Source organism: Tiliqua scincoides, chromosome 15 (genome assembly GCF_035046505.1).
Source record: "Tiliqua scincoides isolate rTilSci1 chromosome 15, rTilSci1.hap2, whole genome shotgun sequence".
NCBI lineage: Eukaryota > Metazoa > Chordata > Lepidosauria > Squamata > Scincidae > Tiliqua > Tiliqua scincoides.
The window spans coordinates 872,358-941,134 of NC_089835.1; the positions used below are offsets into that span (position 1 = coordinate 872,358).

The 68,777-nt window shown below is 51.5% G+C and overlaps 5 protein-coding genes across 5 annotated transcripts in view; 1 reads left to right on the forward strand and 4 right to left on the reverse strand.

Moving 5' to 3' along the window:
- GAL3ST3 (galactose-3-O-sulfotransferase 3) overlaps window positions 1-1,676 on the reverse strand; it is a 17,012-nt gene extending 15,336 nt beyond the window's left edge. Inside the window, exons 1-2 of the mRNA XM_066610376.1 lie at window positions 1,552-1,676; window positions 1-796 (exon numbers count right to left, since the gene is read on the reverse strand). The exon at window positions 1-796 is cut by the window's left edge and continues 351 nt beyond it. Coding sequence (XP_066466473.1) covers window positions 1-796; window positions 1,552-1,676 — 921 coding nt within the window. The remainder of the gene's footprint in view (window positions 797-1,551) is intronic.
- A 21,284-nt stretch (window positions 1,677-22,960) lies between these two features.
- SF3B2 (splicing factor 3b subunit 2) lies at window positions 22,961-36,914 on the reverse strand. The gene is made up of 21 exons (XM_066610196.1): window positions 36,779-36,914; window positions 35,097-35,143; window positions 33,765-33,842; window positions 32,989-33,228; window positions 32,396-32,504; window positions 31,930-32,015; window positions 30,707-30,812; window positions 30,472-30,560; window positions 29,558-29,758; window positions 29,148-29,282; window positions 28,434-28,514; window positions 27,393-27,620; window positions 26,820-26,969; window positions 26,628-26,717; window positions 25,590-25,697; window positions 25,041-25,148; window positions 24,791-24,933; window positions 24,558-24,659; window positions 24,088-24,187; window positions 23,592-23,777; window positions 22,961-23,226 (listed from the first exon to the last, which is right to left on the reverse strand). The coding sequence occupies exons 1-21, from the start codon at window positions 36,897-36,899 to the stop codon at window positions 23,155-23,157; spliced, it is 2,580 nt and encodes an 859-aa protein (XP_066466293.1). The 5' UTR covers window positions 36,900-36,914; the 3' UTR covers window positions 22,961-23,154.
- Window positions 36,915-41,196: 4,282 nt separating this feature from the next.
- On the reverse strand, window positions 41,197-50,106 carry TSGA10IP (testis specific 10 interacting protein). The gene is made up of 7 exons (XM_066610377.1): window positions 49,957-50,106; window positions 48,588-48,755; window positions 47,245-47,968; window positions 45,637-45,853; window positions 44,679-44,846; window positions 42,420-42,519; window positions 41,197-41,325 (listed from the first exon to the last, which is right to left on the reverse strand). Exons 1-7 carry the CDS (start codon window positions 50,104-50,106, stop codon window positions 41,197-41,199), a joined length of 1,656 nt encoding a protein of 551 aa, XP_066466474.1.
- A 1,768-nt stretch (window positions 50,107-51,874) lies between these two features.
- Window positions 51,875-57,453, reverse strand: ZDHHC24 (zinc finger DHHC-type containing 24). The gene is made up of 4 exons (XM_066610237.1): window positions 57,176-57,453; window positions 55,018-55,295; window positions 53,267-53,579; window positions 51,875-52,914 (listed from the first exon to the last, which is right to left on the reverse strand). Exons 1-3 carry the CDS (start codon window positions 57,448-57,450, stop codon window positions 53,269-53,271), a joined length of 864 nt encoding a protein of 287 aa, XP_066466334.1. The 5' UTR covers window positions 57,451-57,453; the 3' UTR covers window positions 51,875-52,914; window positions 53,267-53,268.
- Window positions 57,454-61,383: 3,930 nt separating this feature from the next.
- Window positions 61,384-68,777, forward strand: part of ACTN3 (actinin alpha 3) — a 38,078-nt gene continuing 30,684 nt past the window's right edge. Inside the window, exon 1 of the mRNA XM_066610235.1 lies at window positions 61,384-61,718. Within this exon, the coding sequence (XP_066466332.1) occupies window positions 61,587-61,718 (132 nt within the window). The 5' untranslated portion in view covers window positions 61,384-61,586. The remainder of the gene's footprint in view (window positions 61,719-68,777) is intronic.

The window sequence follows — 68,777 nt, forward strand, 5'->3', positions numbered from 1 at the left end:
GCTCAGCTTGCGCCAGAAGGTGGCATTGAAGTGGTCGTACAGGCGGGCATCCAGGGCGTTCCAGGAGCGGATCTGGGAGGCCAGGCGGGGCGAGGAGACGTTGAGCTTGGACTCCAGGCTGCGCATGTTCAGCTTGACGTAGAGGATGTCGTTCAGGTCCCAGGCCAGGAGGCGACGCAGGAGGACCAGGGACTCGTCAAAATACTCGGCCAGCATGACCAGGGAGAAGATGCTCTCCACTTGGCGGATAAACTGGGGCAAGTAGGTGGGGTCATCGGGGCTGTGCTCGGGGTCGCCCCCCAGATCGTACACCAGGGTGTTGCGGGCGTACATGGCGTACTTCTCGTTGGGGCGGTAATACTGGAGCGGGTTCTCGAGGAAGGCCTCCATGGAGCTGTTGGGGACCCGCTTGAAGGCAGAGCAGTACTGGTTGTAGTAGCTGAAGAGCGACTCGAACATGGCGACCGGCTCGCGCAGGATGGTGACGTAGATGGTGTCGTTGGGCATGAGGCGGCGCAACTCGGCGCGGTTGAAGCGCAAGTGGCTGGCGATGAAGCGGGGCGGGAGGGTGTAGGGGTGCACGAAGTGGCCCGAGAAGTTGCGGGGGTAGCAGAACTGGTGGTCGCAGGGGTGGTGGGGCAGGGCCACCGTCAAGTTGTGCCGCTCGGCGAAGCGGAAGAGCAGGTTCTGCACGGTGGTGCTGGCCGTCTTGTGGGTCTTCAGGAAGGCCACGGCGGTGTGCTTGGAGCGGGAGGGCAGCAGTGGGGGGCAGCTGAAGAGCGGCGGCTTGGGGAACCTGCCGGCAGAAAGTCAGAGGCCAGAGCTTGAGAGAGTCAAACCAGGCCCGGTGCAGGAAACAGCGGACCAACGGCTGCCCCCTCTCACCTGGTGCCATGTCAGCCTGCACCCCTCCTCCTCCACTCCCTGGGTTTGAAAAGGAAGAGAGCAAAGGAGAATAAGAATTAGTGTGGAGAAGAGGAGAGGCTCTGCCGCTCTAGCCCACCATTCTCTTCTCCTCTCCTCCACACATCCTCTTCTGCTTTGTTCATTTCCTTTCCAAATCCAGGGCGGAGCAGCAGCAGAGGCAACCAGGTAATAGAGAGGGGCACCCCCACACTCCCATCCGTCCCCTGAGACCACCACCTCACTCAGCCAGGCTGGGCTGAACCTCTTTCCTTCTTCCCCACCTGGCTTCTTTCACTGACCCTCCCTCTTTCCATACCTGGCTCTGGCCCCACCCTTTTGCCACCCCTGTGCAGCTTACAGCCCTCACCAAAACCTGCTCATTCCTGCCCGTTCACTTATTTCCAGCCCCCCCTTTACTCCTTTGTGGACAGGAGTCTAGCTTCAATTTGTCCCTTCTGCATCCACCCTTTCTTCACTCCAGCTCTGTCCCTTTTCCACCATCCAATCCCCAACCCCTAGTGCTCCCTGACCACCTTTCCCACCCCACTTCTCTGTCTCCAACAAGCCACGTCCTTCACTCCCACCCTTTTCATTGCTCCTCCTCCTCAGGCTTAGCCCCACCCCTTCCCTTGGCCCCTCCTGTACCAGCTCAGGTGGGCGCTTTGCCGCAGGAGCAGAGTGCCAGTGCTGAAGGCCAAGAGGAAGAGGACGGCTTTCTTGGGAGACATCATCTTGGGGCCGGGGAGCAGCGAGGACAGGGTGCAAGTCATGTCGGAGATCTTATCCAGGCACGGATCTACCTGGGCATGTGGGCTAAGGGCAGGTTGGGGGTGGGGGCTTTCAGCCCCAGTAACGGCAGCAACGCCAGCCTTACTCAGCAAGGGACACCTGGGGAGAAAGACAATGCCCAGTGACTACTTGAATGTCTGAATGCCCCATAGCAGAACACATGCACACACACACCCTGAACATTTGCACATGGGTCGCTAAGTTCAGGACTGTCACACTCTTTAGGGGGTGGGGGGTTCACACAGAGAGATGCCAGCAATGTCCCTGCATGACAGAAGCAACCGCCAAAGACACCATAAGCCTGGGGTAGAAGGCTTCTGCGGGCCCCCTACTCTATAGCACACTCACTCCTCTTCACCTCATCCACTCTGCTGAGCCACACCTTCCCCCTACCTTCCCAGGACTAGACTCACCCACAGGCTCAAAATGGAGGAGGAATTAATAGCATGGAACACAAATATAAGTCTGGAGCACCGAAGAGAAAAAAGGGGGGATTAAAAAGTTCAGGCAAGTTTATTTCACCAGGGCTTTGTTTCAAAATCATCACATATTAGTGAGGGAGATATTGAAGAGCCAGTCCTTGGATGTCCCTGCATTTTTATTGGAAGAAAAAGCCAATGAAGGACTTTGCTGAGGTAGAAGAAAAGAAATGCAGAAAAGAAACTCAACGTAAGAAAATTATCCATCCTGATAAATGTTTTCACTTTGTTTCAGGGCCCAATCCGATCCCATTTTCCAGCACTAATGCAGCTGTTCCAATGGGGCAGGCATTGCATGGGGGGAGGAGGGAGTCATGGAAATGTTTGTTCCCTTATCTTAGGGCTGCATTGTGGTTGAACCAGCACTAAAAAGTTGGCTAGGACTGGGCCCCCAATCTTGCTCATGCTACGTCAAAACTGTCAATTAAAAACTTGTTCAAAAAATATAGTCACATGGTTTGCAGAAAAATTTAGGAAGGGGGGACCCAAGATGGCATGCAGGTGGACTTAAACCCCAACACTTCTCTCTTTCGAATCCCACAACTAGTTCAGCCCCATGAATCAACCGATGCATAAACTTACCACTTCCAAGTGTGGGACTTTTAAGCTCCCTACGTGTCTTCTCTCTCTTTTTTTCCCCCTTCTCAAAATCACAGGCCAGTTTGTGCACAAGCCAAGCATCAGACCCTAGTCCAGGTAGAATTTCAGTAGCTTCCCCCCCACACCCGATCTTGGTCCCCAGCACTCTCTCCCCTATGCCCAGCTGAAACAAACATACCCTGCCACTGGGCAATCTTTCCCTACAGAGGAAACCAGAGACAGCAACCAAGTTCACCTTTCTTCCAACACAGGAGATTAGGTGTCATCGCTGGGCTGGAATTGTTCCCCGTTCTTTTTTGGATGACCTCCAAGTGCTCGCTATCGCAAGTGGAACTGCAGCTCCAGGGCTCCCTCCAGTTTTCAGCAGAGGGAAGCAGTCAATGGCCATTGGCCCAGATCGAAGCCACCCCAGGACTGAGTAGGGAAGGCATGTTCTTAGTCAAGGGGAACGGGAGAGAAATGGGTCGCACTCTTGCTGTGCTACCGATTTGGCCCATTCCTTTGAGCATGTGCGGAACTGAGCTCGGATTGCCCACTTCATCGACTATTTACTTTTATTTATTTTAATCAAAACATTGAATGCAATCCCATTTTTATTCCCCCCCCCCCAAATGCAACCAACATATAGAACAGGGATGTTTCATACAGAAGGCCAAACTGCCTGCTCAGGGCTGGAAGTGACATCATTCAGCAGATGATGACCAGAAATAAGCACTTTGTTCTCACAGAGAAATTCATTAGTGGCAAATGACAGAAGAGAAAATATGCAAATCTTGTTCATATTTTCAAGATATGAGAAAGCCCAATTATCACACTGGGAGAGCCCAATTATAATGGGGTGCTGGAGAAATTGCTTCCAGGGGCAGCATTTGACACACGGGGGCCTTATGTTAGACACCCCTGATCTAGATACACGATATTTCCATTGGCTGTCTTCCAACAGCCACACCACAAGCAGTCATTGGGATGAGGAAGTAGGGTGTCTGCACTGGGTTGAACTAGGTGACACAGAAGGTCCCTTCTAACTCCCATGCTATGAAAGTATCAGGATTTGTTGATCTGCCATCCTAGACACACTTATCTGGGAGCGACAGTGGGGCTTACTCCTGAGCAGACATGCCCAGTGTCTGGCCATTTGTCTTTTCAAATTATTTAATTGGATGTCTGTTTTTAACCCAAAAGCAGTATACAAAGACAACAAATAAGTACAACTGTTCCTTCAGCATTGAGCAATCATGACCAGCTACACACACACACACACACACACACACACACACACACACACACACACACACACACACACACACACACACAGAGGGTGAGGAGGAAGAACTTCCAGGACAGATGGTGTGTGGCAAGTATAAGCCCTTTTGTTTTTGGAAATTAACAGAGCCAATAGGGTAGCTCCAAAAACTCTTGGGTCCTGTCCCCCCACCCCACACTGTTTCAACATGGAATGGAACTTTTCCAGAGGCCAAGTCCATTGCCATGGGCAAGATCTCTGCTCTTCTTTTTCAGAAAGCTTCTAGCCCTCATGAAGGAGAGTCTGTGAAACACTCTGCAGATAAAGGAAGAGAACATCAAGCAAGAGGGGAGAAAAAGCTATTTCCTATAAGAAATGGAAGTCCTTGGTGGCAGAATTTTTGCTCTTCAACAGTGCCTTTAAACACATGAGGAATGGGTTGTAATGGGGATTTTATTTTATTTTGCCGCAATCCTATGCACACTTTCCTTGGAGGAAGCCCCATTGAATACAAGGGAACTTCTGACCAGAATGTATAGGATTTCTACTGTTTGCCTGCATTGCATAACACTTTGGGGCAGGACTAGACCTCCAGGGTATGGTCCAACTAACATTCTACGATGAAGAATGAAGCACGGGAAGAGCTTCCAGGCATTTCCTTAGAGGACACAAGCCCTCAGTGCAAGACCTGGTGTGTTATTTGCTCAGAGAGGACCATTAAGCAGGTAACTGCATCTGCCCCAAACATCTCCGTCACCACAGACAGAAGCAGCCTTTATGTGAGGATACCAGAGCCAAGAGAAATCAGAGCCAAACAGATTAGACAGATTCGCCTCGATGGATTGATTTGCTCTGATTCTCCAGCTATTCCCCTTTTGCACAGCCAAAGGGCCGATGCACCTTTGCATCTTCCCCCACTCCAGCCTCAAACATGTCTTTATTTTACCCAAGGCTAGAAGGAGATATTTCAAATTCCAAGGAACCAGACCAGAGTTGGTTTTTTTCCAAGTATTAAATTAAAAGCCAAAGGACAACAATCTTTTTCAACCAGCCAAGCAGACACCCAAAGCTGTAGTTGAGCTGCATTCACCAGCACTGGCAAGGGGATATCTGATCATGTACAGAGAATTCCCCCTCATCACTACATACCCCACCCAATTTCACAGGTCATACCTGCCAAATCATTAGACTTTGCAAGTCGTCAGGAAATGACCTCTGAGCATATGCAGAGTGTATTTTTTTTAATGAAGAACCGCACTGGGTATCCCCCGCTCTGCTCCAAAGGCACATCTCTATCATAGAGTTATTCATCATGACTCTCCCTCCACCCAAGATCTCTTTCATGGAATTTGAGCTGTTGGTGACAAACCAATACAGTGATTTTGGACCCTTTCAACAGAAGGGTCAACTCTGCATGGCAACTGTGAAAAAAGCAAATTCCATGCTGGGGGTCAGGAGGAAAGGGCCTGAAAATAAAACTATATCACCCCTATACCAATCCCTGGTGCATCCACATTTAGAACACTTTGGCCACTTCCTGCTTGAGTTGCTCTAGTCTAAGAGGATTTCCTGTGGCAGGCAGCGGGTCGGACTAGATGATCTTGTGGGTATTTCCTACTATATGAGCCTATGATTTTAAATTGCCTGGCTCCTTGCCCTTCATCCTGCCATGCCAAAAACCAGCCTCCTCCCTTGCTGCAAGTTTTGCCCTTCCATTCCTCCTTAAGAGCCTGGCATTCCACGTTATTCTCCCCAAGGGACAATGAATCAGCAAAACCAATGAATTTGCTTTCAAAAGGCAGTGCTGGTGGAGGACTGGGAGGAAAGGCTGGCAAAGGAAGAGGGGCTGGGTGCCCTGGAAGATCAGGTGCATTCCTCTCCCTGCCCTGAGCCCCCACACACACAGCCTCTGCCAGTTGCCCTCCAGCCCTCGAGCTGCACATGGGAGGGACAGGAGATTGATATGGTTCCACTGTCACAACCACCCCGAGGCCTGTACCCATTGATCAGATGGGGTCTGGCCTCAATTCTCTTGCAGGGAAGGACGCCTAGGGCTTAGAACAAGCCCCATGCACTGGGGGGAGGGCTTAAACAGAAATTTGGCTGCACGTCACATTGACCTCAGCAGCACTCAATTTTGAATCAACACCCTGGCATGCAGAGTGTGTTTGCGCTTTTGTGGTCCAGCAGCTCAAGAGTTGAGACCAGGAACTGAAAGTCTCGGCTTCCAGTCCAGCTACGGATTTGCCCAGTGGACTTGTACAAAGTCACTCACCTTCTCAGCCTTAGTGTTCCCACCTGTAAATAGGAACAAGAGGGACCTCCCTCCCAGGGTGGTTGTAAAGACAAAGTAGACTAAATTGCTTTCAGTGTTAAAAAACACAGTCAAACATTTCTGACTGCCACAGCTCAGCTCCCTGCTATCCCATAGTTAAAAAAAAGCTGTCTGACTTATTCATTCAGGTGGAAACAATGAGGAGGAGGACTGGCTACCTGCCTGGTCCCAAGAGATATCAGTTTCCTGCCATCCATCGGGCTTGGCTAGGAAAATCATACCAGGTTACTCTGCGCTCCAGTTACTGTCTAGAATTAAATACGGCCAGGTCCCAGTGCTGCTGACCCGATTTGAGAGTGTTCTGTACGGCCCTTCAGACTCACAATGCAAGCCTCTCAAAGGCCTGGGGAGTGTGTGACATGAATCCCAATTCCCCTTAATCTGTTCTAACCACTAGGCATCACTTTTCTCCCACTCTGAAGCATGCAAAATTTAGCCGTCTCAGCTCTATGCCACCGAAACGCACTCCAGACTCTGCTGACCTGCCGTAGGTGATTTTAGAATTGTAATGTGCATCCCTCTCCCCCCTGCCCCCCCAAAAAAAATCACCACCTGCCAGAGCTCATTTTTCTTCCACAGCTGCAAGAGAGCTCAGGTGTTACACCTCTGCTAGAATTCATCAGACTCCCCCCCCCCAAGCTCCTCCCACAGCCCCCAAGGAACCCAGGCGCTCTGGCTTCTTTCCCCCACCCTAGTTCACTAACCTGGGACTCCAGCTGCCTCTCCTGCAGTCTCACTCCAGGCTGATGCACAAGCTTCTCTGCATCACTCTCTGGCTTCTGCAACCATTAAAGGACACTGGTGAAGAAAATTGCCTTTCCGCTTCAAATGTAAGAAGCATCAGGACAAGGCTGCACTTCCTGTGCTGAAAGGCAAAATGCACTCTGCACAGCCTCAGAGGCACAATCTCCTTTAGCATGATTTTTAACAGGGCTGAGCCTTAGGAGTGTAAAACAGGTCCTGGCAGAGGTAAGATTCAAACCAGGTGCTCTGCTGCAACAGCTCTTGAGCTCATCTCTGTACTAGCAACCTGCACCTGTTGAATATCTGCCTGTCTGGCAGCTGTTAAAACACAGAAGCCCTGCCAAGGGAAAAAAAATGCATCCTAGCCATCTGATCTTAAATCCATACAGTGGCATTTCCTGAAGAGAAATAGGGTTTCAGGACCCAACCCACACAGCCCCAGGGGAGAGAGGAGATTTGGTCAGCAGCCACTGGGCCCCTCTCCCCCACGCACTCTCCCAGTTCCTGGGAAAAAGGACGCACTCGCCGTTTTTAGAAGCCCTTTGCCCTCCTGAAAAATTTCTCACTGGAATACACACACACACTACAAGTTTCTTGTTTCCAGCACAGATGAGACGTTGTCCCCAACTGCGAAGCACAGGAAGGGGCACTGCATATGGAAGTCACCCATGAGGCCGACTGAGATAGTTGCCTCAGGATGAAGGCGCCCACTTCCACTGCGGCTGCTTCTCTGGCTCTCCAAATTCAAAAAGGAAGAGAAAGTGTGGAGAAGAGGAGAGACACTCTCAGTCCAACATTTCACACTGGGCTTGTTGCAGGACTCTGTTGGCCTGGAGCTTATATAATCTAAAGATGGAGGATTCCTGCAAACTTATTTTATTTTTCACATTTTTATACCGCCCTTCCTCCAAAGAGCTCAGGGCGGTTTACACAGCTGCTCCTCCCCTCTTTCTTGTCCTCACAACAACCCTGTGAGGTAGGTGAGGCTGAGAGAAAGTGACTGGGCCAAGGTCACCCAGGAAGCTTTGTGGCTGAGGGGGGATTTGAACCTGGATCATCCAGGTCTAAGTCCACCTCCCAAACCAACACACCACCCTGGCTCTCACTTGATTCAGCCTCTGGAAGATGTGAGACCACTTCATGCACAGACAGGGCTGCTTACGAAAGGGAGCTACGAGTGGCTGAGACGCACCCACCCACCCAGGTCTGGGGCTATGAACTCTGTGGGTTAACCCAGTCTCCAGCAACTGGAAAATCAGAGATTCCTATCATATTCCCCGCCTCCCCCCAACTCCATCCTTTTGCTTAGAGGCAGAGACTTATAGGACCGGGAAGGCCACGTGCCCTATTTTAGGTCTTATCCTAGTCCGGAAGGTGTTAAAGAGCCATACAAGTGCAGGGTGCCTCTGAGAACACATAGAGTGCTGCTCCTTCACTGCACTTTTTCACATCTATCTGAAGTTCAGAAACTCAGCTTCCAGCTGCGGATGTGGATATTCCAGGCAGGCTATTAAACTCCGGCATGTTAATGAATGTCCAGCTGAAGTCCTTTAAGGCCACATATCAGGGTGCAGGGCTTGTGCCTGCTTCCGTCCAGAGCCTGACTCAGTGCCAAAAGGTGCTGTTTTTCATCTCGGTCACATCCCCAGTCTCCGCTAAGTGACAACTTTGTCAAAGGGCACCGGAGCTCTGTCCCAGCTTGACACTGGCCTGGCTGACGTCAGGCAGGGAACAGCACATGGAGCAGGTGATGCAATCTGGAGATGGACAGCAAACTCAGGGGGTTGAGTGCCTGTCTGTTTGGATGCAAAACAGGGTCACCCGCAGCCCAAACCATGGTTTATACTTAGCAGTGGTGGGGAGATCTGCCCCCTAGGGCAGCGTTTCTCAAACGGTGGGTTGGGACCCACAAGGTAGGTCACAAGCCAATTTCAGGAGGGTCCCCATTCATTTCAGGGTGTGTTTTATTTTTCATATTTTAGACTAGATGCTCCCATGGTCTGTGACTGCATCTGGGGAAAGATTACGCATAGCCTGTACTTATAAAAGGCTACTATGTATATGCTTCAAACAATGAACAATGAGTTGGAAGGTCCCTTCAATGGGACTTCAGTGGAAGTCAATGGGACTTCCTCCTGGGTCAGTGTGGATAGGATTACAGCCTTTGGGATGTTTGGGATATTTATTTTAAACAGATCAGCAACTGCTTGGGAGGATTAGAGGGTTCTTCTTAATTTTAAATACATGTTTAAATTTATACTTATTGTAAACTTTTCATTTACTTAATTTGATTTTGTTGTGGGGGGGCTGTTAAAATTTTTCCTGCTTGATGATGTCATTTCCGGCCATGACATCACTTCTAGCAGGTTCCAACAGACTGTCATTCTAAAAAATGGTCCTGGTACTATCTGTGGCGCTGAACCACTGTCCAGGGACTCCAAAGTAGCTATATCTGCAAAATAAAAATTTACAAAGGGGGGAGAACTCAAACAAGAGCCACCTGGGGAAGAATAAGCAAGTGCAAAGGCACAGAACGTTGAGATATTCCAACTGACCATAATGGCAGAACATTGCAGGGGGAGGGGAAAGAGAAGGCGGGAAAAGGAATTGAGCCAATTGGGACGGGGAGATTTAGGGCCCAGCCCTATCCAACTTTCCAGCAACGGTGCAGCCACAATGCAGCCCCGAGGTAAGGGAACAAATGTTCCCATACCTTGAGGAGGCCTCTGTGACTGCCTCCCCACCAAAGGATGCAGCACACAACCCATTGGCATGGCTGCAATGGCACTGGAAAACTGGATAGGATTGGGCACGCAGCCTTTTGCTGCAGACCCCTGATGCACCTTGGGTTGACGCTACCCAATGTTCAAATGCTGGCACTTGGAGCTGCACAGGACTCTTCTTGAGGTGCAGGTGTTCTTCGAAAGAATGCTAAACTGACCACGCAGGCCAGGTTCTCTGGGGACAGCTGAGCACCCTTCTCCACAAAGGGCAGGGCAGTCTGGAAAGCAGTGATGTTAATTGGATTGCAGGTCAGCTAAGCCTTGCTAAGTGTGTGTGTGTTTGTGGGGGGGGTATATGTGTGTGTCAAGCTACACTTCCCCCTAGTGACAGAGGTAGCAGCAAATTTCCAAGAAGCCAATCTGGTCAGTTTGGAGGAGGCTCCAGAATCTGCTGCTGGCAACAACTGGATTTGACACAACAGGGGATGTGCACAGAAATGGCTTGATACACGCATCCCATCTTGACCAATAACTCTGCTATTTATTAAAGTACTTAACGATCTATTTAATTCCACTCTTGTCTGAAGAAAAGCCTCCTAAGATTCACCTTCAGGCTCTGCAGACTTTTGGGGTGACACCAACATGTCCCCCTTCCCTCATCCTTTTGCTTTCCGTTTAACCTGAAGGTTTAACCGTTAAACCTGAACCCATTTAACCTGTTTCCCCTGGGAGCTGGGGATAAGAATAGGCCCTCAGTTTGGCTGTACTTGTCGCAAGAGGCAACTAAACAGCTGCAGGGTAGATGGGACTCGTCAGCCTGGGAAGGCAGCTCATCTGAGAGAAGGAAAACTCTGATCCCAAACCTCTACTGCCTTGTGGCTACATCCGATTATGGAAAAGGCTTCAGGAGTCAACCTCGAGGCCAAATCTGGAGCAGGAGTCCCTGAGGCAGTTCATGGCTGAACACAGTCATGTTCTGGCAACTCCTGCAATGCCACTGGAACCAACCATATTGGCCTCTGCCTTTCCATTGGACCATTTCAGCGACGTGGAGAGGGGGGATTTGCTGCATGGGTAACAGCCTATCCTCCATACCTACTTTACCCAGGCTTCACGCTCTGGAGAGGACACTCTGTTCCAGAACCACCATTCAGAGCGTGATACCACAGTCTTCCAAGACTGAAGGATGCTAACTAACCTGAAGAATTAAAGGTTCACGGCATGTTAAATGCACCACCCTAGTTTTGATTTTCCTGCCAAAACTACAAGGGCACCTGAAAGGAGAACTGCCTCTGGTTCCTGGTCCATCCTAGAAGACCACACAGGCCCAACCACTTGCACAGAGACATGGTTTCCCCCAGTGTATTCACAAGGCCTCTCATTCAGAGGCTTGCCTCTTAAAAAGGCACCTGTATATAGTAGGAAATACCCTCCAATACAAGCACACACCCTTTCAGATCCAAAAGCCCTTCCTATATTCTTAGATGCACAGAGATGGGTTGTACTTATGCAGTGAGAGAGGAGGAAATGGCCTGTTTCCAGATATTCTGGCATTGAAAACAGACTGAAATTAAACTGCGGACACCGTGCAGGTCAGAAATCCCAGGTGGTGGGCAGCAGTCAATGAGGCATCAGAAGGGAACAGAGGTGACCTGCAAGACCGGTGACAGCTGCGAGAGTCAAAGGGGCTCAGGTGAACCCCCCCCCCAATTAAGCAGCATCAGTGCATCAGTGCATCTGCAAACACTGGCAGGACAGAGCCTGCCTGGAGGAACCCGGAGGCCACAAGCCGAGCATGGGCACAGATGACGTTTGCAGGCAACGGGGAAGTGCATCTCGATCAACTACAGCAATAATTCAACCACTTGGAATATTAAGCCGCCGCGGGGAATATTAATCTGTCTCTGGCTCTCTGCCGAGGTCCAACTGAGCCAAATGGCAATGGGGTGAGGGAGGTAGTTGCGCTTGCCCACTTTGGGGGCACAGGAATGTCGAGGGGGCAACAAGCCTTCTAGACCTAATAACCCCACTTGACCCCATAGGTGCAAAGGAAGCTGCATTCTACTGAGTCCCTTGAATATCCCTCGGCACTGACTGGCAGCAGCTCTCCATGGTTTCAGGCAGGGGACTTTCCCAGGCCTAGCTGAAGACCCTGCCATGCAAAACCAGGGGCTCTCCCCATAGGATCTGCTGTGTGTGAGATCTCCTTTTCCTGATCATCTCCCTCTACCCCAATCTGTCCTTCATCCTGTTCCCCGTTCTCAGTCGCCCAAAGACAGCCACAGCATCCAACCCCTTGTATAAGCCACTTTCCATCAATGCTTGCGCCTTTGGTGCTATGGCAAATGCCACTCCCCACCCTGACCTGATGGTGCACCAGCCTCAGTTTGCCCTGCTCCCTGTAGTGGAAGAGAAGGACAGGATGGAATGGAAGTGTGGGTGGTGGAGGGTCGTTCTTTTCTCTTCCACACTTCCCATTCTGCTCCAAGGAGTGGGGCATGGAGGCATGTGAAAGGACAGAGGCGGGCACTCCCCCCCAGCCAATCTGTAGCCTTAGGCAAGCACCTCAGTTGGCCCCATGGAGAGGCCAGCCTAACAAACCAGCCTTCCCGGCCATCTATCTTGAGGCAGTCCAGCCTTCCCTTGAATACCTCCAAGGAAAGAGACGAGACACAAGACCACCTCTGCTGGATCAGGCCCAACAAGTCCAAAAGCCCATTTCTCCAGATGACCCAAAAGGACAGCCCAGAAATGGGACAGGCCACCAAATCAGCCCTTGGGGATAAATCGCCGCTTGCCCTGCTCCCAGAGAACTGTGCATTTCCCAGCTCCAAGAACATAAGCACAGGAGCACACCGACTGCAAAGCCAGCCTTCAAGCATCCCAAGGACTCTCAAGGCCTTTTCTCTTCCAGAGCAAGTTTCTGGTCCTCCAGAAGGCCCACCAGGAAGGTGGGGAGAGAGGAAGGCTTTCCAGTGCTCACAGAGCCTCAGGAAGTGACTTTTTGCTTCTGGTGATGGTTGCAAACACAGAGCAGGATGATCTGGAGAGGAGCCAGCAGAGCCACAAGGCCTTCCTTCCCAAAAGGACAGGACACCTTGCTGGAGCTCTGGATGCACAGGCCAGGCTGCAGCTTCTCCAGCACTGCCTGTCCCACAGCATCAGTGCAGGAGGCTCCTGGTGCACCTGCTGGACACTGGCTGGCTGCAGCTCCCCAGGGGCTCCCAGGTAGGCTTCCTGACTCAGCCCTACTTGGAGAGGCTGCCAGGGGTTCAGCCTGGAACTGCCTGCCTGCAAAACAGGGACGGTGTCCCCAGTCCCTGGCCTTTCCCCCCACCCCTGCCCACTCAACTGGGAGAGTGCCTCTGAACGTGTGCAGAGTGCCCCTTCTGCTTCCTTGAGGCTGCAATCCTAGCCACACTTTCCTGAGAGTAAGCCCCATTGAACAAAATAGGACTTACTTCTGAGTAGACCTGGTCAGGATGGTGCCCCGAGTCATCTCTCAGTGTCAGCTCTTCGGGCAGCTACAGGAGAGCAGGCAGCAGCTGCCCCCACTGCTCAGCCCCAGAGGTTCAGGGATGCCTCCCCACAACCCTCCCCCCCATTCAGCTTGGCCTCTTTTGCACCCCACATGTCAGGGGTGCCCCGGCACAGCTCCTGCACAAGCAGCGACCTGGCAGTCCTGCGGATCGGGCCCCTCGCCGCCTCTCCCTCCCCCCCACCTTGCCGCACGCGATGCTCCCTTCCAGGGGACTCCCCTCTGCGCGCCCCCCCCGCCCAAGGAAGCCCCCCAGACTGGACCAGACCAGAGCCTGGCCGGGGAGGCAAAGTTGCGACCCCCGCCGGTCTGCGAAGCAGGGCCCGAGCCCGGCCGAGTCTCCTCGGAAGTAAGTGCCGCCAGGAGGTCCGGGCTGCTCCCCAGGCAGCCCCATCTGATGACGCTCGACCTGGGAGGGGGGCCTCTTTCTGGGGGGGGATCCAGCCCCCTCCCCTATGGAAAGGTCTCCTCCTCACCTTGCAGCCTCTCCAGCCCTCCGCAGACCGGCAGCTCCCGGCTGGTTCTCACGTTCAGGAGCCCCCACTCGCTCCTAGGAGCCTGACACGCGACCCCCCCCGGCCCGCAGTCCCCCCCCCAAGCTCCAGGAAAGGGGGAGGGCTGTCCTGGCTCGCAGCCAGAATGGGGTCCAGAGGGAGGGGAGGGGAGGGGAGGGGAGAGCCCCTCCCCCACTGCTGGGGGCTGCCGAGATGTCGCCCCCCGCCCGGCCCTCGGACGCACCTGTCCGCCCTTCCCCGGCCTTGCGCTCCGCTGCGGCTGCGGCTCCGTCGTCCAGCGCCGCATCGCCGGTCCGGAGCCCGCTCGCTCCTCCGGGGAGGCGGCGAGGAGGAGGAGGAGGAGGAAGATCGCTGCTGCGGCCCTGCCGCGCGCCCAGCCCCCTCCCCCGCCCCGGGCTGCGGGGGAGGAGGAGGAAGCCCCGGCCCTCCCAGGCTCCGGGCACGGGGGCCCGCAGGCAGCTCGCCCGCCCCCTGCACGTGTGGATGGGCCGGCACGTGTCTGCGGGCGCGGGGGGGCTGTGGTGGGATCTGCGTCTGTGCCTGACTCGGGAAGCGGGCGGGCTTCCAGGCCCTGCCTGTCCCCCTCCCCACTGGTGAGGCGTGGGATGAGCCCTTGAGCGACCCCTGCGGAGGGCAAGCCCCTGCCTGGTCGGGGCATGAAGCCGGCCTCCCGCGACAGGTCATCAGGGCAAGGCTGCTTCTGAGCATGCACAGAGTGCTGGGCCCCCAGGCTCAATCCCGCCAGGTGCTGCGTTCGCTGCTAAAGGCAGTCCTGGCTGCAAGCTGGAAGGCGCTGAGTTGCCCAGCAAGGCGACTCTCTTGGAGGTCCCCCAGGCTTCAGGGCTGGTGGAGGAGAAACCTTGGAGGCAGGAGGACAATGTTGATGCCCAGGAACCCTGGTCGGAGACTTGCAGAGACCTGAGCCATGCATTCCCCCCTTTCCCCTGCAGAAGCAAAAGGCCCAGGCAGCTCACAAGGCTTTGCCACAAGCCCAGAGCATCAGCGAGGCCTGAAAGCAGGAAGGGGGCATCAGGGGGTGGAAAGCAGAGCAAAACACATGGGGGAAGCCAGAGAAGAGCCCACTGGGGAACGAGGAGTCCTGGGGGGCAGGCACAGCAGAGACAGGGGGCAAAAGTCCACCCACCTCCACTGAAAGCCAGGAGAGAGGGAGCTGTCCTCAGTTCCCTGGGAGAGCAATCCATAGTTGTGATGCCACCACAGAGAAGGCTCCCCCCCCCCCACCACCACCTGTCTCACTTGGGACAGCTGCGGCACTTGTAGAAGATCCCCTTCAGCTGACTGAAGGTCAGGCTGACTGAAGGTGGGCTGGAATGTATGGAAGGAGGCAGTCTGGGCCCAGGTCAGGAAGGCCCTTAAAGGGTAGAACGAGCAAGCCATGAAGCTTTGACCTTGGGGCCAGTTGCTCTCCTACCTCGCAAGGTTGTTGGGAAGGGAAAACAGGGAACCCAGATATGCCTCCATGCAGTCTTGGGGGGGGGGTTTGGGTCATAATTACAAGACATGTTCCCTCCTTCCATGTTTGCCTTCACAGGTATGGTATTGGCAACCTTCAGTCTCAAAAGACTCTGGTATCGTGCTCTGAAAGGTGGTTCTGGAACAGCGTCTAGTGTGGCTGAAAAGGCCAATTCGGGAGTGACAACCCCTTCCACACTGGGAGCAAGTGCAGTCTGTCCCTGGTCTGTCTCCCTGGCTGTGGGCCTTCCTTCTTTGCCTCTTTGCCTCAGTCTGTTGGCCAAGTGTCTCTTCAAACTGGGGAAGGCCACGCTGCACAGCCTGCCTCCAAGCGGGCCGCTCAGAGGCCAGGGTTTCCCACCTGTTGAGGTCCACTCCTAAGGCCTTCAGATCCCTCTTGCAGATGTCCTTGTATTTCTTGGCACAAAGAGCCAAGGAACCTTACAGTGCAAACCTGGCAAGTATCAGAGTAAGTATCTCTACACTTACTTAGAAGTGTCACTACAGAAGTAAGTATCAGTGAGTTTTGTGTGTTGGCAACCTTCAGTCTCGAAAGACTGGTATCACGCTCTGAAAGGTGGTTCTGGAACAGCGTCTAGTGTGGCTGAAAAGGCCAATCCGGGAGTGACAATCCCTTCCACACTGGGAGCAAGTGCAGTCTGTCCCTGGTCTGTCTCCCTGGCTATGGGCCTTCCTTCTTTGCCTCTCAGCCTCAGACTGTTGGCCAAGTGTCTCTTCAAACTGGGAAAGGCCATGCTGCACAGCCTGCCTCCAAGCGGGCCACTCAGAGGCCTTCACAGGTATACTTCACAGGTATACATTTTTATATTCCTTTTTTAAAAGGTATTTACTTAAGGTAACCATTTTCAACCACTGTGCTGTGGCCACAGGAATTTGGGGGAAAGTGAGCCCCCCCACTGGCAGCCTGGTGTCAACTGTCCAAAACCTGATGGTGTGCCTTGACCATTTTAGTGCCTTGTCAGTGTGCCATGAGACGAAAAAAATTGAAAATTGCCACTTTTTAAGGGCATAACTTACTTCCGAAGAACCCACATAGGGGCAGTGTAAGAGATGGCTGGTTCTGCAGGTTTATGCTACACCAGCCTGTCTATACCAGGGCTGTCAAACATAAGGCCCACAGGCCGAATCCAGCCCCAGAAGCCATTTATCCAGCCCCTGTTATAATTGGGCTCTCCCACATCTTGAAAATATGTTCAAGGGTTGCACATTTTCTCTTCTGTCATCTGCAGCTCATGAGTTTCTCTGTGAGAACAAAGTGCTCATTTCTGGCCATCATCTGCGGAATGGCGTCATTTCCTGCTTAATGATGTCACCTCCAGCCCTCACCAGGCACCCTGAACTCGGCCCTCTAGATCAGTGGTTCTCACATTTAGCACCAGGACCCACTTTTTAGAATGAGAATCTGTCAGGACCCACCAGAAGGTATGTCATGACTGGAAATGACATCATCAAGCCGGAAAACCTTTAACAATCCGAGGCTGCAATCCTACCCACACTTAGGAGTAAGTCCCATTTACTACCTGTTGTTGGCAGCCTGGCACAGCATCTAGTGTGGCTGAAAAGGCCGATTCGGGAGTGACAATCTCTTCCACACTGGGAGCAAGTGCAGTCTGTCCCTGGTCTGTCTCCCTGTCTCTGGCTGTGGGCCTTCCTTCTTTGCCTCTTTGCCTCAGTCTGTTGGCCAAGTGTCTCTTCAAACTGGGAAAGGCCATGCTGCAGTAGCCTGTTAATAGTAAAGATCTGTAACATTTCCCCAAATGCAGTCACATACCATGGGAGCATCACGTCTAATAGATTAAAAATAAAATATTGGAATGAATAGGGATGCGCCTGAAATTGGCTCGCGACCCACCTAGTGGGTTCCGACCCACAGTTTGAAAAACACTGCTCTAGCTGAAACCCCTGATCTACACCGTTAGCGTAATTGGCCCCTGGAAGCCATGAAACAGATCATGTGGGCATTTTGTGGGTGGGACAGGAAGGAACTGACATGTTAAATCTAAACCGCCTATATAGTGGACATTTGCCCTGCCCCAGATGATAGCATCACTTTACACCAACTGCAGAGGTGGTAGAAGTCCCTTGAACTCAGTGGAGAAGCCAAAGTCACCACTTCCTCCTCCTTCACCCAGAGTGGGCCCAGGCACGTGGTGGTGTCAGTCACAGCACACACACCCTGGTGCCTAAACTCTCTGCCAGGGGAACTAAAGCTCAGATGACAGGGGAAGTGGCACTGCAGCTCTTCACTCCATAGATAAGAGCTTGATGTTAGCCCCTGTGGGATAATGAGTGCTCTCCTGTCCATTTTGCAGATAGGAAAGACTGAAGCCTCACTGTTGGCAGCCTTCAGTCTCGAAAGACTCTGGTATCGCGTTCTGGATGGTGGTTCTGGAACAGTGTCTAGTGTGGCTGAAAAGGCCGATACGGGAGTGACAATCCCTTCCACACTGGGAGCAAGTGCAGTCTGTCCCTGGTCTGTCTCCCTGGCTATGGGCCTTCCTTCTTTGCTTAGCCTCAGACTGTTGGCCTTTTCAAACTGGGAAAGGCCATGCTGCACAGCCTGCCTCCAAGTGGGCCGCTCAGAGGCCAGGGTTTCCCACCTGTTGAGGTCCACTCCTAAGGCCTTCAGATCCCTCTTGCAGATGTCCTTGTATCGCAGCTGTGGTCTACCTGTAGGGCGCTTTCCTTGCACGAGTTCTCCATAGAGGAGATCCTTTGGGATCCGGCCATCATCCATTCTCACGACATGACCGAGCCAACGCAGGCGTCTCTGTTTCAGCAGTGCATACATGCTAGGGATTCCAGCACGTTGCAGGACAGTGTTGTTTGGAACTATGTGTCTACTCAGAAGTAAGTCCCATTGTGCTCAGCAAGGCTTACTCCCAGGAAAGTCTGCCTAGGACTGAAGTCTTGGTCTCCTAGTGAGGTCATGGCAGCAATGAGAGTCAGACCAGGCAAATGGGGGAGATCAGACAGCCTCTCTCTTCTGCTACCACAGCATGGTTCAAGAGCTACCCTGTAGCCGAGGTCCATGTTCTTCAGTCTGTGCATTTGTGACCCTGATGGGTTTTTGCGAAGTCTCATTTTTGGGGTTGCAGCAACCTTTCAAAACCTGTGCAAGAGGCAGCTTGGATCCAGTTATGGTGCTGCCTTCTAAAAACTGAGTTCTCGCTATCATCCTGCACAACCTCTTCTGGCTGTCTTGCCCCATAGCCCCTAAGGTCCTGCTCAGGAGGCTACCTCACAGGGCTGCTGTGAAGACACAAGAGGTAGGGGGAAATGTGACATGCGAGGAGTGGGTAGCAACAGGGGGCGTGCAGATTGGGTCCTGGGAGGGGGATGGGATTGGCAGTGGGTTCCCACTCTCATTATTTATTGGAGCCACGGCACAGAAAAGGTTGAGGACCACTGGATGAGGTAATGTGGAGCAACAGTGCGCCTGCCTCTTCTCTTTTGCTTCTGCCATGGGTATTGGACAGCCACACTGCAAAAGGGGAGCTTGGTCTTGATTCTGTCAGTCCCCTGCAGCTGGGCTCAGTCTTGGCTTCCACAATCCCTACACCAGGTTGGCAGCAGAGGTCAGTTGCCATCCAAGGCTATGTGGCCATTAGAAGACACACTAGCCAAGCCACCCCTTGGACCCCTCGCCCTCTCCCCCACAATCTGGCATATATACTACCTGCCAGAACTGATGTTCTTGCCAAGGCACAATGCTTGGATCACAAGCCAACCAGCACAATTTGAACACCCCACAGCGGCATTTGCTGTGGCATTGCATGCAAGGGACCCTAGTGGTGGAGCTTCTGCTCACCCACTGCTCCCCCGGTGCCCCTAAACTACCACCACCCCTGCAGATGCTCCAGTTGTGCACACAGAGGGGCACCATGAAGAGGCCCAGCCCAGCCCCAGCAACCCAGCGGCTCCCCCTCACTCTCCTTTAAGCTGGAATCTGCAGCTGCTCGACTAATCAGGGCTCGCATTTCCCTAATCGCTCCCCTGCTTCCTTTCTGCTTCCCAGCGTGGCTAATTGGAAATGCTTCTCAAAATTACGAAAGAATGAATGTGCACTTGGCATTTCCACCCCGGATTCTAACTCCACGGAAAGAAAGCGCAGCCACAGAGCGACAACGACAAACATTCAGAGAATCTCTCAGCCAGCCAGCGGCACAGGACACCACCAGACTTGCACCCGAACACAGCCGGCCCCACCTGAGGCCAACCCAGGTGATCGCCTGGCAGGGGGTCCTGCCTTCATTGGTCTGCCTCACCACTCCTTCTCCAGCTCCCACCACCTGGATTAGAAAAAGGAACATTGGTGGGCTCATGTTTCAGAGATAGGGAACCCTGCACTTGTGCTTGGGATTTCTCCAGCAAGTCGCATTCATAGCAACCCCACTTCTCTTGCCTTAAAAACCACTTTTTAAGGAAATTAATTACAGCCCTTAGGCAGGAGCAAACAGGGAACTGCTGCCTGCAGAGTCAGGACCTTGGCACATACAGCTCAGTATTGTCAACTCTGACTTGCAGCATCTCCCTAGAGCAGGGGTGTCCAAGGATTTTGGCAGGAGGGCCACATCATCTCTCTGACACTGTGTCGGGGGCCGGGGGAAAAATAATTAATTTACATTTAAAATTTGAATAAGTTTACATAAATGAATATATTAGAGATGGAACTTGTACAAATGAATGAAGGTCTTGCAGTAGCTCAAGGCCTATAAAAGGCCTTGCACAAAGCAAGGCCAGCCTTTCCTTCACTGCCACTGCTGCATCACAGACATGAAATAGCAAGTAGTGGAGGGAGCCCTCATCCCACAGCTCAGGTGAGAGGTTGAACAGTCATCCTCACGCTGAGAGTAGTTGCATCGGGCCAGCATGTGCTCCAGGAAGTCTCTGGAGGGCCAGGGGCTCATTGGGGACTGGGGGCTCCCCGTGGGCCGGATTGGGAGCCTCCGAGGGCAGCAAGTGGCCCCCGGGCTGGGGTTTGGGCACCCCTGCTCTAGAGTTTCAGGAAGGCTGAAATGCCTGGACAGCCATGTCTGTTGTTACTGCTAAGGGCCATGCTGCATATAAGAACAGCCCCACTGGATCAGGCCCTAGGCCCATCTAGTCCAGCTTCCTGTATCTCACAGCGGCCCACCAAATGCCGCAGGGAGCACACAAGACAGCAAGAGACCTGCATCCTGGTGCCCTCCCTTGCACTGGCAATCTGACAAATCCTATTTCTAAAATCAGGAGGCTGCACATACACATCATGTCTTATAACCTGAAGGCGTCCAAACCTATTTCAGCAGAAGCTTCAGTGAACAACTGAAATCAAGTGTTTGGTTTTTAAGTTGTGACATGTTCTGCCCCCCCCTGCCCCCCACCTGGACAGTTTCTGGGGCTAAGGAAGTCTCTTTTCACACACAGACTGCTCCTTTGCGAACTGGAGCAGAAAATATGTCCCCACCTCCTCCTCCTCCTCCTCCCACCCCACCCATCTTCTTCAGTCTCTCCTTTGTGCCAGGGGCCAGGCGGGTGGGGGCTGGCCTGGCCTGGCTAGGCAAGGACAATGGGAGGCATGTTGGAACTTGAGAGGTCCCCCTTTGTGCTTGCCCCTTCTCCATGGCTTCCCTCCCCTCCTCTTCCGCCATCTCCCCCTTCTCACTCCCAAGATCGAGGGCACAGCACCACAAAGCAACAATTGTGACAGGGCCCCGAGAAAGCAGGAAGACAGACAGATGCTGGCTGGCTTGGAATAGGGGGTCGGACAAGCTAACCCCTGATGGAAAGTGTAGGGGGGGGAGCTTCACACCCAAACAGCTGGTGCTTAGTGCCATAAAAATCAGAGCTGGTAAGAAGAGAGCGGGAGTGAGGGGAGATGTTGCACAACATGCAGGCCCAGCTATGCACAGCCATTGGTATAAGCTGAGCATGTACAAGTGCCAAGTTACTAAAGCTGGTGAAGTTAAGGCCCATTTACAACAACAAATGGTTCCATTTCATCTTGTTAACGTGAAAATCCCCTTTTTCCTTTTAAGTTGTGGTTTTATATCTGGTTATGTTTCAAAAACATCATGCAGGCCACATTTCCCCCAGCACATGTTTCCAAAGGCCCTGGTCAAGCCACAAGCACATGAATTACACAACCCCCACTTCCCTATAGGTCAAGAAATGCATTGTAGCTATATGCAAAAGTGTCTCCTAATCCATCACTGTTTATGCAGACACATTTAAACTTCTCACAATCAGGTCAAGTCACCTCCACTTCCCCTGTGGTTATAGGCATCTTAAATCCACTTCCCTATGAACTTATTCCCAAGTATCACCCAGCTCAGCTCTGGCAGGAAAACCCCTTTTCTTTTAAGAGAGGGCTGGGTGGCACATGCTAGCTCTCTCTCTGGCTGCCCCTCCAAGGCAGAGGTCCTCCTTCCAGGACTCCCCCCCCCCCATCCATCTGCTCCTCAGGATAGGTAACTATATCTACGTCTGGAACCTTTTCACTTCTCCCCCCTACCTTTTCTCTCCCCTTCTCTCCCATCTTTGGTTAGCAACTGGGATTGGCAGACCAGGGACCCCTAAAATCCTTCCCTACAAATTCCCCTTTTCCTAATTTCCTCGGATGCACCAAATACTTTTCACATGCAACCACCATAAAGCTAGGTACACTAGATGTACTAGGAACCAAGAAACATATACTTACCATTTTCCATGTGCATTATGTATACCTGTGTGTTTTTGCAATAAAAATATAATCCTATTGAAAGTTATCTTTCTCCCAGTCTCTTTTCAAGCTAAAAGGGAATTTCTTTGCATTACGCTGTCTTGTTATCTAGCCTGCGATCTTGCAGTTTCCAATGAGGGCACTGTAATAATTCCCCTTAAAACAGCCCTTTTTGGTAACAATCTCACAAAAAGGATGGTTCAAAATTTCACCTCCATGCATCAAGAACCTGCCCACTTGACTCAGAAAGCAACACCCTGTTTTGAAAAGGGCATCTCTATGCACACAGATGAATGTCCTTAGAGGATAAAATGTGCCCAGCTCCATTCTCCAGCTTAGAAGGTGTGGGCAGCTTGGCACACCAGGAATGGAGACCAGACCCACAATGCACCTCTTCCTAAGGAACAGTCACAGCAAGAGACAGAGAATGCGGATGAGAGGGAGACCGTGATGCTGAAGGTTTCAGCTACAGAAGACGTGCCCACCCCATTCAGGGGTGACCTCATGCAGCATCTGAAAACCTAGGCAGGTGTGAACAGTGTACCTGTGGTTTGAATTTGCTGCCCCCTGGTGGACACAGGCAAGCAGATTACATAACTTTGGTCTCTTTCACTTGGAGAAGTGATGGAGCACCAGAAGACATGACGACTAAGTGGAACCTCCAGATCTGGAGGCAGACAACCTCACAGTACTGGTTGCAGAGGACCAGTGGCTTTTTCTCCTCCTTGTGGGCTTTCCAGAGGCAGATAGTGAAAATCTGTGAGGAGGGAACGCTGGACTGGTTGGGCCTGAACAGGAGGGGTAATTCTTGTGTTCCTCTCCTGCCCACGGAGACATTCACACAAGGGCAGGATCGGTTTGCTGCCCAGCGTGGAAAGGATGAAAGGAATATCCAGAGACCATCTCTGCCTTTATTTACAAAATAATCAACACCTTGAGCCAGATCAACAAGGAAGTACACAAAAGCCAGGACTGCCTGGGCCTGGGGAGCTGCAGGAGAGGACAGCAAGGGGCGGTCGCGGCACTTTTAAAAAACACAAGAACAAAACACGGTGACAGGTGAAAGGTCGTCTCGGGGGAGGGAGTTAGAACTTGAACTCCTTATACTTCTTGGCTCCTGCTCTGGTGTCCTGGGGCTGCGCTTTCCGCTTCTTTTGCTGGAGGAACAAAGAGAGTACAGTCAGTTGGTGTACTCCACCCCTGCAGTCTCATCCCCCCACCGCCCTCCATCAACTTCTTGCCCAGACTGCCCTGTAAGATGTGATGGAATTCCCCTTCCATCGCTTCCTGTTACCTCCACTATTCCTGGTTATTTTTCCCACGTCTGCTACTTCCTCCCCCACAACTCTCTGAAAGCTACTTCAGCCACCCAAGAGCATCATCTCTCTAATTTCCTGCCACACACAAACCACAAAGACCTCCCACTCCCCTCCCAGAAGTTGCACTTTCTGCCAACATTCGGCGACCTGTCCCAGCTGCAGCAACTGCTGCTTTTTCACTCAGGACACAAAGGCTGCCCCACCTTCTGCTTGGCGGCGTGCTCGGCCACCATGTCGCTGAAGTCCTCCTTCTCCACCTGGGCCTGCTGCTCCCGCACATGCTCTTCATACTTCTGAGTCATGGCCATGGGGTCCAGCTCCAGCTCCTCAGGAGCTAAGGCCACCTCCACGCCCTGGATCTCCGGCACTGGCCCTTTGCGACTCATCACCTGAAGGACACGAATGGAAAGTCTGCAGTTAAGAGACACTGTAGGAAGAAAGGCTTCTCTCCCTCCCTCCCTCCCTCCCACCCAGTCACAGAGGAAATAAAATAGGAAGACAATTTGAAATTGAGAGGGATGGCAGGACAGGGAGAGACTTCAACAGAGTCCTCACATACTAATTCAGAGAATGCTTACTCTAAAGGAAGTCCCATCAGGGCTCACAGGAAGACTCATGCGCTACCACGTGTTGTTGTGGGACCCCCTCTAACCTGTTTCCTTTGGCAGGAGACAGAGCCGGACTCACTCCCCTCCTTACCGTGGTCATGTCATAGATGTGCGTGGAGCCCATCATGGCCCCGCCAACAGTGGCAGTCCTCTTCTCCGGCAGCACTGTGAAAAGCTGGGGCGTCTCACTGCTGTGGGGGAGAAGCGGGAGAAGGGAAGGTCTCAGCATGGAAGGGGAAGGAACAGGGAGAGAGAGCCAAGCACAGACGGGCTGTGTGCAGGTCTCCCAGCCCTGCTACTCCAATCCCACAAACTAGAGATGGCTGGCTCTCTGATGCGCAAAGCACAGGGCACTCCTCAGCATAGGGTCTATACACTTCCTCAGAAGTAAATACAGAACAGCGACCAGAGCTTTCCAAAGCCATTTTGTCCCCTTCACGCTACCTCTACAGGTGACTGGGGGAGCAGACCCCAATCACAGCCAAGCTTTAGCTCCCAGAAGGCTGCCCTCCAGCTCCCCACCGCAAGGGAGGGGGGAAAGAAGCCCTGCTCGGCACTCACCCATCCATGGCTTCCTCAATCTTCTTCTTACGCAGCTCAATGAGTTCTGGAGTCTCCATGCCAGCAGGCACAGAGGAGAAACCACCAGGCGTGATCAGGCCACTGAGGAGAGAATAGAACAGTGGGTCAAAATCAGGCCGACACCACCAGTGGCTCATCCCCACACCCAAACAAGCTCCTGCCCCATGGCAGGGGCAGGAGAGTCCACGTCCTGACAAGGCACAGGTGCTGACCTGTCTGCTGGGGTGATGAAACCGGTCTCGTCTGGCTTCTCCTCATCGCTCTCCTCGTCCTCTTCCTCTTCAGAGGACTCCTCATCCGAGGGCTCCAGTTCCCCCCACGGTGTCCGATCAATCTCCTCCTCCTCCGTCTTGGTCTAAAGGGGGTGGCAGAGGTGAGAACGCTGCTGATTCCAAACTGGGCAGCACCCAGAACAGAAGGAAAAAAAGGGGGGCTGCAACTCCCGCCTTGGCCAACACCCACCTGGAATTCCGCTGCGTTGGTGCCAAAGACGTCTCCGTAGAGGGGCTTCCCAGTCTCGTCCACGGGGGGCTTGCCCCAACCTCCAGCATGGTACCCAAAGGAGCAACCCTGGAGAAAAGGAGGTCACAGAGTTGCTTAATGTCTCGTTCCGCAGAGGGGAGGAGGAGCTGGGAAGGGAACCCTGGGACCTCCCACCCCACCCTGGAGAGCAGCACCAACTGTTGTGCGGACAGTTCCAAGCTCCTCACTTAGCATCTCTTGCGAACATGCCACCACCGTGCAAGTGGTGAAACTGGTGTGGGGCTCAGAACCCGGCACCCTGAGAAGCCAAGCTCTGAAAAGGCACATTCTGTGTAAACCTGAACAGGCCCAGTGAGCCACAGCTGCTCCAACGCACCCTGCGAGCTGCAAAGAGCCAGCTACAGACCACTGGATGGTCGTCTGCATTTGAACACACGGAGCAGGAGCCCCACAAATGCATCAACGGGAACGCGCTGGCAATATCTCACCAAGGCCCAAAGGGAGCAGCCGAGCCACCTTCCGACTCACCTCCGGAATAGGAGAGTTCAAGCCTGGAATCTTCAGATTGGGGTAAGAGGGGGGCGGGCCGTAGCGCTGCATGGCAATCAGCCAGGGAGGCGGGACTTTGTGTGCGTTCTGGGGAAGGGGGCAAAGAGACAGCATGTCAGTCACAAGAGCCGTTCACTTGATCCCAGGTTTCCCTGGCCCCCTCCTTTCCACTGTTTCAGGCCACACACATGAATACACCCCTCTCTCTGCAGTGCCAGTTCTAACAGCCTGTCTGTCCACCACCACAATCTCCCTGATGCTTCCCAGTCGCCTGTCCTGAGCATCACCTTCCCAAACAACTGGATGTGTCACTGGACAAGCCACAACACAGTTTTTTTTTTTTTTTAGGGAAGGGGATGCATAGAGCAAAGAAGCCCCAAACACAAAGAAATAAAGAGCCTCCGTAACACACTTTGGCTGAATGCTCTCAGAAAACACGCCTCGCTCTCCATTCAAGCGCCTCTGCTGAACAAGGGAAGTTCTGGAGGCATCTAGTGTCTGGGGAGCTTGGCACACCAAGACGGTGGCGCCTTCCTTACAGATCTCCCTCCCAGTGGGATGACAAACTGCTCCCTCCATGTTAGCCTTCTGGCAAGGGGCGGAGGCTCGCCTTGTTCCTCCTTCCTCATGCAGCTGCCAGGGCCAGTGGGCGGCAGAGAAGGGCATTAGGTGGGAGTTGTGGGAGACAACGGACCCTCTTGGGCCCTCAGTGATGTTCCCAGGGGAGTGACAGGCTCTAAACTGCATTTACAAAAAGGAGAGTGGCTGTTTTCCAAGGAAGGGACCGGTGGGAGGGTCTCTAGTTTCACTTCTCATTCATTTTCGGAAGCTAAGCAGGGTCAGGCCTGGTGAGTACTTGGATGGGAGACTGCCTGGGAATACCGGGTGCTGTAGGCTTGTACCCTAGTCTTTCAAGACTGAAGGTTGCCAACCAACCAACCATTCCCACGATTAACGGCTCTTGAGAGAGACCAAACAGCGCCACTGGCTGCAAGGGCCGTGCCTCTTGCCACTCACCGGCCCCACAGGCATGCCCAGCGCAATGCGCAGCTCGTCTGACAGGTCCCCCGGCTTCTTCTCCTTCAGTCGTGTCTCAAACTCCTTGCCCTGTGGGGGGGGGGGATGAAATGGAGAGGAGAGAATCAGCAAAGGCCAAGATTGCTGCCTCCCCACCTGCCGAGGCCAGTCCCCGCAACGCAGCTCCCTTACTTCATAGTACAGGTCCCCGTGGATCGTCAGCTTTGGCTTGGTCTGCCACTTGAAAAAGGCATCGTGCAGCTTCTGGTAATCGATATCGATCTTCCCCATCTTGGGGCGGACTTTCTCCCTCATCTTGGACTTCATAGTCTTCTGCTCTTCCTGGGAGGGGGGCGCCAACAGAGAAGCAGGTTATACAAATGACAGGGGCGTTTCTTCAGTTTCAGACTGTTTCTATCGACATTTGGACCAGGAATGGACTCAGACCACCAGCAACTGGAGATGGTGGTTGTCAGTAGTGTCCCAGCTGCATGGTTAAGCCCAGCTCTCTGGGAGGGGGCTGTGAGCCAGAACGTTCCAGTCTCACCCTGGCAGCATCTCCAAGTAGGGCTTGAAAAGAATCCTGCCCCAAGCACTGGACAGCCACAGTGGCCAGTGTTGACAACACTGAGCAAGACAGTCGAAGTGCTGGACTCAGCTGGCAGTGGCTTCCTATGCCCAGCAGGTTCAAAGGAAACACCCCCTCCAGTGAATTTACAGAACCTTTGGTTGCATATTCAAGGGCTCTTTGCAGAAACGCCCTACCTTTTCTTGCAAAGCCTCCCTCATCTCCTGGATCCCTGTGCGCTTGATGAATTCTGGCAGCTCAAAGGGCGGCTTCTCAATGCCCCTCTTTCCTTGCAGGTATTTGCGCTTGAAGCACCAGTGCCGAGGAACTGGGACAGAGTTGCGGGTGGCCTTCAGGTGGACAAGCAGCTTGGGGTCCTGGGCTGTCACGTCGTGCATCTCCACCACGTCAGGACGGGCCACGAGCTGTGATGGGGGGGACCGGACATGGGGCTGAGAATTGAAGCCTGACCTTCTGAGATGTAGCTGCCCCTTTTACCTGGAAGCTACACTTCTTATTCCCCACTGTGCAGCCTTTAGAAGATGGGACCTCTAGTGTGGTCTCCGACAGGTGCAAACCAATCAAGAGACCAGTTCTAAATTGCCTCAAAAAAGCCTAAGGAGGTGAAGGCCCTCCTCTCACCACAGCTTTCCTGCATCTGGCATTCAGATGCACACTCTCCCTGAACCCAGAGGTAGCACAAAGCCAGCATGATGAGCAGTCATGGTAGACTTATCGCCCATGCAGTTGTCTGATCCTCTTTCTAAGCTACTATCCAGCGGCAGAGAATTCCAGATTAAGAACAAGGTGCAGGAAGGACGACTTCCATTGCCGTCCTGAATCTCCCACCAATCCATTTCATATCTGTGTGTTCTAGTGCGGTGTGCAAGGGAAATACATTCCTCCCTGTCCACTTGCAAATCAGAAGGTAGAGTAGGCAGAACAGCCAGTTTAGGGGGTACAATTTCTAGGCCATTATGAGGCACTGCCCCAGATTCAGCCCCATAAACCACAGCCAAAAGCCCCCACTTTACAGACAATCTCATGGGCTCAGAGAGTAGCAAATATGCCTATCTGAAGGGAATTCTCAAACTACTCAGCAATGAAAAACTGTGAGCGGGGAAAAAACCCACAGAAGACAGTCCCCAGTTAACTGCAGCAAAGTGGGGAGGAGGGCGGGGCTTCCTGAACAGCATCAACGCTCCATCCTCCATCCCAGGCACACACTCCCATCATACCTGTTTGAGCTCAGCCACGGTAAACCGGTTCATTCGCCGTAGCTTTTTCTTCGACAGTTTGGGGACTTCAGGCTTCTTCTCCTGCGCATATTGAAGAAGGAGATGCTGTCAGTTTCCCCCCATTAATCACCTGTTAGCCAAGTTTATTGGCTTTTTTATATATACTGAATAGGTGTCTGTAGCCCTCGAGCAGTCGCCCCCACCCCATACCCCTCTGAAAGCTCACAAGCAAACTGCAAAGGTCCTTCACGTCCCGTTGACTCCCAGCAAATCCGTACAGGTGTGCGCCACTTAACGACGGGGATATGTTCTCTTCTTCCCATTGTTATGTGATTGGGTCATTAAGTGAACATTCAATCCAATCTGTAGCATAAACAGACACTGCCTGCCCGACACCGGCTGCCTGCACAGGCTACTGGAGACAGATTGCCTCTTCTTTGCACTAAGAGCCTCTCTGCTGTGTAAACAGACCCTCTGCTGCAGGCTATGGGAGATGCAACTGCCTCATTAAGAGCATCTTTATTGTGCTTTGACCACCGTCATATATGAGGTCCATTGTTAAGCGGCGCATACCAGCACTTGCAGATTTTGTTCTTCAGTAGCAATTGAGGCTTCTGCATGTCAGAGTAAAGCATGCAGCCCTAGAGGAAAAAACTCCTTGGGGAAAGGGAGTTAAAAGCCACCCCTTGGACAATCGCACGCAGTGGCACTCACCTGCTCGTCGTCCGAGCTGTCGTCACTGTCTTTCCGCTCCTCTTCAAAGCCCTTCTTCTTGGGGGCAGCTGAACTAGCCACCTTGTCTGCCTTTTCTGGTTCCTTCTCCTTGTCCTTCTTTACGTCATCTGTCAGCTGCGGGGAAGGGAGAGCAAGCAGGTAAGGCTGAGACTCGCTAGAGAAGATTTTGGCTTCTCCAGCAACAGAGATTCACACACCCCTCACATCTAGAGGGGCTGTTAACGCCCCAATCTTTTTCTAAAGGTGTTTAGAGAGCGACCACATCCCCAAAGGAAAGCAGGAAGACCAACAACTCCAACCCATCTTTGTGTCCCTTTAGGAGGGAAGGAACCCCCGGCCTTCCGAGAAGCAACAGGTTCACCCACAGCAAGTCCCGGCCCTTGCCACACCTTGAAGGCCTCAAAGATCCTCTTGAAGAAAATGAAGTTGGGGTCGTAGATCTCCGGCTCCTCTGTGACATACTCGATCTCCACAGGGCCCTCGGCTCCCGAATCCTCCCCTCGACCCTCGGCACCTTGGGAAGTTGAGCCCTCTTTCAGGACCACACTCTGCTTCTTCTTCTTCTTCCTGTTGCGCCGCTTGCGGTTTTTCTGTGGGGAGGGGACACAGAAGCTCATTCAGCACTTTTAGCAGGGCAGCCTCATTGTGGGGAAGCCTGATATCTGAAGGACAATCTCCTCCCACATCGACCTGCCAACATGCCAGGATTGCCACTGAAGGCCTTTGGGTCCCTCCACCACCCGATGTGGGTGGGTACATGAAACAGGGCTTTTCCGGAGCTACCCCCACCCTGAATGTCAAGCCCCTCCTCTGCAAAGCCAGGCGGACCCCTAGGCCGCCTGCTTTTTGTTTCAAGTGGCCATCTCTAGAGCTTCTCCAGTTGTTTACTGCCCCTTCTATGCGGCAATCAGTGCCTTGCTCACCACTTCTGTTCAGGTTATTTTAAATTTTCATTTCAAAATAAGTTTTAATGCAGTTTTATGGAATGTTGGAAGCCAACTTGGTGGCCTCTTTCCATGGAAATGAAATGTTTTAAACAAACAGCAGCTGCCAAACATGGCTAAAGAATTTTGGAGCCGATTTTTGGAACAGCCACTTCTCCAAGCAGTGCTCACAAACACACCCACACAACCTCAGCGTAGCACACTGTGAATACATGTTGGCCCACTCAGCCTGATCCATCAGGGCCCATGATATTAGCTGCCGAGGGCAGGGAAGGGCCAATCACATGCTGCAGTCAAGAGGCTGTCGCTCTTGTCCTCTGCAGCCAAGTGTGTCAGGGTCCGCCCCAGAGCCCCCTCACCTCTTTCTTGGACAGAGCTGAGGCATCATCCTCGGCATCTGACGTGGTCATCCCCGAGGACATCCTCAAGTCGGTCTCCATGTCGTCATCTGCAAGAAAGAGGAGACACACAAGTGGCTGAAGAGGAGCAAAGGCAGGTGCACAAAACCAACACACCCAGACTGATCAGCTCCACGTGACATCACAAGCTGAGGGGGGGGGCAATATTTGTGCTGTCTCTAGTGAGGGCTGTTACCTGTAGCGCTGGGCACTGCTGTAAGCTCTTCCTGACGGATCTCCTTGAGTTGGAGGATCTTTTCCAGGGCCTGAGGGATCTTGGGACCCACACCAGACTCATCAACCTGGAAGACAGAGCAGGCTACATTTAATTCCTCTAGCGCAGTGGTTCCCAACATTTTATCACTTGCATACCCCTTGGCAGCCCATTTCCATCAACTGTACACTGCAAAGCATTCTAATTCTAGCCCTGCAGACCTGCCTTTTCCGTCATTATCCAATTCTTTTTCAAGTACCTCTAAAGGTCCTGGCAAGTACTCCTGGGGGCACACGTACCCCAGGTTGGGAACCACTGCCCTAGCAAGTCAAGAGCAGACAAGGAGGACTTGCCTCCCAGCCCCAAGAACAGTCATGATCAGTGCTCCATCACGACAATCCAAACACAGGCCAGGTTCAGACGGCACGTGGAAGCACGCTTTAATACTCCTGATTAGGATTAAAGGTCTTCAGCAGGGAGGCGGCCACAGTGCTGCCGCCATTTTGCTTTGAGGCTCAGGCCTGCACGGTTTGAAGAGTGGCCGAGGCCTGGGCTCCTCAGAAGAGGCCACGCCCACCAGACTTTGGTGGGCTTGTTTTGGCACAGTCCATCCATTTTCAGTTGACCCTTTCAGCAGTCATCGGTCACCATTTGGTATGGAGACCCATTCCCTCGGCCACACCTCTTGCCCACAGAGCTCTGGATGGTGGGGCCTATGTTGCAGGCTCTGATTTGAGGTGGGTGTCAGCTCTAGACAAGCTGAAAATAGGTGGTTTAAGCCACGTCCCCTAGTTCTTGGGTCCCAGCGTCAAATCCTAGGTCATTTGTAAGCTCTCTTTATAAATGAATGGGATGGGCCAGCATGGCAATGCCAAGCTTGTTCTAAGCCAAAATCAGAAGCAAAACCCTTCTGTCTTTTGCACATAAGAGGAAAGCATGTGTGTCTAAGGATAAACCAAGATTAAACCCGTGTTCTGGGTACCAGAGTATTGGGAAGGGGTGGGACAACGACCAGCCACAGAAGTGGACTGGTAGAAAGCAAGGAAAGAGCAAAGCCGGAAGACTGTGGCCAAAAAAAAAGGACCCAAACAGCAATGGAAAGTCAGGTGGAACCTTATTTTACCACAGAATAAACAAATTCACAGCTCCCCAGACAATTTTCAACTTTGGTCTGGACCTGAACAGTCTGCAACAGCCAGTCTTACCTCGCGGCTGTCCTCTCCTGGGGGCGGTGGAGGGCCTCGGGGTCGTGGTCCTGGTGGTCCAACGGTTGGGCCCACGGGGGTGGCTCCTAGGAACAGGACAGCTAATGAATTCACAAAGGAAAAATGAAGCAACAACAAACAAAGCCACCCCACTGCTCCCCTGAATTGGGGAAGGAACTGTTAATGCTGATCTTATTTAGACTTCCAGCATGCCCCAGATCCAGGGTGATCTGCCTTCATGCCCTGCTAGGAGGGGAATTAGTTTTTCAGAGGCATGAAGTTGGACTAGATGTGGGCCTGATCCAACAGAGCTTTTCCTATAATTTTGAAAAGGTGCACAAGCTGGCCAAGAAGTGAGGAAAGGTCTCTTCCAGAATACCTCCCCCCCCCCCATTCTTTCCCCAATGTTGCTTGCCGACCTTGTGCAAAAGGCCCATGGCTCCTTTTGTGAGCCATGGGGACGTACCTCTTGGGAGTCCCTGGGGTCTTGGCCCCATGTCTGGGGGAGGCCGAGGAACCGAAGGGGCCAGCTTGGACATCTCTTGCTGGCGCTCTTGTTCCATAAGGACAGTGGCCTGGAAAGGGAAGAAACAAATGCCAATTGAGGAACATTTTCTGCTTCCTTTTTCCGAGCAGCCTTGTGCGGGTGCTGAAATTCTCTTGCACTTTTCAGAGGCCAGTTCACACCTGCAAGGAAGTCCTTAACCCCATCCATCAGCCAACTGCAGGGACTGCTCCAGCACGGCCCCTTTTCCTCCACCACCATTTTGCTGCCCTGCAGTGCTCTCGCTTGCTGTTGACAAACTTCATCACTTTTGATTGGCCCTGCATAAGGCATGACCAGACTTTCAGGGTGGATTTTTCTTCTGTGGAAACGACGAGGCCAGGGCTGCAAGCCATTCCTGCAGGCCCATGATGCTCCAGTGATCGAGTGCTGAACAGCCTGTGGCTAACAGAGAGTTGCTAAGGGGCATTCCACAGCACGGGGCCCCCAGTGCTGGGATTTTCACACACAGCACATGAACATGCACATGCAGACACAAATGCGGGCACCGTCACCTGCTTGACCCTCTCCTCCTGCTGAATCAGCATGGCAGCCTGCTGTTGAGCCAGCTTCAGTCGCTCTTCCTCAGGCAACTTGGAAGGGTCCACTGCCTGCATGCGGAGAGGTGGGCCCAGGCCGGGGGGTGGCAAAGGGGGTCCCACACCCATCGGAAAGTTGAGGCCCATGCCAGGGGGAGGCGGAGGGGGAGGCGGTGGCATCCCCATCGGAGGTGGCGGCAGAGGGATCCCCGAGAGCTGTGAAAGAGAGAAGGCCGCAGCTGTGGGAGGCTGCAGGGGCTTGGAAGACGTCCTGCGGGTCACACCTCCCCAACGGGAAGACAGGATAAGGAGGAACTGCAGTGAGCCAGGCCTAAGCCCTGCAATCCAGTGGGTAAGAGCTGCGCCCCTCATTGCCAGGGGATGGCAGGGAGAAGTGCCACAAGAGAAGTGACATCACCAGAAGCATGCAGACGCTGCCTTTGAAACTTTTCCCACAGAATTTGAGCTGAGAAGTACAAGCTCAGCAGGAGGCAAGCTAAGGATTTTGCCTCAGGGCCTGGGCCAGGGAGTCCTGCCCCTATGATGCATACAGATGAGGATGGGGCAAGCAGAGTGGGCAAGCCTGGATCATTTCTTGCCCCTTCCCCCCCCAAGGAGGAAATTTTGGCCTTCTGTCATTTCACCAGAGACTGTCCACAAGCAATGCGCACACTCTAAGCCATGTTCCCTCCCTCACCCACTCAGGCTCACATCATCACCCAAAGGAGCCTTCTTCAACCAGTCTCACTCACCTGTCCCGGCATAGGAGGAGGGGCTGCTTTGTCTCCATCATCTCCCCTGAGGACTGGTCGGTTGAGAACTATCCCAGTCTGAAAAAAGCAACAAAGCTTGGATATGAGCCAATTCAAACAGCAGTGTCCAGCAGCCTCTGTGGAGAAAACTTAGGACCTAATATGGTTTTGGGTGCCATCCACAAAAAACCGTGGAGAGGGGCACACACAACGAAGGCAGTGCCTTAAGGCAGTGTTTCTCAAACTGTGGGTCACGAGCCAATTTCAGGTGAGTCCCTGTTCATTTCAATATTTTATTTTTCAAATATTTGACTTGATGCTACCATGGGATGTGACTGCATTTGGGGAAATGTTACAGACCTGTACTTTTCACAGGCTACCAAGTATAAGCTTTTAACAATGATAATAAATGGGACTTTTATTTAAGTTCCTGGGTAAGTGTGGACAGGATTGCAGCCTAGGATAGTCAAAAATTTTCCTGCTTGATGATGTTCCTTCCGGTCATGACATCACTTCTGGTGGGTCCTGACAGATTCTCATTCTAAAAAGTGGGTCCCAGTACTAAATGTGTGAGAACCACTGCCTTAAGGGAACACTTGCTAGGTTCCTATTTACAACCCTTCTGTTGCTGCTCATCTTCTGCAAGCCCCACCCATATATTTAAAGCCCTCACAATTTCTCAAAAGCCACTTCTCACCTCTCCTAAAGAGGTGAAAACAATTTCAAGCCACAGTTATCATTACTAAATACTTACAGTATATCCGGTTTATCAACAGCAGCAAAACGCTCAGCACCACAATCACATCTAAGACGCATGAGCAAGGAACTTACGTGGCTAGCTGCCTCATATGTAGTCAGGTCCTTCTTCCCTCTGGCTCAACATTGCTGATACTGGGTGACAGCAGCTCCCCAGTGTTCCAGAAAGGACTTTTTCTCTGTCCTACCTGAAGATGCTACCCACCAAAGACCATCTGCATTCACACTACCACAGAACTACAGCGCTTTCCCCAAACTGGACTATCCAACCCAACACACCCATTTCCTCTCCTCTCTTCAACACAGATGTAGAGTCTGGGGGCCCCCCATGCATCCTGCCTGGATTTCTTAACACTCAGCAATTCCAAAGCTCACTATTTCTTCTTAATCCAGTTGGACCACATACAGTGTTAGGTCAACAGAATCCATCTCCACAAAAGGCAGATCTCTGGGCAACCTAAACCTTCCTTATCACCAAGCATTCTGCTTGGCCAGGATGAGAGCTCACTTGGCAGTAGAGGCAGCTGCCTCAGAGTGGAAGGTGCTGCATTTTAGCCACAAGAAACAAGAACTCACCTGAAGTGTGTAGGTCTGCAACCGTTCCACCAGCTCCTCACGGCCACCTGGAAAAGGACACAGGAGATGTTGGGCTTCTTCAGGAGTTACTATACATCACACACACACACATCACATCACAAGCTAAAATGAATCAGAGTGGAATCCCAAGCAAAAGGAGAGTGACAGTCCCTCTCCCCAACTAAGGAGGTGACTTTAAGACAGTGATTCCCAAACCTTTTTTGACTACCACCTCCCTTGACCTACAGGGCCATTGGCTATGGTTCCCCTTTAGGGGTATATAGATAGTATAGGGCAGGGGTGTCAAACTCGTTTCATGTTGAGGGCCGAACAGCATTCACGATGCCTGCTGAGGGCCAGAAGTAATGTCATCAGGCAGGAAGTGATGTCATCAAACAGGTCTTAACCAAAAATGAGCACTTTTTCTCACTTAGGAACCCATTAACTGCAAATGACAGAAGAGAAAACACACAAATCTCGATCATATTTCATGATATTGGAGAGCCCAATTTTCAAATGGGCTGCCCTTTCAGAAGTAACACCTCAGTAGCTGAGAGCCTGAGGGCCAGATAAAAAGCTTCCGCGGGCCGCATCCAGCACCCAAGCCTTATGTTTGACACCCCTGGTATAGGGCATGGGGTTTTTGTGAGGATCCCACAGCTCCCCTGGCTGGTTTCTGCAGCTCCCCCAGGGGCCACAGTTTGGGAACCACTACCTTAAGCCACTGCTCCCTCAGCCTCCCTCTCCACAAATACTAGCATAGGATGTTAAGTGGTTAAGAGATGAGCTGCAAAGTAGGACTTGCTCAGTTCAAATTTAATCTCTACCCCAAGTTCACTCAGTGGCCTTAGACAAGCCTCTCCTTCCCAACCTCTGCCTTCCCCATCTGTAAGTAATGCAAGGGATGGGCCCCCCAACCCTTCCTATTCTCCTGCACTCGCCCCTCCCCTCCCCACCCCCCTATTTCCTTCCCCAAAGACTCCAATCTTCCTAATTCTCATAAGAAGATCTCTGCTGGATCAGGCCAGAGGCCTATCTGGTCCAGCTTCCTGTATCTCACAGTGGCCCCCCAGATGCCTCAGGGAACACACCAGACAGCAAGCAACCTGCATCCTGGTGCCCTCCCTTGCACTGGCATTCAGACACAGCCTCCTGAAACCAAGAGGTTGCACAGACCCATCATGGCTTGTAACCTGTGATGGATTTTTCCTCCAGAAACGTGTCCTCTTAAAGGAATCCAGGTCAGACGCCATCATCACATCCTGTGGCAGGGAGTTCCACAGACCAAGAACATAGCAACAGCCTTGCTGGATCAGGCCAGGGGCCCACCTGGTCCAGCTTCCTGCATCTCACAGTGGCCCCCCAGATGCCTCAGTAAGCTCGTGAGACACCTGCCCCCCGGGGCCCTCCCCTGCTTGGCAGGAGACTGCGCAGGCCCCAGAGGACCCTTCCTCCCCCGAGCTGTCCAATCCCCTTTCAAAGGCACCAGGCCAGACGCCCCCACACCCTGTGGCGGGGGGTTCCACAGGCTAATGACACACAGGTGCCCACCAGCGCTGCTACCACGAGGGGCTTCCCTCCTGCGGGCCTTCAGGCGCCCCCCACACCCTGTGGCGGGGGGTTCCACAGGCTAATAACACGCCGGGTCAGGAACCGTCTCCCTTTGCCCGCCCCCGCCTCACCCTGCGCGGGCGCCCCGATCTCGGCCAGCTTGGCCTGCAGCTCGCTGGTGGACCAGGCGCCGTAGCCGGGCAGCGGCAGGTCCCCCGCCTTGGGGGGCTCGGAGTGCGCCTCCGCCGCCATCTTGCCTCCCCTGCTAGCCCGCGCGGCCACCGTAGCCCGTCTGCCAATCGGCGCCGGCCCACGACCCGCGCGGACCAATCGGAAGCCGAAGCCGCCGTTCGCGCAGAGCTTCCTGGGAGATGTAGTTCTTTCTTCTCGTCCCGGCCCATACGCGTGTCTCTGGGGTCATAGAGAGGCCTGAAGCCTAGAGCGGCAAAAGCCCAGACTTCCGCTGGAGGGACAATCGGAAGGTCCTCCACTAGGGGGCGCTCAGAGCACGCAGCTTCCATGAGAATCTTGTCCTAAAGGGGGCGGGGCTATTAGTCAATCTCAATTGGACTACATATCAAAACGAAAATTTAATTAATTAATTAAAAGCAGAACTACTCAATTAAATCTAATTAATACACTAATTAATCTAATTAATTAATTAATTAGATTGATTAATTAATCTAATCCAATTAATCCAATTAGTTTATTAATATAATCTAATTAATCTAATTAATATTAAATCTAATTAATCTAATTAGTATAACAATTAGAATTAATTAAATTAAATATAATTAATGAATTATAATTAAATTAATTAATTAAAATATGTTAATTGGAATTAATTAAATTTAATTAATTAATTTCTTAAAACATTTTAATTAGAATTAATTAAAATCTAATTTAAATTAATTTAAATTAATTTAAATCTAATCTAAATTTTAATTAGAATTAATTAAAATCAATCAATTAGTTAATTTCTTAAATTAATTAGAATTAATTAGATTTAATTAATTAATTACTTAAATATAGTAATTAGAATTAAATGTAATTAATTACTTAAAATATATTTAAATAATCATTATTCTATTAAATATATTTTTAGTTATATAAATTTGTTATATTTTAGATATATTAATATTGATTAATATTGATTAATATTATTTTAATTTTATTTATTGATTTAATATTGATTATTTTAATATTGATTGATCATGATTATTAATATTAATTTGATATATTAATATTGTTTATGTTGATTAATAAGTAATAACATTAATTGATATTAATATTAATATTAATTGATATTAGTGTTAATATTAACAATATTTTGTCCACACAACAACCCTATGAGGTAGACAAGGCCGAGAGTGACTGGCCCAAGTTGTTCTTTTAAATATTCGTTCATTACATCCTTATCCCCACATTGTTCCAAGGAGATCAGCAGGGGGCACAGAGGCAGCACCATAGATGGGGCCTGGGCTGGATGCATGTCTACACAACCCATGTGTCCTGCAGGCCTTAGGGTTGCCAACCCTCCAGGATGGGCTTTGGGTCGACGCCAGGAATCGGCCCTTCAGGTGACCATAGTCGCCTTCAGTATATAAGTGGCATTGATATGGTCCATTTCTCCTGCCCCTCTTCCCCATACAACACTGATTTTGGATGTCCTGCTGAGGATTTCTTGCTTGCAAGGATGACTGCTATACTACAGTATACACCAGTGTTTCTCAAACTGTGGGTTGGGACCCACTGGGTGGGCCGCGAGCCAATTTCAGGTGGGTCCCCATTCACTTCAATATTCTATTTTTAATATATTGGACTTGATGCTGCCATGGTATGTGACTGCATTTGGGGAAATGTTACAGAACTTTTAACAGGCTACTATGTATATTCTTTGAACAATGATAGTAAATGGGACTTACCCCTGAGTAAGTGTGGGTGGGATTGCAGCCTAACAGCCCGCCTATGTATGTCTACTCAGAAGTAAATCCCTTTGTGGTCAATGGGTCTTACTCCCAGGAAAGTGTGGATAGGATTGGGCTCTAGGATAGTTAAAAATCTTCCTGCTTGATAATGTCACTTCTGGCCATGACATCACTTCCAGTGGGTCCCGACAGATCCTCATTCTACAAAGTGGGTCCCGGTGCTAAATGTGTGAGAACCACTGCTGTACACCAAACATCATCTTTGGTTTCCCACCCGCTCAGATCAGGCAGAAGGCAGGCTGAGTTTCTGGGCTCCAAAGCTAGTTTTATTTTCAGGTGCTTCATGGCTACAGATCCAGGAGGGAAGCGGCTGACTAGGATGGTTCTCTCTTTCTCTCTACCAGGTTTGCTCTCAGGTTGATTCTCGGAGGTCTTCAGAAGATTTGGTCCTTCTGTGCCTGAAAGACACACAGCCTGGCTAAAACCCTGCTGTTCCAAGCTGACCCGGGGCCTGGGGTTCACACCCCCGACAGCTCCAGTTCCATTGCTTAAGGGGCAAGGGCAAGAGGTGGCCAAGAAAGCCATCATCTTTGCATTTTGCTGCCAAACTTTGCTTTACAAAGTTTTGAAAAGGTAACACATTAAGGCTGCAACCTTTGCACACTTTCCTAGGAGTAGCCCGCACTGAATTCAGTGGGACTTGCTCTGAGTAGGCATTGTAGGAACGTGTTATTATTGTGATGCACAATCCGTCAGCTGAACCATGGTGGTCAGCGCATAGAGCAGGGGTGCTCACACTTTTTTGGCTCGAGAGCTACTTTGAAACCCAGCAAGGCCCGGAGATCTACCAGGGGGAAGGAAGCGTCTGACAGACACCCCCTTTGATGTATGGAGCCCCTGCTGGACAAGGTCAGAGGAGGCCCACCAAGTCCAGCTTCCTGTGCCCCACAGTGGCCCACCAGATGCTTCAGGAAGCACACGGGAGGCCTCTCCTCTCTCCCCACCCCACATACTGGGGGCAGCCACAGGTCCCCCCAAGAGGCACAGCCGCCCACTTTAGCTCCTGCTCTTCCAGCATGCAGCCACCAAACTGATGAAACAGACTAGAGTCTAGTCAGTTTCGTCAGTTTTGTTGCTGCATGCCTGAAGAGCAGCTAAAGTGTCAGTTTCAGTATCAGTTTAGTGTCAGCTAAATATATCAGTTTCGTCTAGTCACTAAGAGACAGGGCTCCGCGATCTACTCATTTTGCCTCGCGATCTACCGGTAGATCGCGATCCACCTATTGAGCACCCCTGGCATAGAGAGACTTATGCAGAACTGTGTAATACAGCATATACAGAGAAATCAGGTTCTTGTGAGTGTGCATGTGTGTGTACCTCCAGCATGGACTATTGTGTGGCTTTCAGGATATGCACTTGCAGTTTTAAAGGGAAAGCCACAGTTGCCAGTGGGTTAGAAAGGCTACTTGTCATGAATATGTACAGTTTAGGCCTTGGTTAGCATGTGAAGCCTGAACCAAACTAAGTCAGTAACGGAGAAGTGGCTCACAGTTCCCAGTTGCAAGAATGTGAGTAAACAAACAAAAAGATTGTTGTCTCTCCTTTGCTGGCCAGAAAGGACAGACAACAAGAATTACAACCCATTGGAATGTTTAGCACATTAGTAGACTGAGGGGCGCCTGATCAAGCAGAATGGAATGCAGCTGTGGATCTCCAGTTGGGAGGGTTAAGAACTAGGAGGGCTGGCAACCAGACCCACAACCAGACAGAGAAGGTTCTGTCCTCAAAAGCTTCTGATTGGACAGTCTAAATAAGTAGGAAGTCACCTCAGTACTATTAGCATAAGAAGTATACTAATGAGTGCCCCAAGGGGTGTGTCCCGTTCTTCTTGGGCAGAGTTTTTGGGTGCAACATCCTGCATGCCGTGAGCTCCATTGTCCACCATGGGCATCTGGCCTCACAGGTAGCCTGGAGCTAAGAGATCTACAAGAGTAACTGACCCAGGTGAGAGATAGAGATTAATAGAGATAGCCAGCTAGCTTTATTATTTTATTGCTGATGTGTTTCCTAGATGTTTATGCCTCTAGCATTTGCTGCCTTATGTAACCTTATGCACTTAATAAACTAAAATTCCTTTTACTAAATTGTTTCATTGTCTGTTGGGGACAATGGTTCAGAATCCTGCCTAGCCGTTCAGCAAGCTACCAAGTGCTCATTGAGGTCTAGTAACTTGAGGACTGAAGCTTTAATTGGAGAAAGAGCTCAGTGCCTGCAAGGGATAGAGTTAAGCCTAGAGGGTCTCAGTGTCCCTGGACGGAGGCACTGGCACATACAGGGTGGTGGCAGTACTACTGGATGGGGGGGGGTGGCTTTGAGGGCTTTAGGGTTCGAGAACCAAGAACTCTGAGCACCCCAAACCCCCCTAAGTTTGCGACTTATGCAGAACTGTGTAAAAGAGAGAATTCAGGTTCTTGTGAGTGTGCATTTGTGTGTACCTCCAGCATGGAATTTTGTGTGGCTTTCAGGATATGCACTATGCTGGTTCAAAGGGAAAGCCACAGTTGCCAGTGGGTTAGAAAGGCTACCTTTCCCCCCACTCCCCTCCCCAGCTCCCCCGAGCCTTACATGATCTTGGTGGAGGACTTGCCCGCAGCCTGCCGTACAGCGTGCTTCCATAGCAGTTCTTCATCAATGCCCAGAGCAGACAGAACCTGGGAGAAGCGCCGCTCCACAGCTTGTCGGGCATTGGCCTGTGGGAGAGGGAAGCTTGAATGGAGATACAGGAGGCCTTGCTGAAGCCAACACATGGCATCAAGTCTGCCATCAGAAGAGAGGCTAAATGCGGAAGCGGATCGAAAGTGATCTTTTCGCTCATGAAAATTAGTGGGTGAAGGGCTCTGCTCAAGCCTGGCAGTGTGGCACATTGCATGAGGGGGTTAACACTTTCCCCCAGGTGCCAAAAATCCCTCCCAAAGTGATGGTTTGCCCCCCAAAGCATCTGTTTGCAGCAAGCATCTGTCTGCACTTTGGGCAGACCTTCTGGAGGGGGGATTTTGGGCACAATCATGGTACACGTCTGGATCTGGTCAGTTTCGGACACCAGCATTGGATGCCAGGAGCCATCTCCGCTTTTGGGAGATGAAGTGCATTTTGAAGAGCCAGTTTAGCCTGGAGTGAGGTTCACCCGGACTGAGTCTCCTGTGCTCCATTTGAGGACATGAACAAACAGTGCAGATTCTGAGGGTGTCGTATCCTGCCCTGCCAGCCTCTCCTTTTTTGCTTTGGGCCCAATCGCGTGTTACCAGGAACAGCAGATGCGGACCCTTTGTTTTTTGAGCCTCTTTCCTAAATAACACACTATAGGGGATCCGAAATTGCAGCAGGCAAATCGGAGGGTTTTAGTAGGAGGGTGCAATCAAGGAAGGAACCACGGTGGGAGCAAAGAGCAAAAGCCCATCCACTCCCTGCCGTAGTTCTGACTCGACTTCAGACAACCCCATCCCACCTGGTCCCCCAAGAAAGCTATTTAGGAAATCACCCCGGAAGACAAGGGGCCACATTCTATGTTACCTGAAACCTGTATTTGAGCTCTTATCATCCAGACTGGTGAAGATTTGGGGGGAACTTGGAAAGGTTGTTTAAGATTCTGCATTTATTTTGTGGACTGACCAGACTGGGGTTGTTTTAATGCTTGTGGTCCCCCCTCCAGTGCAGTTCCTGGACAAGCTTTTCAGCTTCCTCCCAAGAAAGGTGCTGCCCTTCAGCAACTGGGCTCTGGATGGAGAAGTGGCGGATGCTGATCAGTGTTCGCTAGGGTGGGGTGTCACCCCTCCACTCCAGTTACCTGCATCACCCTTTCAAAGAGGTACGGCCTGCTCTCCACGCGGTCGCGCATCTCCTGCAGCTGCAGAGTGTACTCGTCCATGCGCTGCTTCTCTTGCCTCCTAGGGGGCAGACAGAAACAGGTCCTTGTGGATTCTTGGTCTGCTCTCTGCCCGCTTCTGCCTTCAACCCGCAAAATCCCAGACAGGCTCCCCCACCTCAAAAGTTGTTCTGCAATGCAGGAAGTTAGGCTGCTTTGAGGGGGCAGAGGAACCTCCTTCATAGTGACTTTTGGGGGGGGGTCTTTCAGGGACACAACTCAGCCACCTTGCTGTGTGCCCTGACTCCAGTTCATTCAGGAACAAGTTTAAAGACACTGGCCCCAATGCAGATCCTTCGGGGAGCCCCATTGCCTAATTTCATAACAATGTCTATCAGTTGTACCTCGCTGTGAGATGCTTCCTTGCTCACAACCCTCCAATCTCTCCTGAAGACCCACCTTTTCCAGGAAGCCACTGGCCCCACTACATTCCCTATATTGGAATGCAATTTCAGCGCATGCAACCGAAAGCATCACTCAACTCAACTATTTTCCTCTGCCTTTATCTCCTTCCCTCCGTTGTCGCCCCATGTCAATCCTGTATCTAGACTGTAAGCTCCTTGGGGCAGGGAATGGTCTGCAGAGCACCATGGACACCAAAGGTGCTATAAAATAATAATAAAATAAATTCAGCTGTCCATTTAACGAGGTGCAACTTTTTAGTCAGTTGAAAGCAGTTTAATCCATTAATCTAAACCAGGACTTGGCTAGGAGCTAGAGTCGCTTTTATGGGGTTCCACTTTTGGGAGTACCACCACTGTGCCAACAGAGGGCGCAGTCCACTGGCTGCTGAGCAGAGGAGTGGACAGCTTGTCCTGCAGTTGGCTTCTTCAGCTGCTGCTGCCTCCAGATCTCTTCTTTGCTCTGCCCTTTCATTCCCCAAACCGTGCCTCTCTCCAAAGGCCAGGCAGCTGCATAGCCACGTCTTGTCCACCAATGTGCCACCACCCCCACTGCCTATACATCCAGCCATGTTGAACCAGGAGCATTGCCACCAGTCAACCATGGCAGTGAAACAGAGTATTACCAAAAAGAAACCCAGGAATGGCCCAAGATCTCCTGGTGCCTGTGTCAATACGTCACATGCTGCCCCCCTCAGCTGGTGATGTACCTCTCATCGACACTTCCTTTTCTGTTCTGCTACCCCTCTTGCTTTTTCAATCCAGAGAGCAGGAGGAGCAGAGGAGCATGGTGGGCTAGAGCAGAAAACACTGGAGACGCTCTAGCCCACCACACCACTCCTTCACACTTAAGAACATAAGAACAGCCCCACTGGATCAGGCCATAGGCCCATCTAGTCCAGCTTGCTGTATCTCACAGCGGCCCACCAAATGCCCCAGGGAGCACACCAGATAACAAGAGACCTGCAAGGCCTCCTGGGAATTGTAGTTAAGAACATAAGAACAGCCCCACTGGATCAGGCCATAGGCCCATCTAGTCCAGCTTGCTGTATCTCACAGCGGCCCACCAAATGCCCCAGGGAGCACACCAGACAACAAGAAGACCTGCAAGGCCTCCTGGGAATTGTAGTTAAGAACATAAGAGCAGCCCCACTGGATCAGGCCATAGGCCCACCTAGTCCAGCTTCCTGTATCTCACAGCAGCCCACCAAATGCCCCAGGGAGCACACCAGATAACAAGAGACCTGCAAGGCTTCCTGGGAATTGTAGTTAAGAACATAAGAGCAGCCCCACTGGAGCAGGCCATAGGCCCATCTAGTCCAGCTTCCAGTATCTCACAGCGGCCCACCAAATGCCCCAGGGAGCACACCAGATAACAAGAGACCTCATCCTGGTGCCCTCCCTTGCATCTGGCATTCTGACATAGCCCACTTCCTCCTCTGTTCTGCCCCCTCTGCTTTTGCAATCCAAACAGTGGAGGCAAGTGTGGGGGGGGGGAGTGATTACCTCCCTCCAGTTTTCTGCCTGAGGCAACCGCTTGAGTTGACCACATGGATGGGCCAGTCCTGGAAGTACCACTACTGAAGCAGGCTGAAAAACACTGAATTAAACATTTTTGTGTGTCCTGGAAGTAATGCTTTCTCCTAAGAACTGGGCTCCAGTTTTCCCAGCATCGCAAAGGTTTGTGGTTCAGCACAAACCAGGATGCAGAACTCGGGGCCACTGCCAGAGAAGCAAATTCTGCAACTTCGTGGGGGGCAGAAGGTTCTCTGAAGGTTACCTGAGCTCTTCCCGCCTTCTCTGGAACGAGCCCGAAGAGCGACCTGGGTTCCGGTAAGCTGCCAGGCACTTGGCCACCTCCTGCTGCACTTGTTGTTCCTTCGTCCGGCGCTGCTCGGCCCGCCGCTTCTCCTGCTGTTCGCGCTTCTCCCATTCCATGAGCAGCAGCCTGCAGAAGAGGGCAGGGTGGGAGGCTCAGACGCGGGAGGGGGAATCCTCTTGATTTCTTGTAGACCACAGCTGCGATACAAGGACATCTGCAAGAGGGATCTGAAGGCCTTAGGAGTGGACCTGAACGGGTGGGAAACCCTGGCCTCTGAGCGGCCCGCTTGGAGGCAGGCTGTGCAGCATGGCCTTTCCCAGTTTGAAGAGACACTTGGCCAACAGACTGAGGCAAAGAGGCAAAGAAGGAAGGCCCATAGCCAGGGAGACAGACCAGGGACAGACTGCACTTGCTCCCGGTGTGGAAGGGATTGTCACTCCCGAATTGGCCTTTCCAGCCACACTAGACGCTGTTCCAGAACCACCTTTCAGAGCGCGATACCATAGTCTTTCGAGACTGAAGGTTGCCAACAACAACATTAGCCCCGCATAGAGTGCCTGGCAGTCATCTGCGTAAGGCAGCCCAGGGATAGCTAACCATGGCAAGGTCTGACAGAAATGGGGGCAGCTGGGATCTCAGCTAAAGCTACTGCCCCCCAGGCATTCACTAACACCAGCCCATCCAGCTCTCCCAAGAGTGCACCTAATCCTCCCGGGGGGAGGGTCGACCCCAATAGAACAGGTTGACCCACCATCACTGCTCTGGCAGCCCTCCTCGTCCTCCCCAGGCAAACGTCTCATTGTAGGGAACCGTTTGCTTTTACCTTCTCAGCCCCACATGGGTACATTTTGGGTCTTCCTCCCAGGTCGGTGTGCCTGATCTCCTGGGCTCGGGTACAGAAGCAGTTTGCACCTACCTGTTGGCCTGCTGGCGCTTGCTGGATGCCTTGGTGGGCATGATCGGAGCTCCAACAGGAAGGTCAAAATTTGGGCAGGACTGAGCCCTCCAGTGGACCCTCCAGAGCTGGCAGACCTCATTAAAAGAGTCCTCCGGGTCTTCCTCCTTGCTCCCAGAGGGCAACTGGGAGCTGCTGGTAGAGTGGATGCGGAAAGGCTTGCAGACGGTTAGCTTGGCTGGGTAAGGGAGAGGAAAGGCAGGCAGTTGATCAGAGCTGGTCCAAGAGTAAAGACCAGGGCCGGGCTAAGAACTCCTGACACAATATCCAAATGCTGTTACCTGGGGATGTGCAAGCCTCTGCCACTCCCTGGATTGAAAAAGGAAGGGGGCACAGAATGGAAGGGAGAGGGTAGAGCATCCATGCTGTAGCCCACCACTTTCCTCCACACTTCCTCTTTCACTCAGTCATGAGAACATAAGAACAGCCCCACTGGATCAGGCCATAGGGCCATCTAGTCCAGCTTCCTGTATCTCACAGCGGCCCACCAAATGCCCCAGGGAGCACACCAGACAACAAGAGACCTGCAAGGCCTCCTGGGAATTGTAGTTAAGAACAGCCCCACTGGATCAGGCCACAGGCCCATCTAGTCCAGCTTCCTGTATCTCACAGCGGCCCACCAAATGCCCCAGGGAGCACACCAGACAACAAGAGACCTGCAAGGCCTCCTGGGAATTGTAGTTAAGAACAGCCCCACTGGATCAGGCCATAGGCCCATCTAGTCCAGCTTCCTGTATCTCACAGCGGCCCACCAAATGCCCCAGGGAGCACAGCAAGAGACCTGCAAGGCCTCCTGGGAATTGTAGTTAAGAACATAAGAACAGCCCACTGGATCAGGCCATAGGCCCATCTAGTCCAACTTCCTGTATCTCACAGCGGCCCACCAACTGCCCCAGGGAGCACACCAGATAACAAGAGACCTCCTCCTGGTGCCCTCCCTTGCATCTAGCATTCTGACATAACCCATTTCTAAAATCAGAAGGTTGCACATACACGTCATGGCTTATAACCCGTGATGGATTTTTCCTCCTTGGATTTTTCCAATCCAGGAAGGGGGAGAAGGAGAAGCAGAGAGGCAAGTGGGCAGGCAGAGCTGGTTGCTCCCTGCCAATCTGCTGCCTCAACCAATCATGCCAGTCGCCTTCTCAGTCGGTTTAGCCTTGCACCTGGGAGAGCCCAGCAAATGCTGGTGACACGCAAGCTGCTGCCTCCTCCTCCCAGAATTCAAAAGGGAAGAGAGGAAAGGAGCTGAAGAGGAAGTGAGGAGGAGAAGAGAATGGACGGCTAGAGTGGCTGGGAAAAACTACTGGCCTCAAACCCTCCCGTCCTGCCCCCCAAAAAAAATTCAAGAAAGGACTAACTGAAACAAGAACACCTTAACTGTTCCCACTTAAAAGTAGGCAGTGTAGGGGCCAGCCGGGCCTCCCAAGGAAGGGAATTACACAGTCCATTCATAGATTCCTGCTGTCTAAATGGGCAAAGTGCCTCTGAGCATGTGCAGAGCAATTTGAATCTCTCCTGATGCAGCCCACCACCGTCCTATTAGGTCAGCTGCTGACGGCGCCTCACCTTGATCCTTCCTGTGCTCCAGTTGTTCTTGGAAGCGCCTCTGCAAGCCCTTGAAGTTGGGGACCTTGTGGTTGATGGTTGGCTGGAAGACGGGCTCCTTCTTGGTGGACTTGGCCCTGCTCTTCTCCCTCTGGGGACCGGGCTCCTTGGGCTCCGTGGCCAGGCAGAGCAGTTCCGCTCTCAGCTTGTCTTCCACCTGCTTGGCCGAGAGGTGCTTCTCCTGCCTGGGGGCTTGACTCTCAAGGTTGAGCAGTTGCTGGGTGAGCTGGAGCCAGCGCCGGCGCTCCTGGCGCAACTGCTGCTTCCGGGCCTCCGAGCGGGCCTCGATCTTCCAGTAGAGAGGCAAGAGGGCACTCCCGGGCGGGAGGCCTGCGTGCTGGTGGAGTTTCTGGTGCTTGTACAAGGGATTCTCCGGAGGACCTGGTGGCCTGGTCTCTTCCAAGGAACTGCTCTCTTTCGTGCTGCTCACCAGCTGCTCGACTGTGGAGCCAGAACTTGGTGCCGGGGTGCAAGGAGGATCGTGCACGGAGGTGCTGGAGGCCTGAGTGGACTGCTTATCCTTGGCCCTTGCTGGGGAGCAGTCTTGGTACAGGGCCTGCCCCTTGACAGAGATGCTCTCCCACATCCAGTGGAAGGGAAAAGAACCAGGACGAGGCTCTCTGGGGCACTCGGATATTGGTGAAAGGTTTGGTGCAGTGGGGAAGACTGGCCCCTCCACCATTTCCTGCTGCCTAGAGAAAAGGAGAGCTCAGATCAGATCCAGACCCGGTCTCCCACCTTTGTGCTACTCAGTTTTGCCTGGGTAGCAATGCCAGTGCCCCTTGCAATGCCAAATGCCACTCTCCCTTACCTGACAGCAAACCAGCCACTGCTATTTCTCCACCTGCTCCCTGGCTGGAAAAAGAAAAGGGGAACAGAGCAGAAGAGGAAGTGTGGAGAAAAGTCAAATGGTGGGCTAGAGTGTCTCAGACTTTGCTTTCATAGGAGCCAGTCTAGCCAGCTCTCCTCTTCTCCATGCTTCCTCTTTTGCTCCACACCCTTCTTCCATTCTGAACCCAGAGAAGGAGAAAGAGCCACAATGGTTGCAGACGGGCACAAGAAGGAAGGTGATAGACAGTTCTCTCATGGACGAAGCAGCCCTTGTTACTCCAAGCCAGAGTTCTTTGGAAGACCTCAGCTAATCGTGGTTTGATCTTTTCAAAGCAGCTAGTTCGCTCAAATCAAAACAAACCTTTCGAGAGCCTGGCTCCTTCACAAGGCAGGTAAAGACAGAACTGCTGATGGAGACCCTGCCCCGGTCAGAGCAGCCTGAGCCCCCCACCCCACAGTCCTCTGCCCCCTGCTCCATCCACCTGCCTGTTCTGGTTCGATTCTTGCTCTGTGTCGGAGGCTTCGCAGACATTTGGGACTTTCTTGGGGTCCCAGCAGCCCTTCCTGGCCGAGTTACGGCTTCTCTTCTTTGTCCGCTTCATACAGATCAGCATTCCATCACCAGCATCGAGATATTCTTCCTGCAGGGGTATTAGATTGATGGTGTTTTTCCACTGGCAGTTTTATCAGGGGCTTTCTGTTGAAGCAGCTGCCATTCATTCATTCATTCATTCATTCATTCAATCAATCAATTCTATCCTGCCTTGGCCTCCCTCCACCCACATACACATCCCCCCATAAACATCTTCAGTGCTGCCCCAAAGGCCCCAAAAGTGACCAGGGAGGTTCCCAGCACCAGGTTTGCTGGGTTGGATACACCCCAGAGCCTGAGATTCCTGAGATGGGACCTGTCACAAGATTCCCAAGCCCTGAAAAAATAGGTGGGCAAAAAATATCTGGTCCATGAAGGGATGGAGCCCAGTTTAAAGGGACAGGGCCCAGTGGCACTCCCAATCAACATTGGCTGCTGGTCTGGTGGGGAAAAAGCCACAAGCTGGAGAACTGGGCAAGTTTTTAGCAAGCAGGCTACGCTGTAGGACTCTTGACGCAAAAGTGATGCAAGGAGTATGATGAGGTCTGCCCTCCAGGTGGGGTCTTGGAGGGATTGTGAGGTCTGTTGCTGCCACCACTGCTCCCCACTGCTGGCCAGGAAGCCAGAGCCTGGCGGAGCAGCGACAGTAGAGCATCTTCCAATGGTGCCACTTTGCAGTCCAAAGGTGTCCCCTGATGCGGCATCCAAGACATCCAGGAACAATTAGGTAGCACTGGGAGGGAGGTGGAGAGGATAACCCATGACCCTGTTTGTGCCTGCTACCCACTGCCTCCCAATAAGCATCCCCAGTTCACAGTGGGTGCCCAGCTGGGAAAGCTAATTGGGGATCAACCCAGCAGAGAGAAGAGGCTCCTTCAACCCCAGCTGCAACTACCCCAGTGGCAGTTCTTGGGCCGTGCTGTGAGTGGGTCACTGGCACAGACACATGTTCTTTTTTCAAAGCTTGAGTGGAGTGTGCCCCAGAGCTCCCCCCCCCCAAAAAAAGCTGGGGGAGCACCCCATTGTACCAAATCACTTGGTACAATGATTCCTTTATAGGCCTGCCCCACAACTTCCCCATCCTTCTCTGGTCCCCCTGTTATCCTGAAGACTTCGTAGCCAGAGGTGATGCCACTTCTCCCTTTGCACTGTATGCTGCAGTGAGAACACCTTAACGGCAGTCATATGAAATGTCATTGGTGGGGCCTTCATTTATGGGCACAGGGACCCCAGTTGCCCAACCCCACTACCTGCTGCGGAGGGTTGGTCTCGGAGAGCAGGCCCAAGAGGCGAACTTGGCCTTTTGGCTCATAGATGGTGCCAGGGGTCCGGGTCAGGGGGTCCACAGAGGGCTGGATGCATGCATTGGTCAGCACAGACTGGCGATGAGGACTCAACATGGTGCTCACGACAACGCGGAACGGGCATGGCCGCACTCCGGTTGCCAGAGCAACAGGTCTCCTTCTAGAACAGGCACTGCATGGGGGTGGGCAAGCTGTTGCCATGGTGACCCCAGCAGCAGGCCCCCTCCATTCCAGGAAGACCCCAGTGGCATAACTTGAATGCCTGCACTGCTGTGACACGAAATAACACTATAATGTGCTTCTGAGTAGATTTGCGGAGGAGCGCACTGCTGTGCTTCAAAAGCCTTTGGGGGAAGACTGAAGCGTTGGCATTGCGTGGTTTTGGCCTCAGTCCCTGCTGCTTTGGCATTTTCCCCCATTTGACTGTGTTATTTCGTGGCACCCTTCTCGCTTTGAGGTTGCAGCACCGTTTTTGTAGTTCCACCCGTGTCTTCTGTCCTTGATCAAAACAATCATTTCGCCACAAGCCACTCCAGGGTCTATTTGGGCAGAAACTGTGATAAATCAGTGCTGAAAAATAAATTCAAAACATTTCCGATGTTTGAGCTCTGCAGAACGCGGGTGCCAAACATAAGACGCATGGGCCAGCTATGGCCCCCAGAAGCTCTTATCTGCCCCCCATGATAACTGGGCTCTTCCAGCACTTCTCTTTCAGCAGCACTACTTCTGCCAAGGCTCTGGGAGGATGGAACGCCAAGGTGAAGACCAGGAGGGATGAGGTGCTGCGAGATCCCAGTTATCACAAAGGCCGCCCTTTCAGCAGCGCCGCTTCTGCCGAAGTGTCACTTTGCAGACCACCTCTCAGCTGCTGAGCTGCGAAGTGATGCTGTGGCAGAAGCGGCGCTGCTGAAAGGGTAGCCAGCATGATACTTGGGCTCTCCCACATCTTGAAAATATGATAAAGATTTGCACATTTTCTTTTCTGTCATTTGCCACTACTGAGTACTTGAGAACAAAGTGTTTATTTCTGGCCAACATCTGCATAGTGACATCACTTCCTGCTTAGTGATGTCACTTCCGGACCTCAGCAGGTGCCATGAAAGCTGCTATACAAAATGAGTTGTATAGCACTATGAGTTGTATAGTTGTGGGCCACTGTGAGATACAGGAAGCTGGACTAGATGGGCCTTTGACCTGATCCAGCAAAACTGTTCTTATGAGTTTTGACATCCATGCTTTAGAACCTTATAATTTTCTTTTTACTAGTTACATTAAAAATATATCCAATAAGAATTATCATAATGGCAGGTCCTGCCAGTATATTCAACCAGACTATTTATACTGGGGAAAATCTATGTGCTATGAGGCCTGAGTCATTGCAGACTCAAGTCATGCCAGAGCAGGCATTGGAGGACAAAAACAAAACCCTTAAATTGTTCTCAGTGCTCATGAAAGCAGTACCTTGGAGATTTAGGACCCAATCCTATCCAACTTTCCAGCCCCAGTGTAGCTGCAATGCAGCCCCAAGGGAACAAACATTCCCTTACCTTGAAGAGGCCTCCATAATTATCTTCCCACCACAGGATGCAATGTAAACCCCATTGGCATGGCTACACCAAGGCTGGTAAAGATTGGGTCCTTAGCCAGCAACTGAAACCTCTCCTGTTTGGTGACCCTCTTTCCTAACTGACCCAGAGGAAAATGTCATCTTCAAAGCCCTGTTTGTAACCTTCCAGAGGCGTGAGGTCAGCACTGGAGGAACAAAAGACCAGATGAACTGGATGCTGGCCTAATTCACGCAAGGCAGTTCTCATGCAACCTCCCACACTAGTGGGAAGAAAAATGTCACAACAGGATTACACGATCATTTAAATAGCTTTTTAATCTGCGAAGTTCTGTTACAGCCTTAGGAAACCTTGGTGAGGTCGGGTGAGGCACTGGATGAGAAGCTAAAGCAGAGAAGAGAGCAGGGTGCCTGAGCCCCCTCAGCAGGTCCATCCCAGGTTCACAGGGAAGGGCAGACATCAAAAGAGCTCAATACAATGGTCAAGCCTCTCCCACCCCTCTGGGCTTGTCAGCAATTATAGCTGATTTAATGCTGAAGGTAACTAGTTGCTGGAACCACCCACAAGAGTGTGTGGGCTGACTGCATCCTCCAGGCCTGGCTCAGGGAGTTGCTAGGAGATTTTCTGGAAGAACAGTTTGGATTTCTGCTGCAGTTGGTGGCAGGCTGAATGGATACTGTGAGGTGCTCAGGCCCCACTTCCTGAGCAGTCAGAAGTTCCAGGGGTGTAGCACTACCCAAGCTCTGCTTTCCTTGGGAGGAGAGAGTACCAGAGGCCAACCCTGCCAATGCCATGGAGTGAAAGGAAAAGCAAGAGCCAGGCAAAGCTTTCACAGTCACAACAGCCAGAGCTTGGGGTCCACACAACAGCAGTTCTTTTAAGTTTCTCCATGTTCCTTGTAGCCCAACACAATATGTAAAAGTGTTTGTTTCCGGTGAGTAAGAGGTTTACAGCATAAGTCTTACTGAATGCAATGGGCTTACTTCTGAGTAAGGTAAATAACACCGTTTTCAAAACACCTCTAGCAATAAGCAGTGACTGTTCAGCAGCAGAGAGAAGCGAGCTGGTGGAAAAAGCACGAGACGGATCAGAAAGGGCCAAGAAACGGTGGTCCCAATGACAACCACTGGACTGAGATAAGGACAGACCCAGAAACGTGGCTGAACCTGTCCCAGCCAATGCCTTCTTTCATCCAAACCATTTCAGCACCAGAGAAATCTCTGCTGTGCAAGTAATCGGATGGAAGCGCAAGTGAAATCTCTGATGAGGGAGGAGCACACTGCCAGTGCATATCCCCAAAGCCATTCGCCCATCTCTCCCATGCAGGAGCCAGACTTCCCTGGTGCAAAGAAGAAAAACAGATGATGCATTAAACACAGCTCTGTCATGACCTGACTAAATTTGCTGTATGGATGGCGTGTGGCTTCCATCTTCCAAACGACACCTTAGCCATTCAAGAAAAGACCTGCAGATGTGAATGGCATTAATTCAGAATCCTGACTGGCATTTCTATAACACTTTTTGGTTGTGCAAAGTGCTTTATATGTATACTCTGGTGTAATCCTTACAACAAACCTGTGAGGTGGGCAAGATATTATCCCCATATCACAGATGGGGAAGACTGAGGCCAAGAGAGAGTGGCTTGCCTAGATAATCTAGCAAGTCCTTAGTGGAGACAAAATGCAACCTACCTTTAGAGGCTCCGTGATTTCGGGACTGATTCGGATATGGGGTGCTTGGTTCGGAAGGTGATCCCATCCCCCGGCAAAGGGGAGGCAATGAAAGGCACAAGCCACACGAGGTGCCACTGATTTCCCAGCACTTCCTGGAGATTGTCCCGCCAGCCCAAGTCATACTGACGATTGCCCTCGAACCATTCTTTGGTGGTCTGTCCGCGCAGAGCCAGCAGGCAATGAAAGAGGAAGAAGCCAGTGCTGAAGAGGAAGCCCACTAAGCAGACGTCGCTCACAAAGGCATAGATAAAGGTTGGGATGCTGACTTGCCCTTGGAGACAAAAATTCAGATCTGTCAGTACAGTAGCTGTCCTGGCGGGAGCAACTTTAGAAAAAGCAAGAGAACGGGGAAAAATACCCTGAAAACTGTAGGCAGGAATTGTGGGTACTGAAATTGAAGCTGCATTGTCTGTTCTCTGGGCGGGCAGCTATACAACATATCTGCCTTGGAAGCCAGCAGACATCAGCACATTTATATTGGGGCAAGGACCATCTTGCTGACATCTGCAGCTGTGGTGAGGAAGAAGAGACAGCAGCCAGGAACTGCTGTTACATCTGTGGCCCAATGCAGGCGACTGTGTCCCCTGCACCTGTTAGCAGGTCCTTCCTTGTAGTCATTTTCCTAGGGAAGACTTTTACAGGGACCTGCTACGACCTGCTCAGCCCCAAACCTGGTTATTCTGTTCTTTTGTTTTGCACTTGCTATTTCAATTTTTTTTAATGGGTTGGTGTTGTTGGTGCTGATGTTGCAGGGGGTGATGCTGAAAACAAGCCTGGGTTTCAGAAATCATACTTAGGGCACAATCCTAAACCAGGTCTACTCAGAAATAAGTCCTATTGTGTTCAATGGGGCTTACTCTCAGGAAAGCGCATGTGGAAGGCATTCAGTTTCAGAAACTGAAACGTTTCAGAAACTGAATGCTTCAACAGAAACTGAAACAGTTCAGAAACTGAACGCTTTCCACATGCACTGCCTCCGATGCATTCTCGGCATCACCTGGCAGGACAAAGTTCCAAACAACACAGTCCTGGAACGAGCTGGAATCCCTAGCATGTATGCACTGCTGCCTGCGTTGGCTCGGTCATGTCATGAGAATGGATGATGGCTGGATCCCAAAGGATCTCCTCTATGGAGAACTCGTGCAAGGAAAGCGCCCTACAGGTAGACCACAGCTGCGATACAAGGACATCTGCAAGAGGAATCTGAAGGCCTTAGGAGTGGACCTCAACAGGTGGGAAACCCTGGCCTCTGAGTGGCCCGCTTGGAGGCAGGCTGTGCAACATGGCCTTTCCCGGTTTGAAGAGACACTTGGCCAACAGACTGAGGCAAAGAAGGACGGCCCATAGCCAGGGAGACAGACCAGGGACAGACCAGGCACTTGCTCCCAGCGTGGAAGGGATTGTCACTCCCGAATCGGCCTTTTCAGCCACCCTAGACACTGTTCCAGAACCACCTTTCAGAGCGCGATACCAGAGTCTTTCGAGACTGAAGGTTGCCAACACACACTCTCAGGAAAGTGTGGTTAGGATTGCAGCCAGTTATTGTAAAATGAAGCCCTGCTGGTAGGGAACGGAGAGCTCAAAAGCAGGGCTGGTGTTAGTTCAGAGAGCACTTTGTGTCTGGAGAGGGGCTTAAGCTCAGGGCCAGGCCTAAGGCAGTGTCCATACAGTCCCTGCCTGCACACCAACAGCCACAAGTCCATCCTTACCCATCAGTAACATGAGCCACGGCATGACTAGCATCAGGATGGTCTGGACAGTGGTGCCCTCGTGCAGTAGTGTCACAACCACGTCGGCGTTGAGCAGGCAGCCGTACAGCAGGGCAGCCGAGCTGTGCAGCAGCAGGCAGAGGAAATAGCGATAGTTCCGGTGTCCCACACACTGGCCCAGCAGCGTGCAGTGGTGGTCACGCCGCAGGACACAGACGTTGCAGGAGAAGCAGTGGCTGCAGCGGGGCGGCACGTGGGACTGGCAGGAATAGCAGTAGCTGGAAAGAGAGGAGAGGGGCTGAGTAATCTGCTGCTGCAGGAGGGGGGGCTGGCTCCCCTTTGGTTGCACCACCATCCTCCCTCCTACCACCATCCCTCGCTCATGGAAGGTTATGATGATAATCACGCAGGCACAGCAAAGGCTTCCGTAAAGGCACAGAACATGAGAGCAACTTGGCTGAGCCAGGCCCAAGGCCCACTTAGTCCAGGTTCCTGTTTCCTACATCCCACCAGCCACCTCTGGCATGTGCGCAAGTTGGAGATAAAGGCATGCCCCCCTCCTGCCATGGCTCCCCCACAACTGCCGCTGGACCCAGAGGCTGCGCACAGCCATTGACAAGAACAATTTCAAGCAACATGCCAATATCTGAAATACTGAAATAAAATTTCAATTCAAGCAGTGTTGGTTGAATTAATTTTGAACCAATTTTGAACTTTTCTTGAACCAATGCAAGAAAAGAGCACTCGTGAGCATGTGCAGAGTGCTGCAGCCACCAGGGTTAGGACAGACAAAAGAAAATATTTCTTTACTCAGTGTGTGGTCGGTCTGTGGAACTCCTTGCCACAGGATGTGGTGCTGGCGTCTAGCCTAGACGCCTTTAAAAGGGGATTGGACGAGTTTCTGGAGGAAAATCCATTACGGGGTACAAGCCATGATGTGTATGCGCAACCTCCTGATTTTAGAAATGGGTTATGTCAGAATGCCAGATGCAAGGGAGGGCACCAGGATGAGGTCTCTTGTTACCTGGTGTGCTCCCTGGGGCATTTGGTGAGATACAGGAAGCTGGACTAGATGGGCCTATGGCCTGATCCAGTGGGGCTGTTCTTATGAAGGTATGCCTCTCTCTGGCCACTGCCCGCCTGCAACTGCTGCCGAACCCAGAGGCTGCGCATGGCCATCCTGACTACTATCCACTGATGAGAGTAAATTCCAAGCAATACAAGACAAAGTCAGTGCAAGAAAAGGGTGCTCCTGAGCACGTGCAGAGTGCCGCAGCCACCAGCCACAGGAAGGCATGCCCCTCTCTGGCCACTGCCCCCTGCAACTGGTTGTTCAGAGGCAGACTGCTGCTGAACTGGTGGAGTAACTGGAGGGGGGGCGGAACACTCAGGCTGGCAGCAAGGCAGGCAAGTGACCCCTCCCTTTGGAGCCATTCCTGGCGGGGGGAGCAAAACAGAGCCGTACTGCTCCGTTTTGCTCCCCCCTGCTGAGAATGGCACCGAATGGAGGGGCCGCTTGCCCGCCTCGCTGCCAGCCTGAGTGCTCCGCCCCCCTCCAGCTATGCCACTGTGTTGAACCCAGATGATGCAGAAGCCAAGGCGAGAAAAGAACACTACTGAGCACGTGCAGAGTGCCAGAGGAAGGCATGCCCCTCTCTGGCCACTGCCCCTGCAACAGGCAGACTGCTGCTGAACCCAGATGATGCGGAAGCCAAGGCGAGAAAAGAGCACTCCTGAGCACGTGCAGAGTGCCAGAGGAAGGCATGCCCCTCTCCGGCCACTGCCCCTGCAACAGGCAGACTGCTGCTGAACCCAGATGATGCGGAAGCCAAGGCGAGAAAAGAGCACTCCTGAGCACGTGCAGAGTGCCAGAGGAAGGCATGCCCCTCTCTGGCCACTGCCCCTGCAACAGGCAGACTGCTGCTGAACCCAGATGATGCAGAAGCCAAGGCAAGAAAAGACCACTCCTGGGCATGTGCAGAGTGTCACAGCCAAGTGGCTTGGCTTTCCCAGTCCACCCACCCCTTTACTCTTATGCCCCGCCCCCTAAGGAGGCCTCTTCTCTAAGCCCCGCCCCTCCTTCACACCCAGCCCCGCCCACAGCCAGAACTTCGCTTGATTGGCTCCGTGGCGGAAGCCCCGCCCCTCCGGCACTCACTCCCATCCTTGCCCCGCCCCCGCCAGCATGACGCCACGCGTGCTGGGCGAGGCGACGACGAAGCGGCGCGCGTTCTCGAGCGCGTTCCCGAGCAGGTAAAACAGCGCCGCCAGCGACCAGAACGGGAACGCCCCCTGGCGGCTCCCGCCTTCGTGATCGTGCCCGGCCGGCCGCCCCCGCAGCAGCACAGCCAACACCTCGAGCACGAGCGCGCCCCCCAGCGCCGCCCCCGCGCACAGGGGCAGCGCGTTCCGGCCCCAGCCGCCGCTGGCCATCGCCACGCATGCGCACCTCCTCGCCCGCCCTCGCGTCCCACTCTTTCCCGCCCAATCGGCGCGACCAATCAGGACCCTCGCTTCTGCCTCAGGACCGCCTCCTGAGTCTGATTGGCGGGCTTCCCGACCAATCCCTGAAGGCGAGTAGTCTTTTAACAGTTGGCGCGAGAAGCTTCTGTTTTGCCTCCGGGCCGGGGGGAGGGGTGATGTGGCTGGTGTCACGTGCCATAGGAAACCCCCCCCCCCGGGAGCTTATTTCAAAAATTGTGCCTATTTTAAGTCCTTTCCAGAGAGTTGGGGGAGGGGTCGGTTTCATTCATGGCCTTTTAATTAAGAAATTAATTGTATTCCAAAACAGGCCCACCTCCTGCGTCTGATTGACAGGCTTCCTGACCAACGCTGAGGGCGAGGATGCGTATGCTGTTGGCGCAAGTGCCTTTGACTGTCTTATCTCGTGTCCCCACAAGGCTGACGCTCACGTAGGAGACGGCGTGTCCTCAGACGCCGCCACTACCCAGCAGCACCTGCGCCTCCGCACCACAGTTTCGAAAGATGGCGGACAGGGAGCGGCCGTGCTTGTCCGCTGTTGAGCAAGAGCACGGCAGAAGCCCTTCTCCCGCAGAGGACGTTAGCAGGGGGGCCGCCAAGCAACACAGTGGCACCTGAAGATGGCCAGTCACACCCAGAAAGACAAAGGGGTGACCCCCCATCGCCACAGAGCAGCATCATGAGTGGGGCTCCCGCCAAGCGACACTGGCACCTCAAGATGGCTGAGCCACACCCTACAAAGGGGTGACCCCCCATCGCCACAGAGCAGCATCATGAGTGGGGCTCCCGCCAAGCGACTCTGGCACCTCAAGATGGCTGAGCCACACCCTACAAAGGGGTGACCCCCCATCGCCACAGAGCAACATCATGAGTGGGGCTCCCGCCAAGCGACTCTGGCACCTCAAGATGGCTGAGCCACACCCTACAAAGGGGTGACCCCCCATCGCCACAGAGCAGCATCATGAGTGGGGCTCCCGCCAAGCGACACTGGCACCTCAAGATGGCTGAGCCACACCCTACAAAGGGGTGACCCCCTATTGCCACAGAGCAGCATCATTAACTGCCCCCCCCGCCAAGCGACACTGTGGCACCTGAAGATGGCTGAGCCATTCCCAAGAAGACAAAAGGCCCCCCAAAGCGACCCCCCCATCGCTACAGAGCAGCAAAATTAACGGGGGCCCCTGTCAAGCAACCCAAAGATAGTGGGGTTCCCCAACCAAGCAACATTTCCGCACCCCCTTGGGTGAACATTCCAAGCAACATTTCCGCCCCTGCCATGTGACATTTCAGCACCCAAAGATAGTGGGGGGGGCTGTCAAGCTATACTACAGCGCCCAAAGATAGAATGGTCCCCCCACCAACAACACAGTGACAGTATGCAGAGTGGGGACTTCTCAGAAGATCTTAAGTTGCGGGTCAGACAGTGCAGAAACTGGCATTCTTATTCTTATTAAATTAGAGATAAATGCCATCAACATTTACATGGTGCCTTACTCTGAATGAGAAGACAGATCCCTGCCTAATGGGCTTACAATGTGGAGAGGGAGGAAAAGGGGCTGTAGGCAGAGACAAACCGATTACGGGTGCAATCCTAGCCCCTTATGTCAGTGCTTTCCACCACTGGCATAGTGGTGCCAATGGGCCGTGTGTTGCATCCTGCAGTTGGGTGTCACTCATGGCAGCCTCCTCAAAGTAAGGGAGTGTTTGTTCCCTTACCTTGGAGCTGCATTGCCCTTATGTCAGTGCTTTCCAGCACTGACATAAGGGGTTAGGATTGCACCCTAAGTCTGTATATATGAGAGTTCCAGGCTGCAGTCCTCTACACACTTACCTCCTGAGCCTGAAGCCTGATGCTGCTTCTCCGCTAAATCCTCTGAGTATCAGAGGCAGCCCTTGAGCACCCCTGCTGCTAATATCACTGCTCCTGCTGTATGAGAAATCCCAGAGCTACTTTCCCCCTTGCCCAAAACTGCTTTGCCCTTCCTCCTGCCCAAAACTGCTTTCTCCAAATGGGACCTATTGGCATTTTTAAAAGATTCCTGAAAAAATGTACAAAGGAAAATAGTATTAGTCATAAGGGTAGTTTAGGCCACAGGCATGCCTTCCTCTGTCTCAGTCGCATGTGCTTGATGTATTGAAACTGAATTCCCAAAGCTTCCCCCGCAAGAGGGATCATGTTCAACTGAAGTAAGGTTATCCCAGATTCCTGTTTCATTTTGTTATTTTAAACTTATTATCCATTCCAAGATTTCAGGATGGGGCTCGGCTAGAGGCTTTCCAGCTCTGTTTCAATTAAAAAATCCTGAAAAAATGGTGTATTCATATACTGATACCTTCCTGGGCCGGGTCTGGATTTTCAAGAAGCTATGTGAAGGCAATTCTCTCTAAGACACCTGAACCTGAGGTACTTTCTGAGCCTCTTGTCCTTCCCGCAAGTCCTTCCTTGCTGATCCTAAGAATAGTCCCCGTGTAACAGGAACAGCCTGCAGGAAAATTGAGACTTCACTGGTAGAATGGATTGTGCAAATGTTTGCACAGTACAAAGCAGCAACAGCTCTTTGGAATCTTTCCCAAATGTGTGTTCATCATAGAATAGCACAGTGGTTCCCAAACTGTGGGTTGGGACCCACTGGTGAGTCACAACCAGATTTTTGGTGGGCTGCAGAAGGGTGACCAGATAACCAATTGCCTCAAGCCCTGAGGCCATTCAAAAATCAGACACTAGCTGCTAATGACCCTGCAAAGAGCTCAGTTCCTGCAGTCTGCAAGCATGTGCAAATACAGGCAGATAAATGTTTGAGGGTCTTTTTTCTGGTTATTATTACAAACAAACAAACAAAACATTATTTCTTTCTAGATATCTTTTTTTAAGTCTAGTAAACCTAGGTGGGTCCCAAAAGAGAGTCATTTTTAAAAAGTAGGTCCTGGTGCTAAAATAGGAACCACTGGAATAGCATAAAATGGGTATCCTGGAAGCCATTCATTGCTCCTTAGATACACACTTCTCTTTCTAGCCTGTTCCATCTTGAATATTTAGGGCAGATTTGAGGATGGAGCACGTGAATTAGTGCCCAATCCTATCCAATTTTCCAGTACCAGTGCAGCTGTGCCAATGGGGCATGCACTGCATCTTGTGGTGGGGCAGCAGTCACAGAGGCCCCCTTAAGGTATGGGAACATTTGTTCCCTTACCTTGGGGCTGCATTGCAGCTGCACCAGTGCTTGAAAACTGGATAGGATTGGGCCCTAATTGAGAAAGGGTTTAATAAATGAACTGTGTCCCTTCCTACTTTTCAGTTTTCATTTATTTCTTTACCTGCTAACTTTGGGTTTGGAGAGTGCTGCAGATCAACTCTTCAGAGAAAAATGTTAGTATAGGACTAAGGGTTGGGGAAGACTTCTTTTGTTGTGAAGCTCTTGTGTGTATGGGGCACAGCCCAGGGTCATGAAACTGACAGCCCAATCCTATCCACACTTTCCTGGGAGTAAGCCCCATTGACTCTAATGGGACTTCTGAGTAGGCATACAGGACTGGGCTCTGAGGCAGTTGGCAATGATCAAATAAGATGCTTTTTAACCCACTTAGAAGCTGCCCCCCCCCCCGTGTTTCATGAAGACCTTCATGAAGACCTCTTAATGCTGAATCCTTCCTTTGTGGCCAGAATTGAGTATGTGACATACACTCACATGCCCCAAAGGGGCAATTTCCTCTTTAAGAGTCTGCCGGTTCTGCTTCAAAGGGGGATCCTTGGCTTGCCAGCAGCTGTCTTCACCCTATCTGGTTGGTGGGGACATTTGTGCTGTCCCCTCCCCTTGGCCTTTTTAAGATGGAACCTGATCTCCCTTCCCAGGGCTGATAATACTTATTGAGGACTGGTCACGTGGGTTGGTTTTGACAGGTGCAGCAGCAGAGCAGGCAGGCAGGCACACAGCCTGGGAGGACTGGGGGATCTTGACCTCCAAGAGGAGCTGAGGGGAGCAAACAGAGGAAGGGGGCTGAGAGTGTGAGGAAGAGCAAAAGGGGATTGTGTGACTAGTGGGGAGCAGGTTAGGCACAGAGAAAAGGGGGACGCAAGACAAAAAGCAAACATGACAATGCAGATAGAAACGCACGTCCAGTACAACCACTCGTACATGACGACCGAGGACTACATGGCGCAGGAGGAGGACTGGGACCGTGACCTGCTGCTTGACCCAGCCTGGGAGAAACAACAACGAAAGGTAGGGAACGTACAAGGGGGCTGCAGTGGGGCTGGGCTGTCAGGCCTCACTTCTTTCTGTAGCTGGGAAGATCCAGGGTGGCCGCAACACCAACGTAAGGCACAAAGCCAATCCAGGTTTATTTTGTAGGTCCTTTGTTTTCCATGCTAAATCATGGACAGTCTTAAATTAGCTTGGTTTGTAGTCAGATAAATTGGCAGGTGTAGAGCAGCTGCTGCTGCAGTACCAGTGAGGACTTCTGAAAATATTTCTCTGCTGGTAATCTAAAAAAGTGAAGGAAGCAAAGGGAAAGCCAGAGAGAAAATAGATCTGAATGGGTGAGACCAGCCTCCACCTGACGCTTGTGCAACTGAAGTCCTTATTTGGGGTAACAGTATCCAGGCACCAGTAAAACTTGCAAGGACTCGTTTCCTCCTGATGTGGCAAAATGTCCTGAGACGGTCCTGGCTGGAAGGCTGCAGAAGGAAGAAGCAAAACGAGCATTTCCAAAACAAGGGATGCCCCATGCAACTGAGACTCATCTGGTCTGTGGCACTTGCAAGCATGGAAAGGGCTTGCACGGATCTTCAGGATGGATAGGTACTGGCCTGCAGAGCAGTCCTCCAAGGATCTGAGGATTGGTTCTGAAGTCCGTGCCCTCCAAAGTAGTGTTTTCTTTCATGTTAGCAGCGCAATTAATTCAGCAGAGTACAGAGTAAAACAGGCCTTTTCCTTACAGACATGATGCATTGTGGGGGCGGGGGGGCACCCTGTAGGAGGCAGCTGCCATCCCTGGACATCAGACCCTGTTCTCACAGCTGTCCTTCCCCATCAGCTCAATCTGTATCCTATGTGGAACCACAGGTGACATTTTGGGCACAGTACGTCAGAAGAGACTCAGACCAATGCTGTGCCAAGGGGGGTGGGTACAAAGGAGAGGGAGGGAGAGCAGATGTCACTGGAGTGGAATCCACCAAGGGCCAGAGCCATGTCTGAGCTATGCCTGGAATGATGGAGACTCAAGGGAGAGGGAAAGGAATGAGCTAAATATATCTTTGTGTGGCAGTGGGGAACATGTCCCAGTGGCTAATGATATCACATATGAGGGATGTCCTAATAGCAAACATTCAGAGACACCCCCAGCCTTTTCCCTCAACTTACCTTATAACGGAGGGCTGCAGGCCACTGCAATCCTCCTTGGTCGATTGATCAGTGGCATGCAAAACTGCAGGATTGTTGGCAGCAAGCAGGACAGATCACCCCACGGACCACAAGCATGGAGTCACCACCAACACCAGCAGCAGAAGAAAAGCATCTGCTTACAGTACCCCTAACCCAAGAGGGCTTCTCTTCCTTTAAGAGTTGCCTGGAAGAGAGAAATTCACCAGATGTGACTTTTCTCAGCACAGTGTTGCAGCAATCCACGCATGGGAAAATTCTGCCTTCTCAGCAGCACTTCTGCAACCCCCCATTTGCTGCAAGATAGACAAGCTTGCACCCAGGTCCTGAGGCAGCTACAGCCACACTGACATCAACACCCCTCCTTCCTTCTCCTGTCTTGATGTAGAGACAGTCCTGCACACAAGAATAAACAAACTTGCCAAAAGACATCAGCTGTGCCATGCAGGCATTCCCCCAAACACCCCCTTGCAGATGCTCTCACTCTCTCTTCCAAGCATGTTCACTTCTATGTGCTTCATGGGTACATCTTTAGAAGCATGCACGCACGCACATGCTCTCACTTTTAAATATCACACAGACGCCATGGAGGTGCCATACACTTCTTGCATGCCAAAGAAAGCAAAAAAGTGTGATCCAGACAAGGTGATGGGTTTGGACTCAGGTTAATATATCTGCTCTCCATTGTGTCTCTGTCTCAGCCACAGATAATCTTTAAAATGCAGCAAGAGTGGCCTACCTGGTAGGTGAACCAGATCACAGCTGTAATCTCACTGTGTGATAAACATCCTAGATAAGTTATACTGATATAAATGTTCTGAGGGCATAGCCTTTTGCCCTTCACACCTCGTATACTTTTTCTGGATGAGGCTGGTAATGAGAAAGGAGAGTCGGCAGCTGCAGCTTAAAATATGGTGCTGTCCTTCTGATGAAATTCTTGGTGGGAACCCTCTCTCAGCTGAGTTGTTTTCTTGGTAGGATGATGCCTACTTGGTTGGGTGATGCCTGCCTGGGCATCGAAGAAATGGGTTAGATCTGTGGTATCTCAAGGATATATCCACCCTTCTGATATTAAAACTATGTCGTTACTGTCTGCGATGAGCTCAACAAACAAAAGGGGACATTGTCTAGTTACTTTTGCTTGGATGCCAGAGACAGGTAGGCTATGTATTTTGTTGGAGTTGAGGAGGAAGCCCATCTCTCTAGGCCAGGGGTCTCCAAACTTTTTTGGCCAGAGGGCCGCATCAAATGTTAGGCACGGTTTTGAGGGCCGGAAAAAAATTTAAATATAAAATTTATATAAATAAATTAGAGATGGGACTTAGATGTGTGAATAAATGAATGAATGGGCTCATTCATTCAACCTCTGTGGCCCTTAGAACACCCTCCAGATGCAATCAGAGCATAGTTCCAGTCATGTTCAGCAAAGTGGGCCAGGGGCTTTCAGGGGACAAGAGGCTGGCTGTGGGCCAGATAGAGGCTGGCTGCGGGCCGCATCTGGCTCCCGGGCCGGGGTTTGGAGACACCTGCTCTAGGCAATTGAAAACAAAGTGACTAGATGCCTATTGGTGACACTGAGCTTATGGCCATGCTGTCATGACTCATTGGTAAATCTGAATTCACCTGGCCATGAATCCAGATTTACATCAACAGTTCCTCAGCCACCAGGTAGACATAACTCATCTTTGTGTGCCTGTAATCTCTCTGGATGGAGATGCCAGCTGAACGTTTCCCTTGCTTAAATTACAACCCATTTCTTCTCTAATTGATTCAGAATGACCGGTCCCAGAGGTCTTTGCTGGGCTATACAACCCTGCCCTTTTTGCAACCCGGGCATCGTTCCCACTGATCTCATTGCTGAAAGCATCTCTCCACCTGTTCCTTGCACCCAGAGGCATGGCAGATCCTGTGGCCCTTTGACCCATGGCAATGGGGAGGGCCAGAAGAGGACCAAAGGCTTAGTGGCAGACCTGTGTGCCTCTTTGGCACAAGGCACCACTGAGGCCTAGAGTGGAGTAAGATTCTCAAAGGGGTTGAGTGTCACATTGGAGAGCATGGAACTTTTACTGTGGAGGTGCTGTTTAGTTTGGCGTCTTTCTTCATTCCAGGTGTCTTATGCGAATTTCCCACAGTCACATCTTTTTGCTCAGACTGGATAATCTTATATCCTTAGTTCTGCAGTTCCTTTCTTTTGCTTGCAAATGGGCTAGTTAAAGTAGCTGTTCTCAAGCTTCAGCTTTAGAAGGGACAAAAGCACTGAAGGTTCCATAATTCAGACTTTGGGGTGAAGAGGAAACTACCCTCTATCAAGTTCCTTCTGTGCAACACCTAGTCCAACAGATGACAGACACAGGGCGGTTCCACCTCTTCTGGACCATAAACTGTCTTATATGCTCTTTCACTCACTCGAGCTTAGTCAAGACACTTTGTCACCCCATTTATGAAGCATGGACTTCATGCGCTGAAAACAGAAAAGCAAGGGTAGGTTGAGAGAAAATGATGCGCGGAAGGCCACTCGCAGGTACATGCCCAAAGAGTCTCCCATATAAAATCTTTGCACTCTGGCTAATATACAGTGCTGGCATGATTGAAGAATATGATCTTCATCCTGTTTGGTTTCAAGGCCCTTCTTTAATTTGTTCCCGATGTGTGTGAATCTCCATTCACTCCTCCTTTCTCTCATTCCTGCCACCTTTTGTTTTCCTTTTTCTTTGCAAACAACCTAAAGAAGTGCCACAAAATGAAATGGTGACTCACTTGAGGTCCAGGCGCACCCAACTTGTAGGTCCTGGTTCATCAGTTCTTCAACAGTAACGCATGAACTTCAACAAGGGAGAAAATGTCTTCCACCCAGCAATAAAAGAAGGCAGTAACTCCCCATCTGTGGAATTCTGACTAAATGTGGTGAGGTGGCCCTTGCCTGAATGAGTACACAGAGAGGCCTTTTCCATTGTGTAGACCCTTGTGAAGATTGGGTTTCTTCTCTTCCTCAAGGACTTTTTCCCTCCTGCTACCATTCCCACCCCTCTTTGCTGATATAGGATTGTTCCCTTGTTGGACAAGTCCTGCCGTATGGCTTGGAACACCATTTCCTGCTGATGCGAGAAATCTGTGTGTGAGTGTGGGGCGGGTTTTTTTTGCAGCAATAGGGTATCGGGTAGCTGCTGCTGTTCCAGATGCCTTACCCATGTATGGCAGTTTCTAAAAACTGCCCCTCAGCTGTACTCCCCTTGCAAGGAGGCAGGGGATGAGCTAATGGCAGTATTTTGGAAGAGGGCAGAGCTTAATTAGGGTACAAGAAGGGTCTCCTTCCTCCCCCCTCCCTGACAGAAGGATGGATGGGCAGGCGGGTGGCAAGGCTGTCTGCCTCCAGAAGAAGCTATTTAAAGATGCCTGGGTTATGAATTAACTTAAGGGAGCAGTTCAGTTTGTGGGGAGTTGGGTCAGTTCTGCTGCATTTATCTTGAGGATGATATCTTTATCATTTATCTTTGATGATAGCACTGATAAAGATTGTGAGACGTCCTAAGGACTGCACAGCTAGGGTTTGTCCAATGGGTGATATTCAGCTGTGAGACCCTAAGCGCTGCTTAGCTGTGGCCCTGGAAAGACGGCTGCTAGCATAGCACCATCACTGCTTCACAGGATAATGGAACAAGACAGACAGGCTATTGCCATGTGGGGAGGGAGGCTATGAGGCCCCAGCTCCCCTGGGGATATTCCAGGTCCCTCCCTGAATGCTCAGCTTCCAATTTTAAAAAAATCTCTAGCCCTTTCTCTTGCATAGAAAAAGTGTGTGGGTAGCATTCTGCCAATTGCTCAGTCCTGGCCAATGAGTGCAAAGTTATTTATTTTATTTATTTATTTTTCAATTTTTATACCGCCCTTCCTCCAAAGAGCTCAGGCAGTTCCTCCAACAGCTGCTCCCCTCCTTGTCCTCACAACAACCCTTTGAGGTAGGTGAGGCTGAGAGAAAGTGACTGGCCCAAGGTCACCCAGGAAGCTTCATAGCAGAGGGGGGATTTGAACCTGGATCTTCCAGGTCTAAGTCCACTTCCCAAACCACTATTTCAATGCTATAAACTTGCAACGTGGATTGTACAAATACTTAATTCCATTGTGTAACTTTCAACATCTTATGTCACCTGCGTTTAGGTGCTGGCAGATCTGCCTTGATTTTCCTCCTCCCTTCATTGCAAAACTTCTGGCCCCGCCCCAAGGAGGGCATAGTCTGAATTTTGTCCATGTGAAAGGCAACAAGGGATGTGAGCAGATGCCATAACAAATACTGGAGCTTTGTTCTAGTTTGCAGATTCAAGAGTTAAATGAAAAACTTTGGGACAGAGGTAGGATTTGATAGATTTGGAGGAAGAGTGAGAGAGAGATGACACTGCATGGATTTTCTGCGATGAGGAGTTTCAGGCATTATCTCTTCACAGGGTTTTCCTCACCTATACATTCACATAATGAACAAAATACTGCACAAGGTTGTAATGCAGATAAATGGAGAAAGACTAATGTTCCTTCTTGGCCTGAATCTTAGTGATTGGTGTGCAGGGGTGCAAAAACTGAGTCCTGGGATCCCAAGGCTTTTGCCCTCTTCTTGCCATCCCTGCACCCTGCATTCTTCTCTCCTTGTCAGTTTCTTCCCCAACTGCTGTTCATTCAGACAAGACACTAGAGGCAGAATGCAGGCAGGAGTAATGTGAGGGAGCAGAGAGGTAGCTGGGGAGATGCCTTCCTTGTCTGAAAGAATGTAGGCAAAGTTGCATTTGTCTACTTCCCTGATAAATATGGGTTCAGGGTCTGGTCTAGTGATCATCTCAGCAACATTTGTTGAAGATTGTAGCTTGCCACACGCCCTTCAAAACTTTTGACATGTTTGTGAGTTGCCCCAAGAGGAAGGGGCTTGCAATCTTAACCCACAGAATTTCACACTCTGCATCCAAAAATGGGGGTGTCATTCTGTTCTTGATCACAGTGAAATATGGACCAGTTGGGAGACATGGAGGGGAGAAATTGGTAGGTAAAGACAGACACAAAGATAGGTGAATATACCATAGATTGAGAAATATCTTCTGCTGGTCTCACTGTCTGCAAAAAGCAGTTTTGTTGAGAGGAGATTTGTCCATCCACTTCTGTTTTGAGGTTTATGTATGCAAAATGTGGGACAGCACCTATCCTTATTTTCTATATGGAACCTGTTGGTTCTTTGCATTGTAGGTAAAATGTAGACTTACAGTCCTGTTTTTAAAAAAATTGGCTACTCAGCTGAACTCGAAGAATAGTTGTTGATGTTTTTCCCCATTTAAAATGTCTCTACTGAGTACAAAAATGACATTTGTGGCTTCTTGTTACACTTTCTCAATAAGCCATTAAAGTGGCACATTTTAAAAAGCCAGCAATGCAGTCAATACACAACACCGTCAGTGAGCAAATATGCGCAGATACTTAAGGGCACCAAATGGCAGCATGGTGGAGCAGAGTCAGCATTAGTGTTGCAGACCTCCTACTTTCTGTGATATCATTTCTTGGCTGCCCTAAGCCAAGATGGGATTGGATGGGATTGCCTCTTTCACAGTCCTCTTGGTTGTAGCCAAATCTGTTAAGCCCTGGTAAATGGGCAAATGAGACAGGGCCATTCCAGGCGTGACAGAAGCACCTGTGAGGAGATGCTGGCTTTGTCCGTGTCTCATCTCACAATGCTGAAAATAGCTTTCCATTGTGGGCGCCAGTGACACACAGGATTAGAAATGGTTACTGTACTGTAGGGGAACCTGCAAACTGGGTTAGAGCCAATGTAATAATAGGAAATGAAGGGTATAAATGCCAAGTGTTCAGACCTCTCTACACATGTTCTTAGAAAGCAGAAAAATAGCACAAGGTCTATCTCTTCCTGAA

Excerpts from the sequence above, each read along its gene's own strand:
- SF3B2 (XM_066610196.1), bottom strand. The coding sequence starts at position 36,899 with ATGGCGGCGGAGGCGCACTCCGAGCCCCCCAAGGCGGGGGACCTGCCG. Across the intron at positions 24,188-24,557 it reads ATTGAGGAAGCCATGGATGG|CAGTGAGACGCCCCAGCTTT; the intron begins GTGAGTGCCGAG and ends TCTCCCCCACAG. Across the intron at positions 23,227-23,591 it reads AGCACGCCGCCAAGCAGAAG|CAAAAGAAGCGGAAAGCGCA; the intron begins GTGGGGCAGCCT and ends TTGTTCCTCCAG.
- TSGA10IP (XM_066610377.1), bottom strand. The coding sequence starts at position 50,106 with ATGTTGAGTCCTCATCGCCAGTCTGTGCTGACCAATGCATGCATCCAG. Across the intron at positions 48,756-49,956 it reads AGACCAACCCTCCGCAGCAG|GAAGAATATCTCGATGCTGG; the intron begins GTAGTGGGGTTG and ends ATACCCCTGCAG. Across the intron at positions 42,520-44,678 it reads AGAAGGCGGGAAGAGCTCAG|GAGGCAAGAGAAGCAGCGCA; the intron begins GTAACCTTCAGA and ends TCTGCCCCCTAG.
- ZDHHC24 (XM_066610237.1), bottom strand. The coding sequence starts at position 57,450 with ATGGCCAGCGGCGGCTGGGGCCGGAACGCGCTGCCCCTGTGCGCGGGG. Across the intron at positions 55,296-57,175 it reads GGGGCGGGGCAAGGATGGGA|CTACTGCTATTCCTGCCAGT; the intron begins GTGAGTGCCGGA and ends CTCTCTTTCCAG. Across the intron at positions 53,580-55,017 it reads GTGGCTCATGTTACTGATGG|GGCAAGTCAGCATCCCAACC; the intron begins GTAAGGATGGAC and ends TTTGTCTCCAAG.